The sequence below is a fragment of the Lemur catta genome, chromosome 23 (genome assembly GCF_020740605.2).
Source record: "Lemur catta isolate mLemCat1 chromosome 23, mLemCat1.pri, whole genome shotgun sequence".
Lineage (NCBI taxonomy): Eukaryota > Metazoa > Chordata > Mammalia > Primates > Lemuridae > Lemur > Lemur catta.
In genome coordinates this window covers 28,105,823-28,177,911 of record NC_059150.1, presented here as the reverse complement: position 1 = coordinate 28,177,911, position 72,089 = coordinate 28,105,823, and the positions used below count along the sequence as shown (strand labels likewise).

At 35.6% G+C, this 72,089-nt stretch overlaps 1 protein-coding gene across 1 annotated transcript; it reads right to left on the bottom strand.

Moving 5' to 3' along the window:
* Positions 1 to 46,779: 46,779 nt before the first annotated feature.
* Positions 46,780 to 48,251, bottom strand: LOC123627044 (cytochrome b-c1 complex subunit 2, mitochondrial-like). The gene has a single exon (XM_045536414.1). It carries the CDS (start codon positions 47,956 to 47,958, stop codon positions 46,921 to 46,923), a length of 1,038 nt encoding a protein of 345 aa, XP_045392370.1. The 5' UTR covers positions 47,959 to 48,251; the 3' UTR covers positions 46,780 to 46,920.
* Positions 48,252 to 72,089: the final 23,838 nt, after the last annotated feature.

The window sequence follows — 72,089 nt, the reverse complement described above, 5'->3', positions numbered from 1 at the left end:
TTCTCTGTTGAGATTTTAGTTTAATTAGCACGTTTGATTTCTAGAATTTTTATATGATACTTTTTCAAATATGCCTTTTTTATTTTTTAAACATCTTGCTCTTTTTATCTGATTAAGTCTAATAGTTCATTTATCTCTGAACATTTTTATACATGCTGCAATGGCTCCAGCTCTGTAAGTGCCTGGACCCTTGTAAGTGAGGTGTCCTGAAACTTAAGCTGTTTAAGCTTTCAGGTAGTTCTGCCGCTGGTCACACTCCAATTCCTGCTTCAAGGAGACATTCCATGAAGTTCTTTCAATGCAAAGAAGCCCAGATGCCTTCCTCAAATTCCTTTCTTCGCCTTAATCCTGTACTTGGGAGCAAGGGCAGAATTTTTCTCACTGAAGCAGCTCTTCTGACCCCACGCAGTAGGCTGAGAACTGTCTTCCCAAAAGAAATTTATGTCCTAATGCCTGAACCTCTGAATGTTACTTTATATGGGCAAAAAAAAAAAAAAAAAAAGATACTTTCAGATGAGAGTTTATTAAGCACCTTGAGATGGGGAGATTTTTCTGCATTATTTGGTTGGGCCCAGAATAAGATCACTTGTATCCTTAGAAAATGGAGACAGAGGAGATTTCAGACACAGAGAGGAGAAAGTGGTGTGAAGACAGGGCAGAGACAGATTTTCAAAAGCTGGTCTCGAAGACTGGAGTGACGCGGCCACAAAGCAAGGAAGCAGCCGCCAGCAGCTGCAGAAGGCGAGGGACATGTCTTCCCTGCAGCCTCTCCCGGGAGAGGCCCTGGCAACTCCTTGATTTTGGCCCAGTGATACTGATTTCAGACTGCCTGCTTCCAGAGCTACAAGCGAATAAATATGTATTTTAAACTACATAGTTCCTGTTAATTTAATACAGCATAAAAAAATATATACTCCTTGTGATAGGAATTTTATTGTCTCAGAATTCATGAAATAAGAATGAAATACCAACAGGTTTTTCTACCCGAAGCCCATGGGCCACATGACAATATCCCCAAGCTGTGATTAGAAACTCTCTACCCCTCTTCAGACATAGACACACCACAGACTTCTGCTCTTCAGAGATTATTCATTTGGGAGTGAGAGGACAGACTTTTCCCCTGACAGTCACTGCTACTCTGCCCAAGGGATGTCTTGAATCTTCATAGATGGTCTTGCAATGGCCGGGAGAATGAACCAGGACTCCGAGAATCTCTTCTAAAGACTTTTCTCTGAATCTTCCTCCCTTCAATTTCTTGCCTTATTTCAATTTACCCAGCCTCAACATTCTGATGAGAGTCCTGTATATTTCTAATTTCCCACAGCCTTCCAAAAAGATGCCCTGATCTGCCTAGAAAATGACATGAATTTATACTATCTCAAAATAGATTCTTGTTGCGGATAATGTTTGAAAGAAGCAAGCAGATTTTAAACAAGAAAAGCTATTCATTGAGATAAATTAGTTTACTCTACAGACTTGTATTTTATAAATTTTCTTTTAAAGTTATTTCATACATTTTATTTTAAATGAGAATATTATAAAAAGAATATTTAAGCTGCAGAAAAATATCTATTCATTAAATTTTAGTGCCATTAGTTTAACAGATAAAGATCCTGATTTTCTTTTTCTATTTCATTCTAGATAAGGTTATATTGCTTTTCATTTGTAAAAGAAACTATAATTCACTACAATTTATAACTGAATTTCCAGTTGCTTCATTTCGATCTATAACACAAATGTGCATCATACAGTGCACACTTATTCAAGTACACTTGTCATTTCAGATATACATATATCTATTTGTTAAAGCTAAATTCATTTTTTAATTTTTTGCTTTTGTATAATATATGTTTTAGAAGTGTTCACTATCAGAAGGAATTTTATACAGAAATGCAATCTTTTATGTTACAGATTTATTAGGCTCTGCTTAAAATGTTGACTTCTCAAATCCAAGTGTTTAAGAAGTGATAGTGAGCTTCAAGAAAAGCTTAAGGAAAATATCCTTTCAAGTATTCAATAAAATGCCCTAACTTTGTCTCCTCAATATGAGATATTTTACTTTCTGAAAAGTAATAATAAAATGCTGATAATATAAGGCAATCCTTATAATGTTAAAAATTCCCTTCTAATTACTAGACTACTGAAAGTGGGATGAGATAAAATTAATTCTAGTTCTTTAACTCAGAACAATCTGAGAAAAGACTTTAAAATATAATAACTGATACATTCTTGACTAGAAAACAATTACCTTTCATTGCAGATGCCATAAGTCGTTGTCCCTGCAGTTTGAAGGGAACTCTTTACAATCATTATTATGCTTATTTTTCCCCTAGGGTATAAGTTTAGTATTGAACATAGCATATAATTAGAAACTTATAATTTAGAATCAGGACATGTACTTTTAAAAAACAAGTTTAATAGAACCATTTGAATATACTACCAGAAAGAAGCTGATAATTCAAAACCTTAATTATTATAACATCAACAAAAACAATAGTCACCACCTCCAAAATGTGTTACACATATACTATGTATTTATCAGGTCCTGGGGAAAATATGAGAACAAAGTTAATCCCAGTTAGATTAGCAAATACCTTTCTGCACATTTCCCTTCTTTTAAATTCCACTGGGAAAAAGGAATACAAAACAGCATGTCAGACACTGGGAAGTTCTAGCTGACACCCACCTACAAAATCAATGATTTAACCACCACGCACTAGTGAATACAGCTTTGCGGACACTCCAGAGCACAGTTCAGAAGCTGCAGCAACCCAGTGGAGCACGGAAACTGAGGGCAATTGCACAGAAAAGGGTAGGAAACATTTTACCTCAGTTGTGCTCTCTTCTGGGCTGGCACGACTCGGCGCCCAGAGGAATCTCTTAACCACAAGTGTGAAGCAGTTTCCCTGTGCCCTGGTTGGCACTTGTCTGAGTGCAGTGAGACAGGACGTCCACACGTGTAACGAGTTACACGAAGTGGGCTTATTCCTCACAGATAGGGAGCAAGGCACAGCGTGTGCCCAGGATTCACTGTGAGCCTTTCCCTCAAGGCTCAGGAAATGTGCCTGGGTGAGACAGAGTTCACCCTGGGCAGACTGGCCCGAACTGCGTTAAGGTCTAGTTGCTCACCAGGAAAGAATGGTGTGTAAGTCTGGTCCTCTGTCGGGTCAGAGCTGTAGTGGCCTGGATTGTAAATCAGAGTTGGGAAGGGTCCAGCGATTTGCCTGATGGCTCCTGTAGTCAGGAATTTTAGTAAGAGTGTGGTTTTCCTTGCAGCCACAGGAATTTAGGAAGTTGCCATACCAGCCAAGCCCTGCACTCTCTAGCCACGGGTAACTTTTCTTTCCTCACCTTTAGAGTTCATCATAGTTGATAATGGTGCATCTATTTTGGTTTCTCAAATCACATGACAACATGGATGAACCTGAAGGATATTGTGCTAAGTGAAATAAGCCAGGCACAGAAAGACAAACACCATAAAATCTCACTTAAATGTGGAATCTAAAATAGTCACGCTCATAGAAGCAGAGAGTGAAATGGTGGTGGCCGTTTTACTGGGGCAGGGAGCAAAAGGAGGATATTGGTCAAGGGGTACAAAATTTTAGTTATGCAAGTTGTGACATAATAAGAAATATATATTTGATCCATGTTCCGGTTTCCTGACAGTTTCTAAAACTCTTGGCATTGCCAAAGTGATGTGTCGTTTTGCATGCCAGTGAGAAGACTGATGACTAGGGGCTCCTGGACAACTTCAGAATGGGAGCTGGATGCCAGGAGAACAGACCCTGCAATTAGAGCCTTAGAAAGTTCAGCCTTAGCCTTGGACCTCAGAGGAGGGAAGAGGAACTAAAGGTTGAGCTGATCACTAATACCCATGAATTAATTAGTCATACCCACGTAATGAAGCCTCCATTAATGCCCACAGGACCGGGTTTAGAGGACTTCCGGGCGGCTGAGCACTCAGAGGTCCCGGGAAGATGGTGGCGGAATCCTGCCCAGAGAGGGCATGGCGGCTCCTGCGCCCTGTGCACCTCTTTCTGCTCATCCTTTGTAATGCTAATAAACCTGCAAACACAATTGTTTCCTTGAGTTTTGTGAGCTGCTCTAGCAATAATAGCACCTGACAACAGGGGCCCGGGAGCCTCCAGTCTATAGCTGTCTGGTCTCAAGCACAAATGACAACCTGGGGCTCGCAACTGGCATCTGACATGAGGGGGCCGTGGACCTGTGGGGGCTGTGCTGACTCTTACTAGATGCAGAAGTGAATCGAATGACAGGGCACCCAGTTGTTATTGCCTGATGGGGGAAAAAGTCCCATGCATCTGGTCAAAGAAGTCGTCTGTGTTGAATGTAGAGTAGGAGAAAACAATTTTTTTCCTATAATATGCAAAGATGAATAAGTTCTGAAGATCAAAGTACAACATGGTAGTTATAGTTAATCACACTGTATTTTGCACTTGAAATTTGCTAAGATAGTAGACCTTAAATGTTTTCAGCACACATACATACACACACACACACCACAATGCTCAAAATGTGCGGAGATGGATGTTTTAATTAGCTTAACTGTGATGATCAATCTGTCTGTATATAAAACACAAAGATGTGTCCCTTACATATGTAAAATTATATACATCAATCACACCTTAGTAAAGCTGAATAAAAAGATATTAAATAGATATAAATTCACAGCAATTGTACAAAGAAGGAACAGTATTACCAAGAGTGATTGCAAAAAACAAATTGGCACTCAGATATGTGATCAGGAGTAGAAACGAAATCTGAGTGGTAGAATAGGAAAAAAATTAAAGTATGGTTGAAAAAGCAGTGTTTCAATACTGAGCACCAAGTAATGATGCCAGTGTCTGTGCTGATGCCAGAGCCAAGAATAGCAGCTCTTTGAGGTGGGCGCTGCTAAAGCAGGTGGTGGGTCTGGATGAAGCAGAAACAGGGTGACCTGTGGGCGTCAGGAGGGTGAGGGGCCCTTGCCCACACCAAGACCTCCTCCCTTTCCGTTGCTCCATCCACCCTTCTGCGGAACCGCCGTGGCCTTGGCTCTCACAGCTGTATGTGGGATGAGCGCACTGCAGGCCCTGACTTCACCACTGCAGTTTATCCGTGTATCAAAAAATCACTTGTCCCCCTAAAAAAAGAAAAAAAAAATCATCACTTGCTTTGGTGATATGCACTCTAGTCACCAATATTGTGGAATCCAGATAATCTAACATGGCCAGAAAACTAAAAATCACCAGACATTCATAGAATGCCTTTAGTTTGAAAGCTGGAAAGTTTTTCCCAATAAAAGTTAATCAAAGAAACAACAAAAGTTTAAAATAATGAAAATTATATATATACAAAAGTATTGAGGCTATGTTATTGATGATCAACAAAAAGGCTTTGATTTAAAAGTTTGATAAAAAATAAAGGTGTTTGAATATAAAAATAAACATTTTTAAAACTCAGTATTTGAACCTAATAGCAGAAAAGCACAGCTACAATTTGAACCGTTGGGAAGCAAGTTTAAAGTAAACACATTTTAAAACTAAAGTGTCATATATATAAAACTAGAAGTCTCAAACTTTCGCTTAAAACTGTTTAAAACTGCAAGTACAAAGAAAAGAGATAGACATTAACAAAGAAATAATGGCATTTAAAAATGAGATTTTTGTTTGGCACACAGTGAAAATAATGAAATATATAATATACCTAAGTAAGAAAATATAAGAACTCCAGTAATTAAAAAAAAAATTGAAAAGACAAAAACAATAAAAACTCCAAAAAGATAAACTCTTAAATGAACATCTTTCATATTGCCATCCATTTTTTTCTATATAAAATTGACATAATGGAGGAAAATTGTCAAAGTTATGGAGGAAAAATAATGATTTTGAACATAGGACTATGTCCATGGTAAAGAAATAAAACTGCTCAAGTTTAAGGACACAATAAAGAGGTTTCCATAAATGCAAGAAGTTAAAGTATTGATAAGACAAAAGGTGTTAATGTGAGAGAGCTCTAAGAAACCATTATAATATAGTAATAATAAAAATAAAACAATAAGCACTAAATGATATTGCTTTTGCAACTTAGAGATATAATAGTAAAAATTTCTAAACAATATATGGAAGATTACAGGAGAAAATGACGCAGTGAATGCTTCCAGTGAGTGGGAAGAGATTTCAAGAATTGATTTGTTCTCATCAGTGGTACAAAAAAATGGTATTTAAATATGTGTCTTGAGGCGTATGACTTTAGCTGTATTTCCTCTTTATCCTCCTGGAATTCTAATGAAAATGAAAGAACTTAAATCAACAAACTTATTAAGTGTATACCAAGCCTGAGGACAAGGAATGTGAAACAGCAGCAGTCATTGTAAATACTTTCAGAACATGGTAAAGGTTATGTTGAAGAATGAGGAAGCAGCTCCTTAGACACAGACTTTAACAGCAGAACACCAGAGCAGAGACGTGAGTGGTTCTTCTCACCACGACCCAAGAGTTTCCAAGATCACTGCAAGTACAGGTAGCAAACACGGGCCTCGGCAGAATGAGCAGGTAATTGAAGGATGTGCAGGAAATTACTTGGCAGCCTTTCCAGCTTTGGCCCTACCTGCACAAAAGACAGGAGTAAGAGTATTGGACCCCAAGAGAAAAACAGTAATGAGCTTTCTAGGGGAATTGAATAGTATAAATAAAGAAGCTGGAGAGTTTAGCAAAGATTGGTGCCTCTGAGTAATTGGGTTCAGGGCATTCTCATGGCCTGTGCTTTCCACCTAAACCCTCTGAAATGAGACTTGCAGGTAGACACATTCCTCCTGTGTATAATCGACCTACCCATTCTGGGTGAGGACTATGGAAACAAATCTGTACGATAGCAAGGGAAATCCATAGCCATTATGAATACCGATGGACTTCCATGAACATAAGTTAACAGCCAAGACTAAAATGAAAATGATAGATGAACAAAGTAATCTCATATGCAGCATAACTACTGCAGGAATTATAAAATGACAAGTTTATGTGTCACCTTGACTAGGCCGTCGGATACCCAGATATCCGGTTAAACAGGATTATTTCTGATTGTCTCTGTGAGGTAAGGGAATTTTTTTTTATTATTATTTCAAAATATTATGGGTGTACAAATGTTTAGGTTGCATATATTGCCTTTACCCTGCCCAAATCAGAGCTACAAGGGTGCCCATCCCCCAGGTAGTGCTAGGTAAGGGGATTTGCAGAAGAGATTAGCATTTGAATTGGCAGACTGAGTAAGCAGGTGGCCCTCCCCAATAGGAGTGGGCTGCAACCAATCCCTGAAGGCCTGAATGGAACAAAAAGGTGGAGGGAGGAAGGTTGGATTTACCCTCCCTTTGCCCGACTGTTTGAGCTGGAACATCAGTCTTCTCTGGCCCCCAGATTGAAATTTAACTCATCAGCCCTCCATTTCTCATGCCATTGGACCGGGACTGAGAATTACACCGTTGGCTCACCTGGTTCTCAGGCCTTCAGACTTGGACCTAAACTATACCACAGGCTTTCCTGGATCTCCAGCTTGCAGACAGCAGATGTTGAGACATCTTAGTCTTCACAATCATGTGAGCCAATTCCTCATAATGCATCCCTTTGTGTGTGCCTCTGTGTGCCTGTGTGTGTGTGTGCCTGTGTGTGTGTGTGTGTGTGTGTGTGTGTGTCTCAATCCTATGGTTTCTGTTCCTCTGGAAAACTGACTAATACAGTGCATAAAGAGTTTCAAGGCAATAGTGTACTTTTAAGAAAATAAGCACATTTAGCAAAAAAAAAAAAAATGAATTCTTAAACATTAAAATAAGATTGAAGAAATAAAATGAATTAAAAATCTCTTGTAACAGAGATAAAAGCTAAAAATAATTAAAATAAGAGAGAGAAGTTAAAAAAGCATAGAGGAATCTAGGACATACAAATTGGTATTCAAAGAAGCAGTTAGTACTTGGGGAGGAGCAAATATCCAGCAAGGTAATAAAGGAGAATGTTTCAGAGCAGAAAAAGGAATGAATAGAAATTAAAGGGATTTGATAAAATGTCTTACACTATCAAAAGGTATAAGAAAAATAATTTGGATTATCTTTGTGACAAAGTATGAGTATTTGCTTATTGATTTAAGGAAAGAAGTAAAAGGAAGGCAATTATAAGCCCTAGGAGGAAACAGTACACATACATCTGCGGAAAGAATTCTTAGGAGAGATAGGAAGCAACTAAAACATACTGTGATGGCCAGCAAACCGATGAAATTAAAGTTAGAAAATCTATTTGAATCTGAATTTTATAACAATCTCTGTTGAATAGTAATATTTAGTGAAATAGAATTACATTTCTATGGATATTGTCTATTTTTATCTATAAAATAAACACAATCTTACTATTAGTTGACCGAATTTTCCAATGAAGTCTTATACATAAATGCCTGGAGAAAGATTGTAAAGTTACATAGTTGAGTTCTAAAACTTGAGACCGTTACCATTAACTGCCTGGAAACATAAAAATTCATTGGCTCCAGAACGTTTTGAATGCAACATTGACAACATGACGGCCTTTATGATGTTTTCTCATGATCATAAAAGGCACAAACATGCAGCAATACATATATATATATTATATATATATAAATATCCTTTATAATCTCTAGACAGAGATAGCATGACAAAAAAAAAGCAAGCAGAAAAAAGAAAGCAAATGTTAGAAAAAGCATGAGATATTAAAAGTCATTAGTCTGAAAGGCAACAGTGAGGTGACAAGACAGACTTCAACGTCACCATGGTGATGATCTATGGTTTAGAATAGAACACCATGTTGATAGACATCATTATTATTCTTTTCTTATTAATTCTATTTATTTATATATCAGATGAATGCCATGATGATAAGATAGAAACATTTACAAGGTAAATAAAAAGGACATTAAATGAAAATTATTACATAAACCAAGCAGGTATTTCTTAATTTTTATCTTCCAAAATAAGTTTACGGGTCTGGACCACTTTTAACTACAACTTTCTTTTTCTTTTAAGCATGCCCACCTGTTTCTTTCTTAATGTATTTAATCTCTTGCATACATTTATATATCCAAATTCTACCAAATTTCTACGTCCAATCTTTATCTTATTCCACCTATAATCTCAAACAATTATTTTACTAAGCATTTATCACACTTACTTGCACTTTATATTTACCTTTTTGGCAATATATTAATATTTCATTACCTCTTTAATAGTACCACATGCCACTGAGAAAATATCATAATTTTTAGAAGAATCGATTGTAGTTGTAATTCTGCAACTAGTAAGCACTGTTTTCTTAGCAAGTCAAAATTCTCAGTTTCTCACTTATAAGATCAAGGTATATAGATGGTTTATTCAATTCACATAACTCTAAAATACTGAATATAATATTTCTTTTATATATCTCAAACCTCCGAAAATTGAAGAAATATATTTCAGATGTTGAAAGGACTTTACAATTCATCTAATTTAATTCCTTTTTGGCTATTGCAATGAATTCATGGTACTGATTTATTCATTTGACCATCAAATATTTATTGAACAGTTTCTATGCCAGAAATTGTGTGAAGTACCAGGAAAATCAAGATGAATGCTGAGTATTTTAGGATTGTAGTAAAGTGGAAGGATTTGGAAAAAATAGGTATGTAATTATTATACTATGTAGTAAAGGCACTGATAGAGTATGAAAAGAGAATTGTTGAAAACAGAAGGTAGCATAAGGAGGTTAGGAAAATCAGTTTGGAGGTAGTGATGCCAGAGCTGAAGTATAAAGGATTTCTAGAAAGTAGATTAAAGAATAATAGAAACTCAGAGGCACTCAGGGAAAAGGCATGGAAGCAAGGCACACCATAACACATGTGGGTGACTATGGACAGTTCTTGCTAGTGTATAAAACTGTGACGCCAGAATGGCCATGAGAGAGTGGTCAAGGCACGGTTCATGTATGACCTGAGGAAAGGTTATAACTCTGGACTTGTTTCCATGGTGTGCTCCTTTGAGCTTCCACATCAGAAGCACATGGCTTGCTAGCCAAGCATGCAATTCTCGAGCCCCATCTTGGGGACAGTGAATAAGAATCTCAGGAAGTTTGGGCCTGCAGGTATAAATATGCAACAACTTGGGTATGTAATTTTTATGTATGCTAGAGTGTGTACATCTTAGACTTCAGAGAAGACTGAAATATATCAAAGATAAGGCAAAGACTAGAATCATAGAAATCAATCAATAGGCTAACTATAAAATGATGATACTGAGGAACGAAAGCAGTGGCAATGGGAATTGAGACTTGATGGCAGACGGCATGTGGAGCATACATGAAAAAAGTCAAGAAAACTCTAGTTTTGCAAAAAAAAAAAAAAATTCTGAGAGCCCCATTTTACTAAGTTTATAAACTCATGCGATGATAAAGCGCCATTGGCAATCGTTAATTCAGTTGAAATTCAGACCCCCAAAAGATTAAGTATTTGTATTCATAGACAACATGTTTAGACTGAACCCTGAAAAAAAATAAGCATAGAGGAATAATCTCCATAGAAAATGTACGATTCTAAAAATGGTATGGGTAAATTCTTTTAGGAACATGTCATGGTGTTCTTTGATCTGAAACAGATTAAAGAAGACCAGGAGAGTAATGCATCTTGTAGAGAAGGACTCTGAAACAGTAGCATTTTAAGCAGTCAATAAATCAAATGCTGGGCAAGTGTAATTCAGTGAGAAGAAAGCCAGTGTTCAGACCCAGGTAGGAAAGCAAGTGGGTCATGCTCTGTTCAACGTCAATGAGGTCTTGCAAAGATTAAGAAAACCAAGCAGCTAAGGTCTACCTAGTTAGGCTTGAAGAACTCTTATGTTGGAAAACAGGTAAAAGGCAGAGAAGAGAAATGCTAACAATAAAGGTTTAACCTCTGGATTTAGGGCAGAGGCTACTTTCTCTTAGATTTGATTCTCTGCCCTTTGATGGATGTGAGTGATTAAAAATCATAAATGTTTGCATCTATGAAGGTCAGAATCCTAGAACATCAATGGAAACATTGAAAACTGAGTCTGGTGCATCAATTCTGATGGAGATAATACAAAAATAAGAGAAATTTGTGCTACCTCGATTATGGACAAAAGAACTACCACTGACCCAGCTTCAAAATAAATTTTAAGCTGGGTGTGAATGCTGTAGATTCATTCATTACTACGTCCTCTTCCTTCTCCTCTGACAAAACAAAATTAGTGAAAGAAAAAGCCTAAGAGCCTTTTTCCAGCCAAGAAATAAATAAGCAACGTGCAGCTTGTAATTCCATCTGTACATCCTGCTTTCTATTCAAAACAATCTGATTTCCTCATTAAAACCAAGGAAAGGTAGAAAGTTCAATAGTGACTCATGGTCTGAGGAGAGGGATGGCAATGAGGCGATTAGGAAACAAAAATTAGTTTTACCTGTGCAGACAACAGAAATGTCCTCTGTGGAGCATGTGTGTTTTATGGAAAAGTAGTCTCCAAAAGCAGGGTGATCACTAGATTTGAAGTCAGGGGAGGAGGGGATGGGTATATACACACCTAATGGGTGCAGTGCGCACCCTCTGGGGGATGGACACACTTGAAACTCTGACTCAGGTGGAGCAAAGGCAATATACGTAATTTAAACATTTGTACCCCTGTAATATGCCAAAATAAAAAAAAAATTAAAAAAGGAGATTTATCGTCTAGTTCCAACTCTGCCGCTACGTATCGATAAGGACTCAATTTTCTAATCTGTAAAATAGAGTGGTTCCATAAATGGCCTGTAATGCTCTATTCAGTTCTAGTATTATACAGAATAAAATTTTTTGTTTAAAGACAGTAGAATAAAGTCTTCTTATTCCCTCTTTTTATAACCAATGAAGCACAACAATGAAAAAAGAAACAAGTATAGAAAGATGTGGAAATGCCTCAACCTCAAATCATAGCTGATATGACACATGTGCCGATGCTCTGTGAGCTCCTGGCGCTGCCCTGGTTCCTGCTTAACTGGCTGTAGCGGATCCGATGGTAACGTCTCTCATATAAAATAATTTTGATTAAATGATAATGTTTTGACAAAAAGTTGGCCTTTTTTTCCAGTTAAGAAATAATCACAAGTAAACCAAAGGCAGAAACTTGCCTTAAAACTTACTGAAAAAAAATAAAAGCAAATAAAGTGGAAAAATGATGTAATTGGAGGCAGATGATGGACACCTTATAAAAGGTATGGTTCAAACAAAACAGAGAAAGAGAAAAAGTTCATCAAAATCTGAGAGAGATTATAAGTAACATGAGCCCTCTCCTTCTATACAGTCATATTAGCATTAGAACAACATAAAGAAGAATGTAAAGCATTAATAGCATTAGACTTCCTAGGAAAGAAATGTAAGAGAAATTGGTGTTAAACAGTATTGAAAGTCAAATGATCAAAACAGAAATGAAAATAACTGAGACAGTAACACAGTGGTTAGGCTTAAGGAAGTCACACCAAACAGGTGGAGAATGTAATTATATAAGAATTATTATTGGTTAGTTACTTATGTAGTTAATATCTGGTTAATTATATACTAGCTAATTACATGAACCAGATAAATGAGATTTAGCGTAGTATTCCTATAAAAGTTTAAAAACTGGAAGAAAAAATATTCAGCTACCTAGAGGAATAAATTTTTCTTACTTAGAAAGAAAGGTTTTGTTATAGTTAATATGTCACTGTGCATCAGAGAGGGAAAGGCAGTGAACATAATCATAAAGAAGACATCAAATGTGGGTCTGGGAAAAAATAAGTAATAATAAATCCACTATACATGGAGAATGAGTTAGGCCTCAGAATATCATCAAAGCTGACAATGGAGCAAATCTGGCAGAAAATCTGAAGAAAAAAACAGACCAAGAGAGTTATCAATATGCAAATTGTGTTTTAGGTACAATGATAATGGGTAAACATTTGCATCATACCAGAAATTAGGAATAGGTATATTTATTAAAATATTATTTGAAAATTAATGGGGTAGGATATGATTCAAAGTAAAACAAAATGCAGAGAGTGCTGTAAAAATTTTATAAGTAGTAAATATATGTAAAAATAAAACAAAGACTAAAAGTCTCAGAGAAAACAGAATTTAAATGCTATGTACCTTTATATTTTAAAATTAACAGCAAGACTAACAAATCAGAAGACAGAAGTTTAGAAGTTGATGTTAGAGTATATATTAATTTCCTCATTTTCTATGACCTTAATTCATAAAGTCTAATTTAAAATACAAAATTTAAATATAATGAGACTATTCTCTTAATGTTTAAAATGTTATTTCTTGGTTGGTTAGGAAATTTGTGAATTAGCATTTCCTATGATAATGAACATGTACCATAAATCCCCTAATACTGCAGTCCCCGAGCCCCAGGCCAGGGACGGGCACAGGGATGGGTCTGCGGCCCGCTAGGGACCGGCCGCGCGCCAGGCGGGGAGCGCGGGGCCAGCAGAGAAGCCGCGTCTGCGTTTACAGCCGCGCCCACGGCCCGCGCCGCCGCACAAGCTCCGCCCCCTGCTGTACACTGCGCATGCGCGGGGTCTCGGTCGCGGCTCCTTGTGAGAATCCAGTTCCCGACGGTCCGAGGAGGAGCCGCGGCGGCGCTGCCCGCTGGGGAGCGGCTGCAGGTGCACCTCGGGTTTGGCTGCACAATGCAGGTGATGCGCTTGAGTCATCCCAAAGCCAGGTCCCTGGTGTCAAAGAGGTTGGGGCTGCTGCTCTAAGACTCACTGAAGTTTTTTCCCTTTGATCTAAATCAGCTTAGATGTAATAATTTCAATATTGCTTATGACATATCAAGTTATTTTTTCTTATTTTTTCTTTATAATTGACTATATTCTTAAAGAAATATCTAAAATTATATTGAGTAGAGGTTAGTATTTTTTTTTAGGTTTTGGTATTGTTGGTTATTACTCATTTTTTAAAAAAAAATTTGTCAAGATATTTTTGTATTATAAAAACTAAATGTGGATAGTTAACTATATCATAGTATTTTCACTTAAATTTGAGTCATAGAACAATCCTGAATCTTAACCTTTCCCCTTAGACTTTCCCGTATGTCAATATGCTTCAAAAATAATTTTGTAAAAAAGATTATTTACTGTGATTTATTACAATTCACACAAACATGCATATAACACACACACACACACACACACACACACACACAACTCCTTTCCTTAGAAACATATGGACTAATATAAGTGGCAAAAAAAAAATCAAATAGCTATAATACATGGAAGCCAAGTGTGCAGATAAATTATTATGGTCAGTCACACTAAAAGAGGTATCTAATTTAGTTGCTTTGGGACAGAGGAGAAGCTTTCCCGCCCCACCCCCGAAAACTCTTGACATGCCTCTCTAAGTCCTATTCGCTCTGTGTTTTAAGCCCTTTCCTATAGACATCAACGTGGCTGTGGAGCTGGAGTGCAGAGAAAGATCGAGTCCCCACAGCCCACCTCAGAATGGGGTGATACGGTCACATGGCTGACAGTGGGAGGTTTGGGCTGCCAGTGACTGCGGTGCCCCAGATCCCAGTGGGAGGGAGCTGACACTGGGCAGCCGGCCACTGTGAGGCTTCCATCTTTTCTGTTCCCCTTTAAAAGACTCGCAATGGAATAAAATACAATGCCAGACCTTCAGCAGGCATTTTCCTTAGTGACTCAAAGTGAAAAATGGTTAATTCTTTTTGTTTCCATCCCTCTGCTGCCTGAGGAAGGGTTATCCAGCGTGACATCATACAGAAACTAAGTAACAGAGAAGTCAGTAATCATTTGGCCTACTCCAAAGACAAAGAAAAAATGTTTACTAAGAAATTTTTAACTAGTTAATATAAAAATTCTAGCCAGGAGTGGTGGCTCACACCTGTAATCCTAACACTCTGGGAGGCTGAGGTGGGAGGATCACTACAGGTCAGGAGTTAGAGACCAGTCTGAGCAAGAGCGAGACTCAGTCTCCACCAAAAATAGAAAAAAGTAGCCGGGTATGCTTGCCCCATGCCTGTAGTCCCAGCCACTACTCGGGAGGCTGACACAGAAGGATCACTTGAGCCCAGCAGTTGGAGGTTGCAGTGAGCTATGATGATGCCACTGCACTCTAGCCAGGGTGACAGAGACTCTATCAAAAAAAAAAAATCCTAATATCATGTCAATTATAACCTCATAATTTATCTTACACCTATGACACTTGTCTCTTAACGTTCCCCCTTCCACTTATTAACTTCAAAAAAACATATCTTGTATTTGTTCCTTCACTAAATCCCTTCACTGTTTTCCAAACCCATTAGTCTTAGACAAGCCAAATCTCCTTAGCAAAGTGTTAGTCATTTTGACAGATAGTCAATTAAGGCCTGAAGCATCATATTTTCAACCAGTCACCTACATACAACTTAGATTCACAAAGAGACATTCAGTGGGTGTTTCACACAAAAACAATGATTTAAAACTTTTCAGGTTATTTTTTTTGTTTTGTTGATTTTTTTTTTTTTTTGCTAAAACTTTTGCCTAAAGCACTAATTCATAGGCCCACTGGCTGAAACCACTTGAGTTGATAAGGACTCATATTGCTTAAGCAACGGGCATTTGTGAAGACAACGGAAAGTAATGCCTCGAGTGTCTGATGTGGCTCCTTTGTCTTAGGCCCGCAGTTAAATCTCCCCGTTGCAAGAGTTTCTCCACTGTTGGAATGGCAAAGGGTGTACCAAGTGAAGAAGGAGCACATTGTCCCAACGTGTAGAGGAGACCTAACTCTAAGTTACCATTACAATCACTGCTGGACAGAGGAGCCTCATGCTAAGCTGGAAACATCAGGCCCCATTTGTCTTATTGACCACTTCACATATCAAAACCCCCCAATCTCTGTAAATTGCCCTAAATTCAGACTTATTTTTGACACAAGATTTAGGATAAAGTGAAGACAGGTGCTTGCATTTTATCACTAACAGACAGGATATTTGCTCTACATTATCTGGCAGTCTAAAACTTCATTACTGTTTTCTACCTCTCTGCACTCTGCATTTAGCCAACCTGAATTATTTGTCATTACCCAAACCCTCTTGTGTTCTCTATTCTCACCCTGCTTTTATATTTAATGCCTCTTGCAATCCCTCTACCTTCACGTCGTCTGAGTTAAGTGATCCAGCCCCAAATTCCCAGGACACTCTAGGATTACCTGCGTTGTGCTCAAAGGTATCTCTTTCATTAGACTACGTGGTCCTTGAAGCAAGCTATCATATCCTGAGGCCAAACGTAGTGACCGAGGCAATGCCTATAAACTTGATAAGTACACAATGAAATTTTGATAGGTTAGCATATTTCTGAAGTTAATGAATTGTAATCTGTGAGTATAAAAGATGTTTATACTTTTTTAAGGGGTTTTAGTTTTTTTATTTGTTTAAATAATGTAAATGATGGTTTGAAGGAAACACTTTTGCTAAAAGCAGACAGCAATAAGACCATGGCTATCAAACCAGTTTCTTTCACAGAAAGTAGCCATTTCTTAAGTGCTACATGCTTTTGAAAGTTTCTTAGGACAGTCTTAGCATTCTAAACATTCTACAGTTCTCCATACCATTTGTTGTCAATGTTGGGCAGAAAAATCACTCATAAAGGGAATTGAAGAGCTTTTTAAAAAATAGCCTTGATCACTCTAAGAAATACAGTATTCAGAAGCACAACAGAGAAACAAAGTCCTTCATAAGAGTACATACTTACAGTACTTCTTAGAAACATAAACCTAGGAATTCCATTCTCTTGCTTTGAAAGATTGGTTTATTCATAACCAAATCACAGACCAATCTGTCCTCATTATCTTTAAAATGTAATTATAAGTTCAAGGGACTGATTCATTTTAAAATTTAAGAAAAATGCCAGAAATGACAAGCTGTCTTAAAGCAGTCTAGTTAAAAGGTTATGGCTCCATTACAATTACAGTACTATTGTGCAGAACATTACTGCTAGGGAACATGCGGAGTGTCTTTTTACAAGTAACCTCCTTTGTTGTTGGGCTTGTGTTTGTCGAAGTTGAACTTGATGTTTGAAATCTGCCTAAACTCATCCGGATCAAAGATATGGTGAATAAAACAGATGATCAAACTAGGTACTTGTGGCTCAAATTAGGATGTGACTATTAAGAAAAGATATTTAAGTTATTTAATACAGATATATCTATTCCATGCAATGGTATACAGAAAGTTTTGAGTCCATCCACAGTAGATAATCAGAGCGAATACTGAATGAAGCACATTAGTTTAATGCATTCTATCTGCAGTCAAGTCAGAAAATATAAAGAATAACCACAATATTGAGGTAGACTGTCTAAGTAGTTATCCCTATCTAGTATGATTTTAATAACTAGAGTTGACAGGTAAATAAATATACTTAAAACAAACAAAAATCTAATATTGTCTGCCCCAGGAATAAAATGTAATAAATTCATCTCAAATTTTTATGACAAAAGTGGAAAACTGAGTAGTAGAACAAAACAACAAAATTCTTTTTGTTAATATTTTGTATTACAATTTACAAATATTTTAGTAAGTGATGGAAAAATGATGGGAACATGAAGACTTTAGAATTAAAAGAAAAGACATTTTAAAATAAATACATTTCTTGATGGCTTATACTGGTCCATATTATTGTATTTCATATTGTGTATTACTAGTAATAAACAGATGACAAATCACTGAAAATAGTGACTATAGAAAGAAAAGAAATAACCTGTTTTTACAATGTGCACTTTGAATATTTTTTGAGAATGAATTGATTCCTCATGAAATAACATGAGGAATCAAGAGGCAAAATGTTATTTAAAAAAACAATGACTGAAATCAGAAAGTGCTGTATTTGAGTTATATCTCCACCAATTACTACCTCTGTGTGGTTGGGTAATTTATTTGGATTATAAAAGCCTATTATCTACCTCTAAATGTTGTGATAATAAATAGCAATTATTTAGGCAAAAGGCTAAGTAAGGAGATTAACACATAGTTAATGTCCCCATTTATTTGCTATCATTAACTATGATTTTTATTAAGAAATTGTTTTTCACAAAAGAAATTTTATTGGATAAATCACATTTCCCATTATCTTTCATATATAATTCAGAAATGTATTCCCAAGAACAAACAATGATGTTATAATAAACAAATTTCTTGCTTCCCAATGTTTACCATAATGTGAAATCAGTTATTGGATATTCACTATCCTCTGGATAATTAATTAACAGTGTTAAATGTAACCCACTCTGACCTTCTTATAACTTCAGAAAGTTCTATGGTTAATTATCCTATATAGATTTTGCTCCTTAAGAAAACTGAATGTATTTTTAATGCTAAGTTGTTCACTAGGTTAGAAATTAGTAAAAAAAATAAATTTTTTCCAATCCTAGCAGATTTTTTTTCCCTTTGGCTAGTATATGAAAATTATACAGACTTTCTTAGTGCTGCATACTAAAATACAAAGGCAGTCCTGGAAAACAAAAAGAAAAACATTTAAATAATGTTTGGCTTGAGTTTTTGTGATCATCAAATTCTTAAAATAGTGTGCAAAACTGGAGCAAAAGGGTGAATCTTTTTGCAAATAAACAACAGAAGCACTACTTCCAGCAATGGTAGATTAGCTTGTCACAGACAAATCTTCCAACCACGAACTAGAAAAGGTGAGTCATTTTTTTAAAAAATAGCTATTTCAAGGCTGCTAAGACCGGAAAGAACAAGATCCTGCACAGAGACGCAGAGAGGTAAGCATGGATTGCCTAGCTGTGTTTCCCTCTAGGCATCTGACAACTCATGTGTGGTGGTGTAGAAGTCAAGAAGTTGTACAAAGATTTTTGCCATCTCTCAGAGATGGAATAATAAAAATTGAAAATAAGACCCACCAAGGAGGAGGAGCATGTAAATACTTTAGACTTTAATTTGTGACATCTGAAGGAAGATAGTGTAAAAGCAATGATAACCTAGGAAAAGAACAGCTCTTACCAAAATTGAAACCGCACCAAAGATCAGCTCAATCACTATCCAAATTATGGTAATTTGACAAAAACTTACACTGAATCCCAGAGGCTGGAAACTGAAGACAGCTATCAGTAATTTCCCTAGACTGTAGAAGCAAATATTGGAGTCCACGGCCTTGCAGTTGGAACATTTTATGCATATTATAGGCTTTCAATTACATGGAGACAAAATCAAATGAAATGTAGACCAGCTCTCACAAAGATTGGTAGCCAGCCTCAAATAAACTTGATTTTAGATTGGATTAATATTGCATGGCCCTAATTTAACCACTTGTGAGAAACAAAAGAAAACACTCTATGAAGAAAGATAATCCAATGTGTTAAATTGTTTCAAAATTTTTCCTACACAATGTCCACAATTCAATTTTAAAAATTATAATACATGGCACAGCAAGAGGCAATTCACCAAAGCAGAAAATAAATGAAGAAACATTGGCTGCAAACTAGACTCCAAATCAAATGAGCTTAACAGACATTTACAGAACAGTTTACCTAAGAAGTACTGAACATATTTTCTACTCAGCATCACATGGGAAATTATCCAAGACTGATCATGTCTTAGACCACAAAACAGGTCTCAACATATTAAAAAAAACAAAAACAAAATTATGTCATATATCTTCCCAGACCATGGTAGTATAATATTAGAAATCTATCAAAGGAGAAACATTCAAGCACACACAAAGTCATGGAAATTAAACAACCTGTTGCAGAACAATTATTGGGTCAAAAATGAAATTAAGATGGAAATCAAAAGATTCTTTCAACTGAATGAACAGTGGGACATGAAATATCAAAATCTATGGGACTCATCAAAAATATTCCTCAGGGGAAAATTCATAACCTTAAATGTCTATATCAAAAAGGTAGAAAGACTACAAATTAACAACCTAATGTCATATCTTAAGGAACTAGAAAAGGAAGAACAAACAAAACACAAAGCCAGCAGAATAAAAGGAGTCACAAATGTCAGAGCAGAACTAAATGAAATGGAAAAAAATAATACAGAAGATCAATGAAAAAAATTTGGTTCTTTGAAAAGATAAACAAAATTGACAGATGACTTGCTAGATTAACCAGGAGTAGAAGGGAGAAGACCCAACTAAGCTTAATCAGAAATGAAAAAGGAGACATTTTAACTGATACCACAGAAATACAAAACATCATCCATGAATACTATGAAAATCTCTATACACATAAATTAGAAAACATAGAAGAAATGGACAAATTCCTGGAAACACACAACCTCCCAAGACTCAATCAGGAAGAAATAGAATTCCTGAACAAACAATTAATAAACAACAAAATTGAAGCAGTGACAAAAAATCTTCCAACACAAAAAAGCCTGGACCAGTTGGATTCACTGCCAAATTCTATGAGACCTACAAAGAAGAGCTGGCATCCATGCTATGGAAATTATTCCATAACATAGAGAAGAAAATTCTCCCTAATTCATTCTATGAAGCTAGTATCACCTTGATACCAAAGCCTGGAAAGCACACACAGAAAAAAAATTATAGACCTGTATGACTTATGAATATAGATGCAAAAATCCTCAATTAAATAGAAGAAAATCAAATTCAACAACATATCAAAAAAAGAAAAAAATCAACCCTGACCAAGTGGGCTTCATCCCAGGGATGCAAGGATGGTTCAACATACATAAATCAATAAATTTGATTCACAACATAAACAGAAGAAAAAAACAAAGACCATATGATCATCTCAATAGATGCAGAAACAGCACTCAACAAAATGTAGCATGTTTTCATGATAAATACCCTCAACAAACTACAAATAAAAGGAACATATCTCATAATTATAAAAGCCACACATGAAAAACCCACAGCCAATATCATGCTGAATGGGGAAGTGTTGAAAGCATTCCCTCTAAGATCTGGAACAAGACAAGTGTGCCCACTGTCACCCCTTCAATTCAACATAGTGCTGGAAATCCTAGTAAGAGCAATCAGGGAATGGAAAGAAATAAAGGGTATCCCAAGCTACTGCTTTTCGCTGATGACGTGATCTTGTGTCTAGAAAACCCCAAAAATTCCACCTAGAGACTCTTGGAATTGATAAATAAATTCAGCAAGGTCTTAGATTCCACAATCAAGGTACATAAATCAATAACATTTCAGTATACCAATAACAGTCACCCTGAGTGTTAAATCAAAGACTCAATACCATTCACAATAGCTACAAAGAAAATAAAATATCTAGGAATATGCTTAACTAAGGAGGTGAAAGATATCTACAAGTAAAATTATGAAACACTGAGGAAAGATATCCCAGAGGACACAGACAAACGGAACAACATATCTTGCTCATGGATTGGTAGAATCAACATTGTTACAATGCCCATGCTATCCGAAGTGATTTACAGATTCAGTGCAATCACCATCAAAATACCAATACCATATTTCACAGATCTAGAAAAATTATTTCTACACTTCATTTGGAACCAGAAAAGAACCTGAGTAGCCAAAGCAATCTTAAGCAAAAAGAACAAATCTGGAAACATGACATTATCAGACCTTAAACAATACTACAAGGCTATAGTAACCAAAACAGTATAGCATTGGTACAAAAATAGAGACATAAACCAATGGAACAGAATAGAGAATCCATATATATAACCATCTGCCTATGGCCAATTGATCTTTGACAAAGCAGAGAATAACATACACTGGGGAAATGAATACTTATTCATTATCCTAAGTATCCCAAGAATGAAAAAACAAACACCACATATACTTACTACTAAACTGGAACTAAGCAATGAGCACACATGTGTACAGAATAATGTAAAACTTAGTGTCAATCTTGCAGGGGGGAGGGAGGAGGAGGGGATGGGCAAAAACCTATCTAATGGTTATATGAACACTATTTGGCTGATGTGCACACCTACAGCTGTGGCTTAAGCATTACAGAAGTGATCCATGTAACCAAAATCATTTGTACCCTCTTAATACTTTGAAGTTAAAAAAACGATTTGAAAATAAGGGCAGTTTTTAGGCAAATAAAAATTGACAGGTTTTATCAGCAGCAGATTTCCAGCAAGAGAAATATAAAAAGAGATTATTTTAATCAAAATTATACCAACTTAATAAGGACACAGGAAGAATCATGAAGGCATAAAGAACAAGGGAAAGAGTAATATGTAGATAAATATAAATTAATTTTGACTGCATAAAAAGCAACAATACTATCTTCTGAGTTTACAGTATGCAATACCTGATAATAATAACATGAAAGACTGGGAGGTAGGTAAATAAAGTTAAAGTGTTGTAAAGCCCCTGCCTGCATTGTTGAGAATATTGTAAAATCAACTAATTTATGTTAGACTATAATAAGTTAAGGATGCATGTGATTATCTACTGTGATAAGCAATATGGTAAACAACTCTGGAAGGATAATAAAATAATGTATAATAGAAAGTTATAAAAAGGAAAGCATGGGAAAATAATAAAATTATTGCTCAAAAAGAAAACAAGTAAGGAAAGCAAGAGGAATAGAGAATAACCATTACAAATAGAAATCAAATACTTACTACCTCTAGTCTAGCAAAGCCTAAAGTCGCAAGGATAAGAAGTACAAATTCATCATGCACATCACTGGGTATAATGGTGAAAAAGGCTAATTTTATTCTCACTCCATGATTCCCGGATCTGTGAAACCTTCCTATTGGAGGTACAGGAATACCATATAACAGCCATTGGTAAAGATACATATATATATATTTGTGTGTACATATTTACATTATATATTCATATATATTTATATATACTTATATAGATACATATAAAATGTATTTATATATGATATATATAAATCCATGTATTTTTATATATGATATATACAAATCCATGTATTTTTATATATTTATATGCACACATATATGTATGTTTGCATATGTATACATAGTATGCATATGTTTACATAGCTATATTCCCCAATGGTGATATTAATATTTGCATATACATGTGTATATATAATAAATTAATTCAATTATAAATACATATATAATTTATCCACTCTTGTGCTCCTCTTTTTCATTTTCATTTTTAATTATTATGGGTAAATAATAGTTGTATATCTTCACAGGGTACATGTGATGTTTTGATACAGGTATATAATGTGAATTAATCAAAGTAGCATTAATTGGAGTACCCATCATCTCAGGCATTTCTCATTTCTTTGTGTTAGGAACATTCCAGTTGCACTCTTTTAGTTATTTTAAAGCACATCCTAACTTATTGCTGATTATAATCCTTTTGTTATTTTACCAAATACTGTTCATTCTACCTATCTGACTATATTTTTTCTGTGCTTCTCTTGATGGTATTTTTCTTCATTTTTTAGATCCCTATTCATCCTTTGATTGATGGTGTTTTCTTATGTAAGTTACCCAGCACTTTGTCTGGCTTTCCATTTATGTCAACCCAGGAGAATCAGAGTCAATTCGCTGTCACCACGGACCTCTCTGGCCAGCGCCCCCGGCTGCCACTCCAGCTCCGTGGCCCAGCAGCATGACTGCACACATGGCCTCTAGCCTTTAGTGGTGCTTCCCGACCTCTGCGAATTTGGAATCCTCTCCTTTCCAATGACCTAGGACAAGACCCAGCAAACATGGCCCGGAGGCCAAATCCAGAATGCTCCTTGTACCACCCGAAGCTAAGAACTGTTTTTATACCTTTAATTTATTATATTTTAGATGGGTATATAAATATTTACATAATATCCTGTAGTTTTCATGTTGGCCTGTACAGCTTAAAATATTTACTATCTGGCCCTTTAAGGACAAGTTTGCCGCATACTGTGCTGAGTCCAGTTTCATAGCAGCGCACGTGTCGCCACTCAGCCTATAGAAGATCCCACCTCTTCGCTCCCCAAAGACACTAATGCACCTCACTAGCAAATTTATTACGATTTTAGTGAAATCGGTGACCCTTGCACCCTCCTGAAGTAATTAGTCAGAGGACAGGTTCTCTGGAACTACATTAAATATTCATTCTAATACGTCCGTGTCTCTGAGCCATTTGCCACCTTGTTCAAGACTCTACCAAAGCCGTTCTGGCATCTTCACTTCCTTTGCTACGGACCTTCATTGCTGCCCAGCTTCAAGCAGCCGTCTTCGCTGTGTTTGGGGAGCTGTGTTTGGGTTCCAAAGCTCTTGCTACGGTGTTAAACTCTGAGTCGCAGGTGCACCAGACCCCGGGCTTTCCACTCACTTACCTATACTGTATTTGCGTTTGTCTGTGAAAGTTTCAGTAGGCAGAATTTATTGACGCAGGCCATTCCCGGTCCTTTCCCCAAGTTCTCCTATTTGAATTTAGTCATGTCCTTTAGTTTTTTACATTAATTAAAAAAAAAATAAGTCTTTCCTTGTATGACAGAGACAGTACTTTTTCCTTAGGTGATGAAGCGATGGTTTTATTTATTTATTTATTCACTAGAATAAAAAATCAATTCGATTTCTACAAACCAGACACCAAAAAGAGAATAAAAGAGAATGGAATTGTAGAAAATTTACTATTAAGTAATATGCTTTAATGGGATATACAGACATATGGCTGTAAATAATACCTATAGTTTTAATTTTTTCAAATCAACATTTAGACACAAAATTAAACACTTTATTAAAGGAGATGTGAAGTGCAAGGATGTTTGCTGCAGAACGGGCCGTGTCGTCTCTTGCCCATGTATCTTGCCACAAGCTCACAATTTGCCTGCAAAATGCCCCTTGTTCATCTTCTGAACCCTCCATTGTGACCTCGTTTGGAGTCACTGTTAAAAGCCATTTTGTCCAGGAAGTCTATTTTCACTGTAATTCCCAGAATTTAATAATTCTCCTGTTTGTTCTTCTTTATCATCGTGTGCCTTTTCTATTATAGTATTTGCGATATCTAACTGCCATCTTCTCTGCTGGAGCACAAGTAAAAGATATGGCTTTCAATTAAGGATGGTCAGCAATGCCACAGAGAGGTCAGAAAGGGGAGAGTTGAGTGAGAAAGCACAGGGCTCCCTCAATTTTTAATTTTTAAAGTCTGCACTTTAATTTAAAAAACTAGCATAAAATTAGGTACCTTAAATTTAGAAAATGTGTCTGCTAAGACATGAGCTGTTCTTCCTATCCATCCTCTGAACTGAAGTACTTAGTACTCACCAGCCTCTTTGTTTTTTGACACTGTGACTTTTAGACCTCAAGGTCATCACCATCTTGGTTGTTCTTTCCAACAGCTGCTATAATAATTTTCAGCTACTTAGATTCTTTTAATGACATAACCCTCTCTTTGCTGCCAATCAATTACAATAAACAAGAAAGAATTTCTAGTCTTTCCAGGCTACCAGTAAAATTTTATTTTAAAAATCGGCATATATTTGTGATCCAGATAAAAGTAATTAAGACTGCCCAAATCATTCTAACATCTTTTCTTTTTTAACCTTAATTAGTGCAGTTTAGTGTGCTTATAAGGCATAAACATTAAATTCTGTGTGTGTTTCAGTATCTCAGAGACAATTTTCAATATCCGAGCACTATCTGTCAGATTTTTATTTTTGGAACATTATTCTGCTTACATTGGCAACAATTAATTTGCACGCTCAAGATCTTACAGGATCAAGATATATGAGAAATAAAAGTTGAGAGTGAAAGTAAATGGAGTCAGACGGTCTCCATCTATTTGTCCCTCCTTAAGAAATAGCTGGGCTGGAAGGCAGCTGAAAGCGGGAAGAGGAGCTGTGGAAGGAAGGGCTCCAGGGAGCAGGGTCGACATCCTCAATATCTGAACGCTCGGTCTTCAGACCATAAAATAAACAATATGAGATGACTCAAGTGAAACCCTATGAAGCGATGGAGAATTGAGGATGTACTAAATCAAAGAGAAGACTGAAGATCTTTTCTATTACTCAGATAAACTCTCCTGAGGGAGAATAGGAAATCTTATAAAATACGCAAAAGGGATAGTTCCTAGTTCCCAGTATGGTGCTGTGCCACTGTTCACAGCCACGCCTGGGGCCCCGCAGCCCGCAGACTGTCCACGGTTGTCACCACGGTGTTTCCGCACAGTTACGGCTTCCGCTTTCGCTTCCAATCGCCACAGAGCATTTTCACATCCTTCCCAGCATCTCTGAAGCATTTAACTAATTTGACAGCACCCAGCATGTGTATTTTTCTTTCATGTCATTATTCTTGAAATCCTTTACAGATTTACTTTCCATAACAATGCACTTCTATACCTGCAATCATTTTTCTAAGCACGTTTTACCGGCTCTTCTTTCTGGTCAGGTGAGGGAGGCAGGACGGGGAGAGAGAGAAGGGAAGCAGTGACCCAGGCATTATTTTCAGGCCTCTTTTCCTTCTTGCTTCACAGTCTCTCCAGACTCCCTAAATCACACGACAGCTTCAAAGAGCAACTCTCTGACATGACTTAAATCTTCACCCCTCGACACACAAACCACTCGCACTAAATCTTTCTTCAGTGCTCCCTTTAGAGGAACTTGTGGTTCTCTCTTTCTAGATTTCTCACTCTAATTGCTGCTCCATTTTCCACATTTAATTTCTATTCTTTCTTTAAAATATAGCATAAAATTTGCCTACTCTAGGAAGGCTTCTGCTACTTGCATAGAAAAAACCAGCAGTATCTTCCCTTTCTGTGTCCGTACGGTGCTGTACTACTGTGTCCAGCGTCCACTGATCCACCACCACTAACACTGTGAGCTCTCTGGGTGAAGGGCTGAAGTCTTATCCATTTGTATCTTTTCCACAGGATTTAGCACCGTGCTCTTTGAACAGAGACGGCCCTTAAGAAATGTTACTTGTTTTTCTTTGACAATGAAATCTTGAGTCTCCCTTAAACTTTATGCCCTACTCTATTAAATAAACTGCTATGATGTAGTTTCTCTAAACAGGGAAGTGCGAGAATAAATTAGCTTCATTTTTCTTTTTTAGGAAGTAGATTATATCTAATTTTAGGCTATTGTTGTGAGATCCATGTTCAGTGTTTTCTCTGAGACTGTTTTATTGCAGATGTTCTTCCTGTTGCACAATAGCTTTATTCCTACCAGTGTAAGTAAAACTTGATTTATTTTTCAAGTTGCATATAATTTTAAATATATTAAAATAATTTCTTATATAGGCTTAAACTGAAGATGTCTCATTCATTTTAACATTCCCAAATATACTCTTGGTGTATTAAGTCTTTTCTTCTGTTTGTTAGTCTTTGCCAGGTCCTGCACAAACCTCCCTTCCGTGTGACACAGATGTCACGTGTGCCTTCCTCCAGCACTGCCCCAAAGGCTCTCTCACCATCTGTTTCAGAAAGGACGAGACTCTGGCTATTTTTATTTTCTTGTGTTCTCTTGTTCCCTTGACCCTCAACTCTTTGTCCAACTTTGGAAGAATAGGGATGCAGCGATAATTAGATGGGAGCTGCCTATGAAATATTTAGGATTGCCAAGGGGAATCCCACCAATCTGGTCCACTCTTACATAATATAGCAATTTAATTGTATGCATGCTTTCTCAATAATGTCATTTAACTACACTTAACAGCACTCAATTCAATAAATTGATTTAAAAAGAATCACAGTTATAGATCTATTAAGTTCAATCCATGGCAATATTGTTATAAAATAAGAAAGACAAGAAAGAACAATTTAATATTCCACAGAGCTAAATTTATTTAATTTAAAGGATTGGTCTGTGTTGGCACATATATCCCAAGAGTTTAAAAATATCCCTGGCACTTAATAATTCCCAGTAAACATTTGTGGTATGAATAAATAAATTATGACATTTTATTTTGTGGGTTAAATTCCTTTCATTTCATACAATTAGATGATAACTCTCTGACTTGACTCAAAGTCAAGGTCATAGAGTCAGACGGAGTCAATGCTAAAGTAACAAGAGACGATAATCGAGCCAGATGAGCTGGAAGATGGGGAAAAGGGTTTATAGCAATTTTCTTGAGCATCATGAAGTGCTTATGATTTACATTTATGGACAATGTGGGTGAAATGGTTTAAAAGGTTTAAAGGACTAATGTTGAGACAGATGAAATTACTCCCCAAGGAGCTTCTGTTCTTCAGAATCGGTGCAACTGTGGCAGGATAAAACCTTCTCTGAATCAGTTGTCCTAAAGTTTTAGTATCAACCGAGGAGATTGTTGAAAATGTTTTCATCCCCCAGGGATCTGATAGAAGGGGCCTGGGATTGGGGCGGGGGCGGGGGGTACCTAAGTAACTGCAATTAAGCCTGTGCCGAAGGAGAACGGTTCTTCGGCTATATTTTGAGAAGGACATTCTGTGTGAAATTTTAAAAAATCCTTTTCTCTGTTTGTGAAATATAACAAGTTGCTTTTATCACCCATACTATTTTCTCTTCTAATATTTTAGAATAACAGGTACATGACTAGCTGTGCTGATCAGGGCACCAATAAAATAAAGATACAGATTTAACAGTTACAAAAGATTCATTCCCTCAGTCTTTATAAAATAAATCCCCAAAACTGCACTGAGGAACAGTACAATCAAGAGTATATACAGTCTCACTCAGGCCGTGGAAAAATAATGCCTCGCTTTGTGTTTCATGACATTTAGAAAGAATGGTTTTTGAGAGTTATATTTGAAATACGTACTGGGGTATCATTGGCTCTTTGGATGTAGTGGAGAAATTCAGAGAGTCTTAAACATTTTGTAAGGAAATCGTCAATCTGTGTAAGTACATTTATGAAACTTCCCAGTGTGTTATACTCTTATATGATTATTCTGCAAAGGCCTATAATGGAATATGCATTGACGCTGTTATGGAAAAATTTTACCCAGAATTTAGATTTTGTAAATATGAGCGGGTAAACAAACACCTGTGGTTACCTGTGGGTCAAACGCCTGTGGGTTATCTGTGGGTCAAACGCCTGTGGTTACCTGTGGGCGGTCCCTGGAACCAGCCTTTCAGCGTGGGCAGCTTCACTAGCAGGTATTCGGATGTGAGTATGTGCGTTTCAGCAAGTATTTTGAAATATTTCCTTTTAGAAAAATAAATAAAGCATGGAAAACCACATTGCAGCCAATAATAATAATAAGTATACTTCTCATTGTATCATAAAATTATGATAAAATTTGATTTTCTTTAATGCTTAATCTGGCAAAATCTGAACCTTAATCAGATATCATTGTAGTTCAACAAATAAGCTGCAATTCAATTGAGAAAAAAAGTATACAATTGAAAAGCATATAGACTTGTAGGCATAAAATATTGTCTAATTTAAGAATACTTAAGAATAATTAGGATTTTTTTTTATTTCAGGAAATTATAGGGATACAAATATTTTAGTTACATGTTATGACTTTGCCACATCCAAACCATGATTTGAGACGTGCCCTTCCCCCTCCTACAATGCTCACCGCATTAGTTGTGAGTTTACCCACCTCCAACCCCCCGACCCCCAAAGACTATTACTACCATGTGAGCAACTTAGTGTTGATCAGTCAGCGTCAGTTTGATGGCGAGTACATGTGGAGCCTATTCTTCCATTCTTGTGATACCTCACTTCAGAGGATGGGCTCCAGCTCTATCCAGGAAAATGTAAGAGGTGCTAGATCACCATCGTTTCTTACAATTGAGTAATATTCCATTGTATACATATGCCATATTTTATTAATCCACTCATGGATTGACGGGCACTTGGGTTGTTTCCACATCCTTTTATTTTTTGTTGTTGTTTGTCAGGACACACTCACGACCACCATCTACACATAACCACAACTTTCACTCTTTTGAAATTATAACAGTTGGCTTTTTCACTTGCTTTTAGGAATAAATTATATATAAAGGCCCCGGGCTGCTTAGCAAACATGAAAACATAATCATAAATAAATATAGCTATGCATGTGCACATATATGCATGTGGAAATAGTCTGAATAATCAAGGGAAAATTCCAATTTTAACCTAATTGTATCTTTTTTGAAATGACTTGTGATGTTTTATGATGTATTTAGTAGTGGTACAAAATGTGTATGTTTCTTTGTATAAGTTTTTCCAAAGCCTCTTCCTTATTCTTTTCTTTGAGTTAGAGTTGATTCTCAATAAACAAGTATTGGGAAAAAAGAATGACATTTCATTGAATAAATTCCTGTTGTTCCCCTTTTCTTCCCTTTTAGGATAAGGATTTCAGCTTTATAAACCCTGCTTTTAAGAAGAAAACAAATTTGACATTCTCTCCACAAAACATGTCCAATCTTTAACACCTGCTGGTCTGAAAAGTTTAGTTAATTGAGGACATCATATGTTCCAAGCACTGAATATAGCATAACTTAATAAGTTCTGGTCATGACATTTAAAGACCTTGCTAGCTAATGTAAATTTTATTGTATTCATGGTCAATATCACAACATCAATTTGGCATGAGAATAGTATTTTATTACTTACTAAATGTTTATTTTCCTCCAATTGAATTTGAAGCTTAGTGAGAAAAATAAAATTATCTCTCACTACCTTGCCAATAAATAATATTTTTAAACTTATCTCTTAAATGTCTGGTGAAATACAGATAATTGGTCAAAACTCTAGATGAATCATTCTTGGTCTTTCTCTTTCTCTCACAGGACACATTCGACCTATTCACAATTATTTTGGCTTTGACTTCAGAACATTTCTAGAATCTGACCACTTTTCTCTGTCTCCACTGCTACTGTATTGCCCACGCCGCCATCGTGTCACATCTGGAATGCTGGCGGAATCTTCGAAGAGGTCTCCTTGCTTCTGCTTTCCCACCTCACAAACCGTTCTCAACACTACACCTGGGGTAATCTCTGTAAAACACAAGGGAGAGAGGTCACACCTTTCCTCGGAAACTTCAAAGTCTCCTCCTCCTCGTTTCACTTAGAGTAAAGCCTAAAATCTTAATCCTTGCCTCATGTGAGGGCTTACAAGGCCTTACATTATCTGCAACACCCCACCTCCTTTTCTCTCTACTTGATTCCCACTAAACCTTTTTCTCTCACTCTACTCCATCCACGTTGACCCCCCTGCTAATGCTAAAACATGTGAACATGCTGAACCTTTGCTTTACCTTTTTCTCTGCTGCACAATATGAACACTTCCTCACATTCCCAATCTCTTCTGTTTTGTGCTACTTTTTTTCATAGGCCTTATAAGCTTCTTATTAATATACCATGTGTAATTATCTCCATTCATTGGTATTTCCCATTAAAATGTAAACTCTACAAGGGCAGAAATCTTTACACATTTGTATTGTATACTTTTACAGAGATTTCTACAGACATACTCACAAATGATTAGGATAAAGCTTAGCAAATATTAGGTAACCATTCAGTTATTTTACTATGAATAACTAATAAGTAAATGAACAAGTGAATGATGCTGAAAAGTCCTAGAGTAGTATTTACACTTATGTGTATTAAAACGATGTAGATATCTGAATTTTCAATCAGAAATCACAATTATCCTTACAACTTTGAGGATATATTTCATTTGTTTATATTATTAAATTTATATACAAGTTCAATCATGACAGAAGTAATTTTGAATTAAAAGATTGCATATAGTTCCTGCCTTGTCTTGAGAGTTGTAAGATTTTTGCTCACAAAATATATGAGAACAGAAAAGAGCCAGGGTAAGGCATTATGTACAGGTAAATCTAGGAAGGAAGTAATTCAGAGGCCCAGAAAAGTGCAAAGTAGCTTGATTATATTGGGCTGAATTTCAAGAGCAGAATGTGAAACTCTGGAAAAAGACATGGGTAAAACATAAAAAAGATCCTCTGTGTAGGCAGTAGAATTCCTCTACTAATAATGCAACCCAGAAATGATTTAGTATGCACTGTAGTGCAGTTATCCAATCCCAGTGTAGAGGAAAATTAGATAAATGGGAGCTCAGACATAGGAACCAAAGCAAAAAAGGCAATTATATTATTGGGAAGAGTAAGCTAGGGACTTGGACTTACAAACCCCACTTTCAGATGGGGCAGTGTGCAGGGCGGACACGCCACAGTGGAGGTGAGCCATGGCGGGGGCACCATGGCAGGACTCAGTCTGTCTCCCCCCATTCTAACAGCATCCTTTTGCCTGCAGCATCTACTCTGAACCATGTTGTTTTCATAATCTATACCCTAACATTAATTTACTAGTACAAAATAACTTAATGTATTTTATGATTTTTCTAAGATCCATTTCTTTAAAGAAAACAACATTAGTTTTGGATGTTTGATGTCTTTACAAGCCCACTCGTTGTTGGTCAACATAGCAAATAAAAACCTACAGGAAAAGCCAATAATTATGTCTACTTATATTCAGAACAATGAATATGTCGGCATATTAAGCATCTACAAAAGATTACAACCTTCTCTATACTCTTGGACACGTACAACCGTTAATTTAATATCTGGTATAATGGAAAACTCCAGCAAATCTAACAATTCCTTAATGGGCTCTTGCCACAGCTACTTAATGAAGGAAGAGAATGTATCAAAATTTTATTCCTATTTAAGCCCTAGAGAAATGGGCTTGTTTATTTATAGCAAAACAATGCTTTAACAGTAGCACTTAAAGTATATTGCCTGCCAGTTTTAATATTTATTATGACATAAGTGACTGATAAAAAACAGAAAGAGATAATATTTTAAAGATGGAAAGAGATACGGTTTTGTCAAATCCCTTCTGATATTCAGGTTAAGAAAGATGTCAAAGACAGCTACTTTGAAGGAAGAAACATTATTTACTGAAATTTCAAATAAGGAAAAAATAATAAAACCGATAAAAGGAAACTACTATTTAATTTATTTGCTTTCAGACTATAAATTCAAACTGTTCTATAGATGACATAATCACTCATCTCCTATATGTGAATAGATAGATTGAAAGCTAAGTAATCAAAAAAAATGCAAAAATCAACTTCTTTGTGATAGAACATACACAAATTTCAAGAGGTAATTCCGGGGAACAAGATGATAGGATAGGATTGTGTGCATTTGATTTCCTTCTGCTCTGAAGATCATCATATATTAATATCATCCTTTTTTTCCCATTATATTGTCTTACATTTCTGAGTGATTTTGCCCTTGAAATCGCTTCCTCTATTTCTCCTCAGTGGAAATTATTACCTCATGTACAAAAGCAATCTGACCTAATAAAAAAACCCTAAATAAACATTTATTTTTTAAATCAATGTTTAATCTACATTTGAAAAGAAGAAAAATAGCACCAAATAATGGCTTGCTATAACAATGCATCTTGCTATTACTATTTGTTTAATTCCATAAAACTAAAAAAAAATTAATAAATTGAGGGAAAGGGCCAAAAAATACTGGTTTTGAAAGCTGGATGTATTAATAAGTTACAGAAATGGGATTGAGATATCAATAAACATCATTTTCTTATGGATAATTTCATAAATGATGAAGTAAGGACTGATTAAGTGAATTTTGATTTATATTTTTAAGAATTACATAACAAAAATTTTCCAAGTCTTTGCATAATCCTACACATTAAAACACATTTCAAATGACAACATTGATGTCCTTTTACCAAGACGCAAGGCCCTCTCTGATCTGCTTCCATATGACTATATCTTTACCCTCACCTTTTTTGTGCAAATGGTATAGAACATTTCATAATTTCCTTCACACAATATTCCTTTTGACATCTCTGTGACTTTTTGATGGTTCTGTGAAAGGAAATGACTTTTCTCATCCATGTCTTTATTGGGGGGAAAAATCTTATGTATCCTTGAAGAGTTAAGTACGTCCTTTAAACTCCTTTCCTGGGCCAGGCGCGGTGGCTCACGCCTGTAATCCTAGCACTCTGGGAGGCCGAGGCGGGAGGATCGCTCGAGGTCAGGAGTTCGAGACCAGCCTGAGCAAGAGTGAGACCCCGTCTCTACTAAAAATAGAAAGAAAGTATCTGGCCAACTAAAAATATATATAGAAAAAATTAGCCAAGCATGGTGGCGCATGCCTGTAGTCCCAGCTACTCAGGAGGCTGAGGCAGGAGGATTGCTTAATCCCAGGAATTTGGGGTTGCTGTGAGCGAGGCTGATGCCACGACACTCACTCTAGCCTGGGCAACAGAGCGAGACTCTGTCTCAAAACAAAACAAAACAAAAAAAACTCCTTTCCTGGAGTTTCAACCCTCTGAGGTGGGTTGAATTTTCCTCATGTACCATGGCAACCTAAACATACCATTATAATATCACCACTTAGCATACTATGTGGGAATTATCTCTTTTCTGTGGATTTCTTCTTCTACTAGACCATAAGATCCATAATTTGCATGATGTTTTAGTGTCATATGGTACATATTACATGACATTAAAGCATTTGGGTGGGGGTGGGGGTCATCAATGCCTTGAGAAACGTAACTAGTGAGACTATGCGATTTGTTTCCAACAGGCAGAGCTTCTTGGTTCAGTGTAAAGCAGTACTATGATATTTGTTCTGACCAGGACTAAGGCACTCTTCATATTAATAGCAAAATGTTGTGGAGGACTAGAGAGAGAGACAGAGAGAGAGAGAGAGAGGGAGAGAGGAAGGAGAGGGGAGGGAGGGAGAGGAGGGGGAGGGGAAAGAATGAGCAAGTAGAGAGATAGAGAAGAAAGAAAAAGAGAAAGAAAGAAAGGAAGCAAGGAAGGAAGGAAGGAGAGAGGAAGAAAGGAGGGAGGAAGGAAGGAGGGAAGGAAACGGATCTTTCAAGTTGCAAGTGTATCAAGCGCACAGCGCTGTGTTCCCTCTGGAAGACCCACATTCCCAGGTTCCTACACATTTTACTGCTCCTTTAATCTTGGTATGTAAAAAAAAAAAATGTTGTCACCAATGGTGAGAATTAATTACAAGGAAAAGTTGGTTGAGGTCATATTATTCTCTTAATGCCACAATGATGTAACTTCATTAAAATCAAAGACAAATTTTAACTCCCCTAAATAATAAAAAAAATGCAAAAATACTGATGGATTGGGTATGTTTACAATCTAGAAGAGAATAATTTTTCCCTTACTGACGATAAATTTTGCTTCCTCTCTCAATATTCTCCTAGTCTATGAGAAGAAATAAAAGAAACATTACTACATCTTTCATAGCCTGTATTTTACTGCAGTCTATATTTTACATTTGATATACATATTTACAGCAGGGGTTATATACTGGAATTTTTATTCATTTATTTAATGAAAGGAAATAAAAATAATAGGCTGTAACACCTGAGTATCTAAAATTCTGAAAATATTAATGCTGTTATTGAAAGTTATAGATTATACTAACACTAGGCTATAGACAAGGAAAACACTCCCCATATTTTAGTGTTAATAGTCCACACAACAGTTTTCCATAAAACATGAAAGCCAATAAATTTTGTTGTTGGTTAACAACCTGACCTAAGCCTAATATATACTTACTTACATGAATGGGGCAAATGGGAAACAAATGTGTGCTTAAAAAAAAACTTAAAGATAAATATTATTTTAATTATAGTCAAATGCAAACATCAGTTTTAATCATTAACACTGAATATAAAATATAAAAACATAAATTACAATATTCAGACACCAATGTCAGCCTTAATCATGACACTGTGTAAGCAATTTTCTGCTTGTAACATTTCATTTTTTTATTTTCTCACACAAATAACAGAAACTTTACTCATATAATCAAAAATGCATGGACTGTTAACACTTCTGACATCATCTAGGGAATTCTCTTAATTATACATCACTCTTAAAAATATGTATTTGCTGTTAAATTCTGAAATAAGTGACATTAAACAATAATTTCTTCTATTTCTGGAATTTTAAATACATCACTGAAAACAACCTAGGCAAGCTTTATTGTTTCTGTTAGGAAAAATGTTCTATGATTCTTGAATATGTACAAGTAAAATTATCAAGAACTAACAATAAGTAAATAATTAGAACTATTTTAAGGGGTGCACTTTTATCTTTTAATAAATATATAGGATAAATGTTTCATTTTACTTATAAAAATGACTATAAATAAATTAATAAGAATTATTACTACCTAGTGGCCATTTCTTGTGCTGTAATTTGGTTAAACATAAATTACACAAAGAAGCAGTTAAGGATATATAATGTAAAAGTATATGTGAACACAGTCTGAGATATTCTGCTAATGACTAGACACATAAATATGGACAATTGTTTTCATATTTTGTTAATGTTTATTATTACTATTTTTCTTCTTTATATACAAACAATATTTAATCCCAGACGATTTGAGGGTAAAGTAAGAGACAGTAAGTGCTTCTATAAATTATATTATTCATATTTTGATAACAAGACTGAGATCAGTAGATATTACAGAAGAAAACAATATCTTTTACTAAAATCCTCAAATACTTCAGCCACAGTTTAAAGTGTGGAAGACACAGAGTTGAATAGAAGCTCTTCGCTTATACTCAAAACAGTGATTTTCAAACCTTATTATGCTTCAGAATCACCTGGAGGGTACATTGAAACACAGATAACTGGGCCCTCACTCCCATGCTCCCTCCTCCTGAGTTTCTGATTCAGTGGGTCCGGGGTAGGGCCCAAGAATTTGCATTTCTAAGGAGTTCCTAGGTGCCACCAGGACAGAGACCACATACAAGGGTCCCCAAGCCTGGCCGTGCATTAAGCCATCTTTAGGGCATTTACCACCTGGTTGCTCATGCAGTTTATTGTTGGGGGCAAGACTCATACCAGCAGCGTATGAGTGTTCCTGTCTCTCCGCATCCACGCCAACATTTATTGTTCTGGAACTTTTTGATAAAGGCCATTCTCACTGGAGATAAGTGATATCTCATTGAGGTTTTGATTTACATTTCCCTGATGATTAGAGATGTTGAGCATTTTTTCATGTTTCTTGGCCATTAGTCTATCTTCTTCTGAAAAGCTTCTGTTCACTTCCTTTGCCCACTTTTTAAATGGGGTTGTCTGATATTTTCTTGCTGATTTTCCTGGGTTCTATATAGATTCTAGTTATCAGCTCTTTATTGGATGTTTAGCATGAAAATATTTTCTCCTATTCTGTAGGTTGTCTGTTTACTCTCATGATAGTTTTCTTGGCTGTGCAGAAGCTTTTTAATTTGATCAGGTCCCATTTATTTATTTATTTGTGGCTGTGATTCCCTTTGGGGTCTTCTTCATAAATTCTTTGCCTAGGCCAATGTCTGTAGGAGTGTTTCCAACATTTTCTTCTAGAATTCTTATAGTTTCACGCCTTATGTTTAAATCTGTTATCCACCGTGAGTTGATTTTTGAGAGGTGAAAGCTGTGGATGCTGTTTCAGTCTTCTACATGTGGCTATCCGGTTTTCCCAGCACCATTTATTGAATAAGGAATCTTTTCCCCAGTGTGTGTTTCTGTCTGCTTTGTCAGAGATCAGATGGCTACATGAGGCTGGTTTTGCGTAAGAAAATGTTTGCAGATAGGGAGTCTGCAAGCCAAAGTCGCCCTTTGGCAGAGCTGTGTGTCTCTTAGGAATGAGACTGCATTATTACCACCGTCCTACCTGGTCACGGGCTCTCGGCAGCTCAGGAAGCATCTCTGTAAGAAAACGGTGGTGGATCCCGAGCAGGCCGCAGCTGTGTCCATCAGTCAGTTTTACCCTCTACAGCAGAAGAATTGAGTGGTGTATTATCGTGGCCACCACAGTGGGTGCTTCATACTGCACTAATCTACTGCTACCTGCAGGACTTGGAAGCAGCAGTTCACCACATGCCCCAAGCATTACTGAATGTCCTTGTCGAGTGTACCAAATTGCAATGCTCTCGTGGCTTACGTGAGTCCTCTGGCCCCACTCAAGTCTGATGTTAGAGTTAGACTATCTTACAGACGACAGACTAGGTCTGGGCAGGCCTGCTCAATTTCATGACTTGATGGGTCTGCCAGAAACAAACTGGCATGGGTATGTTCAGATGCATGGTCACTTGGTGATTCTGATTAAGTATTCTGTCTCTCCAACGACCCAGTAACACGCCTGAAGCTAGTTGTCAAAGTGTGTATAATTCTTAGCCTTGCTCCAGAATTGCAGGGGATTGTGCTGTAATTCTCCCTCTGGGATTTGCCATGAGCTGCCTATTGAATTGTTTCCCACGGCTGCTCTTCTGATACCATAAGACCCACCGGAGCCTATGGACCACATGCCAGGACTATTTGCATCACAGCCTTGACCTGCTACAGAATCCTTTCGTGCTCTTAGACCAACTTAAAGGTGGCAGCCTTTCAGGTCCCCTAGTTCATGAGCTAGATCAGTATTCCTCAGTAGGTCATGCACTGCCTGGAGAACCCAAGGTAATCTACCAGGAATTGTGCTTCCTTCTTTCTGGTAAGGGATTCATGATGCAGCAAGCAGTCTTTTACTTCGGAAAAGAGGCAGTAAGGTATCTGAGGGTAAGATTACAGGCTATCGTGCAAGTCTGAGCATTTGAAGGGAAACAGAAGGAGGGAGGATTAGGGGTGAGATTCTTACATCACAACACAGTTCTTAGAATGGTTGAGCCATGCACATGGGGAGTCCTTGAGCCGAAGTTGCTGTCAGAGCAATCCGACATCTCCCAGAAATGGGTCCCTTTCCGTGGCTTCCACAGACACAGACAACCCTCCCATTTGGTTTTTGCCTCTCAGGCTGTGCCACATCAACAGCATCAAACTGTATCGGGCTCACCCCACACTCTGGCTGCAGCGCTGATGTGCTGACATCCCACCAGCCCCAGGGCTGCAATACAGCCACCCCCTGCAGCAGGCTCTCCCCAGGGTTCCGTTGGGAACGAGATGGGGACGATTCTGCCCCAGCTTCCCTTTCGGCCTGTGAACCCACGGCAGTGCCCGGTCCCCGGGATCCACACACCTGTATCTCAGCAGCCTGATCCCGTCCCCTTTCCCTTACTGTTCTGCGATTAAAAACTATTGGCTTTTATCTTTTATGGTTGGGGCTTTTAATATTTCACATTAAATTGAATTCTTATACAGTTTAATAGCTTAGATTTATTAAATTTCTATGACCTAATCAACAAAAAAGTTTCTCGATATGTCAATGGAAGGTGAAAGCAATAAAAGAAAATCTTCTGAAAAAGATATCAAGACTATTGTCTTGAAATAATACACTGGCCATCCAAAGGTGGACGTACTTTTTTCCTTCTTTCTCTTTGTATTCCTCCCATAAATACTATCTGTTCCAAAAGCAAACAGATGCCTCTGGCAGAATAAAGAATAATCCCAAACAAAGGGTACATGAAATAAAAAAAGAAATCATTCTTTTAAAGTATAATCTTCATTATGTAGTCCTGACAATTAACAAAACCACGAAAAGGATTGTAAGTGTCACATGAGAAAGTGACCTGACAGGGACAGTAACCAGAGAAATAGTCCAACCCGCTCTGGGGTCAAATGATTGAAGCCTACAAAGTTTAGTCTCCCTCTTGCTGTCCGTGAAGGGGTCCCGTGAGCCTGCTGGTGACAGGCTGCCCGTAAGGACAGCTGGTGAGCATGGGTGGGGACAATATTTCAGCCACACACCCATCACGCACACGGCCCGGCTGGCACGTGCCTGGGCCCAAATCTTGAGACCCGGTCTGCTTTGCTCCGGCGTTTCCATGTGGACGTTCTTTTTTGCCTTTCTGGGCTCTCTTTACTCCTCTGCATGTACCTGTCTTTCTGCTCATTCACGATTTTTAACTTCTCCCATCACCTTAATAGTTTTGCTTTCCTCCTTCTGTTTTAGTCTAGGGACCTTTCTCTAGCTTACTCTTTAGGCTTGTAAATATTCAGAAATCCATGAATTTATTTTTACCTGGTAAAAAGCCACCCACCTGATCTTATTTCCAAGTGTAAAATGGACTTATTTTTCTGCCTAAATATAAAATCTATCTTTAAAATTGCAAGGATATTTTCCTGCCCATTTTCAATTTTTTTATGGAAGGGTATAAAACTGAGCTGGGGTATCTCTTATTTTTTTTATTTTTTTCATTTTATTTTATTGAATATTGACAAATTATACTTGTGGATAGCTATGGGTTACAAACTGAAGATATACTATATGCATAAATACAGAGTGATTGAATCAAGCTATTTAACATATCCATCACCTCAAATATTTATTCCCCTTAACTAACTGTGCATGCGCACACACAGTGGAATACGATTCTGCTTTAAAAAAAGAGAAAGGCTGTCACTGGTGAAAACATGGGTGAACCTAGAGAACATTATGCTAAATGCAATAAGCCCAGTACAGAAAGGCAAATACGACATGTTCTCATGTATATGTGGAATCTGAAATAATCAAATTCATAAAAGAAGAGAGAAAAATTGTGGTTACCAGAGGTGGGTGGGTGGGGGAAATGGAGAGATATTGGCCACCATTAGGGAGAAAGATCATCTCAATACAAAAGCTATTAGTATTTGTCAGTTTCAGCGCATTTCGATGAGTTTCCTTTGCTGTCTGTCAGACTTGGTCCACAGGGTGCTAAAAACTGCCTCAAGCCCAACAGTGAAGCCTGACCATAGCCAGGCAATGTGTACACCCCTGCCCCCTTGGGAGCAAAACTAACGAGAATCTTGTTATTTCCTTACCGACTGCCTAGCTCTCCTCTATACCATATTGTCCATGACTTTGTCTTTCATTCCTATGTCCCTGAACTTCTGCCAACTTTTATTAGTCCCCCTCCAAGTCACCAGAAGTCATCTCTCTGCCTAATTATACAAAATCTTCACAAATACACCTGATGGTTATTGCTGTCTGGGCTCTGTCTTATCATCCTCCTGGAATTTTATGTTTATTGTCTGAACAAATGTCTGCTGTTTATTTGGAATGGGACCTAAGCTGGCATACTCATTGATTGATTATGGTATCCATACTCCAACCAAAATATATTACATTAGTGCCTGTAAATAGGTCTCTTCTCCAAATAGCACTTCATCCTCAGTGGCCGGATTCAGAATAGCATCTAGACTTAAAAACCTATACATTTGAACATCTTCCATCATGAGCAACATGTTAGAAATTTTAGTTTAGAAAGCTGTGGTAGCTGAATGCTTTTCTATAGCCCAGGACTATTATTCTCTGGGACTTGGCTGAGCATGAGAAGAAATATTGGACAAGCAGATGGCTTTGCCCTGGGCATGGTAGCATACTTCATTCATTAGAGCATAAGTTTGCTACTCATGACACGGTGGCAGAGCACAGCCTAAGAGGCCACGTGGAGATTGAAATTGCTGCCTTGACCTCATTATTCAAAGTCTCACCACCCAGAACACAAGCTTAGAAGGGATTGTTCACCAATGTTTTTTTCCATTTTCGTGTGTCAACAAATATTTTTGAGTCCCTACACTATGTAAAACATCATTCAAGGTCCTATGTAGGATACGTAAAAACTATTTGGAACTTAAAACCAAAAGGAAAGAAAAAAAACCAAAATTTTAGTTTTTTCTATGCAGCATAAATATGAAGACTCCCCTCCAAGTCAAAGATATTTCTGCCCCTGAAATGAGTAAGACCTAATGAAAACACTTTAAATTCACTCTAACATGTATCAAAACTGTCCTTGAAGATCTTTTGATTTGTTTGAGAAATAACAGTGTCTACAAAACCATAGACTAAATATAATGCTGGACATTTACACAAAACATTCCAGCAACAGTAAGTGAATGACAATTAAAGAAAAGAATCATATTATTAGGATGAACGATGATGGTCTTATGGTTAAAGACACATATCTGTATAGCTTTTCTTAAATGCTTGTGAGTATGGGTTCTCCTGCAAGTGATACTCATCCTTCTCCCTGAAGTGTCAGCAGAGTGCAACGGCACTGAGCACAGGGCCAGATTTCGTGTGCTTAAATTCTGGTTCTCCCACCTAAAGTTTCTGTGTCTGTGAGAAAAAGTCCTTGTTCCATGCTTCAGTTTTCTCCTTTAACATAAAGGGGATAATAATTGTATCTACTCAAGGTGTTACCAAGAAAATTAAACAAATTTATATTAGAAAAGATACAGGTCAGTGTCTGGCAAATACTAAGTACTTAATAACTGTTAGCTATTATTATCATAACTCTCTCTATATCACTCAATCAAGACATATTCATTTAAAAGTGAAATCCTACCAGGAGGTTATGTAGTGGGTTAATGACTAAATTGCTTTCCTATCTGTAAAGAAGTCCTTGAGAAAATGAGCAGTTTGAGGGGGTGACAAGAGTGGAGGAAGATGCTAAAATAGGGGAAGGAGGCTACTATGTAATTAACACTTAAAATGTGTCAGACCTTTTGCAGGCACTATCTGATGTTGTCCTCAAACCAACCCTAGTAACTTGTCCAGGTTTTCACAACCAATAGTGGCAGAACAGAGATTAGCACTTCTCTTACCAGTGAATGTGATATTCTTAAAGAAAATGCCTGTATGAAAATATCACATGTGCCCTGTAACTGTGGTCTCCAACCCCTGGGCCGTGAGCTAGTACCGGTCCATGGCCTGTTAGGGACCAGGCTGCCCAGCAGGAGGAAAGAGCGGGTCAGCGAGCAAAACTTCATCTGTGTTTACAGCCTCCCTCCATCAATTGCCTCACCCCTGAGCTCGGCCTCCTGTCAGATCAGCGGTCGGCACTAGATTCCCATAGGAGCGTGAGCCCTGCTGGAAGCCGCACGTGTGAGGGATCCAGGTTGCGTGAGAATCCAAGGCCTGATGATCCCAGGTGGAGCTGAGGCAGGGATGCTAGCACCGGGTAGCCACTACAAATGCAGATTATCATTACTAGAGAGGTTTGACTGCACACAGACCATAATAAATCAATTGCTTGCAGACTCATAGCAAAACCCTGTCAGTGAGTGGCAAGTGACAATGTAATAATAATAGAAATAAAGTGCACAATAAAGGGAATGTGCTTGAATCATCCCGAAACCATCCCCACCTACCTCAGTCCATGGAAAAATTGTCTTCCATGAAACTGGTCCCTGATGCCAACAAGGTTGGAGACTGCTGTCCTATAATATATACAACTATTATATACCCATAATGATAAAAAATAAAAAAAAAACATTAAAAAAGAAAGAGGAGACATAAAAATGCAGATATTTTAACCTTAGGTTCATATAACCAAACTAATTTGACGGAGTTTATTACATGATTGTTCAAAGTTTCACTTTGCCCATATGGGCACTAACCACCTCTTTTAATTCCCCCCATTGTCAATAAAACCATAAATAAAATTAAAACCAATCTCTTCTGGTTGGATATTATTCATTGTGTCAAAGCTTTATCTTGTATGTTGACAAATTCTTTGGTTATTTTCTCCTGCTAATGGTTCTCAAATAATTATTAATCATTTATAGAATATGATCTGTTAATATGTGATTTTTAAGGTGCATTTGGTAAACTGGTCTTTGAAAAAGAAAATGAGGCTCCTTAAAGTGCCTTTTCTTGTTTTGTTAAACATACCAGCCGTAACTTAGAATGTTAATGGGAACCTTGCCCTTTCCTGTTAGGTGGTGACCTTCATTATAAATTAGTTTATCTCTACAGCGTATTTTCCAAGTTAAAGAAAACATATTAAAATGTCCTTCTAATACTGAAAGTCTAATAAATTTCAAATAAATATCTTGGAATATGGAATATAGTTTTTAATTTACTGTCTCTTCACATGTAACATACCCAGAAGGTGCGCTATTGACTTACTCTTGTGTCTCTTGATAAGAAGCTTATAAAGCGTCTGTGTCACTTTTCCTGCTGAAATTAACAAGATAATGTGAGAATGCAGAGAAGCCCTGGGCAAGGGCTAAAGGACACCCGTTTAGAGTCAGAGAATGTACGGAACTGTGTTTTGTCACACTCTTCCTGGTTCTGAAACGCAGGAAGCCTAGACCTGGCCCTGTATGGAAATGGTGCCAGCAGCCGGGTCCCCTGCTCTCCCCTCCAAACTTTCTGCCTCTGCTCTCTAACGGAACATTCCGACTGTGCCATCTTGCCACATGTCTTTGACTTTTATATACTAGTTTCTTGCTCAGGATGCTTTTTTCTTCCTCCCTTACCCAACTGATGAATGCCTGTTCACTTTTTATGAAACAACCATTCAAAAAGGATTTATTGAGCACTACATGGTAGGCACTATTTTTAAGTTTTGGTAATACAGGAGAAAACAAAAGTTATAAAAATCCCTTGTCTTGTGAAGCTCATATTTCAGTATGAGAAAACAAACAATATACAAATAAATATATAGAATATCAGATAATGATAAGTATTAATGGAAACATAAAGAAGAAAAAAAAGTCAGGGAGTCTTAGGGGTTTCAGAAAGGAGAGTGTCGACAATTTACAATGAAGTGGTTTGGGAAGGTCTTAATGAGAAAGAGACACTTGAAAAAAGACCTAAGGAGGGTGACCAGCGGGCCGAGCCATGTAGGCACATGGAGGAAAAGCACCCAGGCGGTGAGAATGGCACGTTAGTTGCCTTGGCAAGGGTGCGTGTTCACGTTCAAGAAATAGTAAGGAGACCAGGAAGACTAAGGCAAGGTGAATAAGGAGGAGGTAGGAAATGAGGTTAAACTGCAAAGGGGAAAGATGCAAATCACATACAGCCTTGTGTTATTATTGTAGGGACTTTTCCACTTGCTCTGAAAAAGTGTCGAACCAATCAGATTATTTGGTTGAGAGGAGTTTTTTAAAGTGACTTCTGTTTTAAAAGTATATTTTCTGGCTGCTGAATGGAAATTGGACTTTACAGGGATAAGTGCAGAAGAAGTAAGTGTGTCAGTATCCAGATGAAAGACAATGGTGGCACAGAACAGAAAAACGGTAAGGGGAAAATGGTAAGAAGTGGCCAGAATTTGAAGGTAGAAGCAACACAGTTGCTAGCAGACTGTAAACAAGATACGAGAGCAAGAGAAAAATGAAAGCTGACTCTAAGGACTTGGCGGAGACTCACACATCACATGGCACTCGATTTTCTCTGTGCCCTTGGTGCCAAGACACCCTTCTCTGCACAAGCGAGGGCTTTGCACTCTTCTCTGATACTCACCTCTTCTCTTAAGACTGTGCTGAAGTTTTCATTTCCATGGGCTCATTTGTGATTAGATTTATCCTTTGAAGGGAATACAATATTTTTATAATACAATATAGATATAATGCAATATTTCACACATGAGTTTATACTCATCAAAAGATAAAGCCATAAATTGCTCAGGCCTTTGTCATTCCCAAAATGATATAACATATTTGAGGACAAGCACAGTGATACATTATTATCTGTACGCCTAGGACCCGGAAAACTTGCTTACTCAAAATTGTAGTTCATGACTGTTTTGAATGAAAGAATGAATAAATCACTGATGAAATAGAGTGATTTGAACTGGGGCAAAATTCCTTATTAACTCATCAAGTATGTGTCTTGTGCATCCTACAAATCTATCTGAAGATTTTCCCCTTAGTATTTTAAAAGTAATATTTCTTTCATCATCTTAAGAGAACATATACACACACATATATTTATATGTATTTTTTTTTCTTTTGCACACTTGGCCTGAAACTAAGAGTAATTTATGAATTTACTAATGGCTCTCTTACTATGAAGTCATACAAATACAGGTTATTTAAAACATAGTTAAATTAATAATAATAAAATTTGGACAGTTTTCCTGTCTATTATAGATTTCCTTTTACTTTCTAAAACACTGTAAATTTAAAATAATAAAGAATGGTTATGTAACTGCAAAAAATAACTAATCAATTGTGTGATTAAGGATTGTTTCTAGTCAATATTTTGTTAAAAAGTATAAAAAAAGGAAAAAAATCTAGCTAAGTCAATGGAATATAGAAACTAAATAATGATTATTTTTTATGTTAATAAAATCATTACTGGATTCTTGTAGCTAGTGACGAATTGACAGTTAATATACATATGAGGATGCTGCACGAGGCTCTATCATGGAAGCAGAGAGTAGCCCTCACCAGACACCAGTGCCTTGATCTCGTATTTCCCAGCCTCCAGAACTATGAGAAAATAAATTTCTCTTTTTTATACATTAAATAAAAGAAAGTTAACATATAATTAGAGTCGATATTTTCTCAGTGCCTATACAATAGTTGTTTGAAATCTGGAAAAACAACTGCTTTATTTTTATTCTCATGACATTGGTATTAATTGCGATAATCACTGTGGCCATTGAAGCTTCTCTTTAAAATATATTTCCATTAAACTTCATATAGAGAATTTTCTAGTACCATTATTGGTTAAGTACATGACACAACTGACATTCATGTTATTCTGTGCTACCTAACAATTGTTTTGCCTTGCTTCTTCCTACCAATTAAACCTTAGAAAGACACTATTCTATAAAATTAAAATGGTAGACAACAAAAAGGCAATACACTCAGTTAAAGCTTATCGTCTTTTTAGATAGCTCAGCCTAGATATAAATGCATCAGCTGTCAGGAGCTCTGGGCATACCAGGGGCCATGCAGGTACCAAGTTCCTGTGCGTAGCCTAACTGAGTGCAGCTGCAGAGCAAAGCAAGTCCACCCTTAACAAGCAAAGGAATATTGTGGTCCTAGTGTACGTACTACCCTACACCCCAAAACAGACAGGTGGCCAATGATAAACTAAGAAATGGAAATCACTATGAGGACTTGTTATGTTTCTTTAGCTTTTAACTTTTGTCTATGATTTATTTCAGTTATCAAAAGTTTGCAATTGGACACTTTTTTAAGTTTGAAAGAAAAGAAAACTATTTTTCTTTTTAAACAGAATGCTTTATTGACTTTAGGTCAGCTGGGAAGAATTTATGCTTTAAAGTATTTTACCTAATTAAAAAAAAGATAAATATATTAGAGACTTCTGACTTTCATATGTTTGCTGTTCTGGGCTGAGAGAATGTTCAGCTCTCTCCTGTAATATGTGCTTCAATATTACAACTCATCAACAAAAGGTGTATGTCCCCAATTTCCACTTGCTGCCATTGACTTCTGGCCAGAAACAAACTTCTTTGCGGATTTATGACGTCAGCATTAGCCACGTAGTCAATCTGTGGAAGGACTGTGGATGGTGGCACGTAAGAACCAGCAACTGGAGCCTGGGACCCAACCTCATCCAGGAAACCCTCAGAAGACTCCACTGACATTAGGTATCCAGCTTTTAGCTTGTTCTTGGCAGCTCGCACATCTGTATTGGAAAGGTTTCCTTGAGCAATTGTTTTTACTTGGTTATAGGCAGCCTTGATAACATCCCCAGCAGCTGCAGCCTGGGAGATAGTGTAAATCCCGAAGAGTCCAGAATCCGAGTAACTGGCATTGAAAGCGGAAACATCAAATGGCTGGTGAATTCCCTTGGCAACAGCCTGGTCTAGAAGGCTGGTAGCGTTGCCGCCCCTGTTGACGTGTGGTCCAGCACCGAGGACATGCTGAAGAACGCTAAATGCATTTGCTTCTGTGCTTCCTGTGGCAGCACTTTCTGCTACAAGAGCAGCATGGACAAGACTGTCTCCACTCTGTTCTCGAATTTCACCTCCACGGAATCTGGCCTTTGCACCAGCTAAACCAAGCCTACCCCTCATGTTGAGAAACTGTTCTGCAACTTGCTGGAGAGTAGGATGACTCACACCAAGTCCAGCCAAAGCCATTCTTGCACTTGTAAAATGGTTCTGAACGAAGTAATGTAACTCCTCTGGTGTCACTTTTCCAATCCTATAGTCAGGACAATACAAGGAATTAGCCAAGGCATTCTGGTAAGCTGCTGCATGCAAATTTTCAATGACATGAGCCTGTGGATTCTGAAAAGCCACAGCTTTGTCAACCTTTAGCTGAGAGTGAAGGGCAGCTACTTCCCAACGATGAAATTCTGGTGCTGTGGTGACATTGAGCAGGAACTCCATTAGAATTTCAACATCACCCCTCAGGCATTCCACAGTGTAAGCCATGTTCTCCCTTTCTTGCTTTCCTTTAATCCAGTAGTGACCACGGGTCAGAGAAATCTTGAACCATGAAACTAGTGAGCAGAGCCGGGTCCTTCTCAAGATTTTATTCCCTCAAAGTTGCCCCCAATGTTAAAGCCACAGCTGCCCCTGCAGGAGCACCTCCACATCCTCAGGACCTTGAGTTCACCAAATTACCGAATGGTTTAGTGATTGCTTCTTTGGAAAACTATGCTCCTATATCAAGAATTGGTTTGTTCATTAAAGCGGGTAGTGGATATGAGGACTCCAACAATTTAGGAACCTCTCATTTGCTGCGCCTTGCATCCAGTTTGACTACAAAAGGAGCTTCCTCCTTCAAAATAACGCCTGGAATTGAAGCAGTTGGTGGTAAAAGCAAACTATTAATAACAACTCTGGACAAAACTTGTTTAATTGTTGTGACTTAAGTATTATTAAAAATAACTAGACCTTGACAAAACATATTCTTACTATGCTTGTTTTAAGGGACTATGATGCAGAGAACTTGCTTTAGGAACAGAATATAACCATTTCAAGGCCTTTCAAAATTATTCTTGTAAGTTCATAATACAAATGAAAAAAGAGGACAGATTTATAAGAAAATATCATTAACAATTTTGTTGCACTGGTGATCCTTCATGTTATGTATGAAATAAAGGACTACATGTGTAGCTGCATCTATTTGAGCCCCAAACTTACTCAAATTGCTCTGTCGCCCAGGCTGAAGTGCAGTGGCCTGAACATAGCTCACTGTAACCTTGAATTCCTGGGCTCAAGCTATCCTCCTGCTTCAGCCTCCCAAGTACCTGGGACTGCAGGTGCGTGTCACTATGCCTGGCTAATTTTTTAATATTTTTGTAGAGACAGGATCTCACTATGTTTCCCAGGTTAGCTCTCACTCCTGAGCTCAAGCACTCCTCCTGCTTTGACCTCCCAAAGTGCCAGGATGACAGGTATGAGCCACCATGCCCTGGCCTCTCCTTGTTACTGTAATTTGTGTAGTCTACCTATACTAATTTTACTGAAATTACCTTATTGCATTTTATTTACATAAGTTCTTATTCTGGAAAATAGTTTCAAGATAAAGAATTAGGAAATTCATATATAATTGTACATTTAAAAATGTGATTATGGTTAAAGTCAAACTTCTCATTTCAATGAAAAAGAAATATGTAAAATATTAATAGATATCTAAATGTATTACATGACCATAGATGTTATAAATTATAAATATATAGCTTATAAATATAAAAACCCAAGTTATCAAAATATAATTTGGTTCTGTATCTTTTTCCATTTTCTTAATCAACTTGCAGACACCTTGGATTTTCAATATTTTATTGACCCACCTTTTCTCAGCAATTGAGCTGCCCTTTCAGAAGCTATGCAAGATTCATATTCTAAAGATAACTGATGTAATATTTATGGATGTCTTTAAAATTATTGAGTTCATCAGCAGAATTTATGTATGATAAAGAGTTAAAAATGGCAGGAGATCATATGTGAAACCACTTTCAGCTCCCTTGAGACCTCTGAGATTCTAACAAAAATAGAAACTATTTCCTCTATGCTATCAAATGATGCCCTGCCTGGCAGCATCATTGTATTTATAACAGCGCATTGTAACTGATTGCTTGCGTGCTTGATTCCTCCATTTGCGGGGGGGATTTGAACTCTTTGTCTTTGTATCCCAACACTGATATTGTTCCTGGCCTAGCATATGTACTTAATCAATATTGAACATGTGCAAAAATGCTATGCAAATCATTTAAGCACTCAACTTCATTTTTGATATTGTTGGATGATACTATTCTACCACAGCTGCTAAAAGTCTATATTTTTTCAATTGTCTCTTCCACTGAAAATGCCTAGTCTTACTCTAAAACTTTCTGTCTTGCAATTTCAAATCAATTTAGCAAACCCGTACTAAACAACTCTTATTTTGGAGAACACAGTGATGAAACCGATGACCTTAAGCAGTTTGCAATCTAAGAGCAGAGATAAACACAAACAGTATTGAAATACACTCCGAATGTGGAAAATTTTATAAGATATTTATTGCAAAATATTGTACCAACACAAAAGATAGGAAATATTTCTTCTAAAAGGTTTTTTGAAGGAATTTGAATGGGTGGGATCCATATACATTATGTCAGAGAATAGGGAAAGGGATATTTCAGACATGTACACAATGACTGATCAAAAAATGTCATAGAGGTCTAACTGAGATGAAATACAGAAATGTAAGTGGCTTCAACTGAAGAAAAACATGTGTGCATGCATGCATGAGTGTGTTTGTGTGTGTGTGTGAATGCTGAAATCATTAAAACAGGCCATAGGAAATTATACTTTACATACAGTGAAAACCCAAGCTAGGGCAATGGTAGTGGGGACATAAATTAGCATAACCATGTTAGAAACATCATGGAAATGAAACTCAAAGGCACAATATAAAACATAGCCTACTGCTTTGTGAGTAAAAGAGGAAGAAGAATAAAGAGAAAAGATTAGAAGAAGCCTGAGGGTAGAACTCTGTGTATAAGATAAACTTGAGGGGCAAAATGCTATCTTTATTTTGGAAATTGATTTTAATAACTATTGGTACAATATTTACATTATAATTTGTTTATTCTTTCAAAATACTACAGGGGTACAATTGTTTTTGTTTACATGGATGGATTTTGTTGTGCTTGAGTCAGGGTTGTAAGTGTGCCCACCACCCAGATAGTGTTCACTGTACCCGTTAGGTAGGTTTTTGCCCACCCACTCCTTCCCCTCCCCCCACTCCTCCTTGATTTCCACTAAGTTTTACTTCTTTCTGTGCACATGTGTGCTCATTGGTTAGTTCCAATTTAATAGCGAGCATATGTGGTGTTTGATTTTCCATTCTTCAGATACTTCATGTAGGATAATGGTCTCCAGTTCCATCCAAATTGTTGCAAAGGCCTTAATTCATCCTTCATGCCAGCATCATATTCCAGAGTATACACTATAAAATTTAATGTTTAATATAAATAACATTATGGGCAAAAATAGTCAATTTTTTAGGTTTTTAAAGGCTTTTTCCAATATCCTCTCTTTTCTGTTTTTTTTTTTTTCCCTCAGTGGAATTGTGAGTACTAGGCTTTTGAGTAGCCTGTGGTTGTTAACTACTGTATTAGTTTCCTTTGTAGTTTATAGATAATTCCTTGCACTTGTCAATAAACAAACTATAATTGACTCATCTCACATTTATTCATTCATATTATGCAAAAATCTCCAGGTATTAATAAAATTTTTCAGTCTTAGAATCAATGACTATCATGAAAGCCATGGGAAATACGTAACCCCTAGTAACTCTGTACTTTGTGAGCCGACTGAGCCTTCCATCAGGGCACCCATAAAGCTGCGTAAGCTTCTTCTTTCACTTTATTGCAACTTGTGCTCCAGCCATTTAAAAAGCAACTTTAAATATTTCATGAGAGCTAAGGTATGATGCTATGACATAGATTTTTTTTTTTATAACTTTTTAGTAATGTGTCCCATAAGTTCCATTGCTATAGCTTCATAATAACATTTAGGAGGATTTGTTCCAATACCTTTGCATATTAAATTTGCAGTTTACGTATAAAATAAATGCTTAACTGGTTGATTTGTATGGAGGAAATTGAGCAAGGTAATCCAAGAGTACATTAAATTTCTTTATGTACAGATCAATCATCAAACTAAAAGGAAGTTGGCAGATAATTTAGTTTATTTCTCTGCCTATAAGAAAATTTCTACCTAAACCAACTTATATGTTAAAGATTCAAGAACCTAAGGGTTATTTACTTCCCTAGTAACATGTTTTTATAAGCACTATCTGTTCTTCCTCAAAGTGTTTCATTGTATTTAACTTTTTCCAACAATTTTGATGACTTTTAGCTACTAGTGAAGGAACAAAGGAATCGTCACCCTGAGCCTCTACACTGAAATCCTCATATCTCTGAGCAGCTATGATAAAAATCCATCAAGCATTTCTTCTCCCACTTAAATATGTATTTACTTTTTCTTTTATTATATACTTTTAATCATATTTTTCCAAAGTATCATCCAAAGAAATGTAGTTTCATAAGAATACATTTAAATAGGCTTAAGCTAATGACTTTACTGGAAGATTTCTTAATATCTTTGTTCTGATCAAGTAGGCAATAGAAAGTACTTTGTCAATTCATTCTTCACTTTAATTTTTTTTTTTTTTTGCTTTTACTATAAAACACAAATTCTCCTTCTAATCTGTGTCTATCACCTCCTCATCCTATGGGCTTGGTATTTTTTAAATATGAAGAAAGACTATTTACTCACTAATAGACCTCTATTGGACATATTGTATTGCACCTTTAACTATTAATTTTTATTCTTACTAATTATTAGTCAATCTTCATCTTTGATACTTTCATCATTTCCTTTGAATTCAATTATTTTCTTATAGCATTTTTCCAAAATTTGCAGTTGTAGCTATAAGAAGTTTGTTTACTAAGTTTGTTTGAGCTATGGACTTAGAATTCCAAATGAAAATGGAAGTGAAACTTTATATGTTCTTATATGTGTTATTATTTCAATCAGTAAATTATACATGATATACCATAGTCTGAAAATATGCAACTTTTTTGTTAGGTAAGAAATTATCTATGCTGAGTAAATTGTAATGATGCAAATAATTAAAATTAAGCTCTTATTAGATTTTCTGTGTTTATTCTAATTTGAAATATGATTAAAGAAACTTCTTAAGAAAACCAAAATGAAATAATCACTTGTAAATGAGTCCTTTTATGAGTCGTTCTATTTTCTGATCATCTCAGCTCCTTCCTTTTCTGACAAATACAAGGAAAAAGGAAGATGTGAAACTTGTCATTTTCCCATCACCCACTGTGATAAACACATGTTTTGTTCATTTGTACCACAATTCTTCTGTGAAGCTGCTTAGGAAGGTACAAAGAGAAAAACAGAATGTAATGTACTGTTGAAAAATACATTTTATTTGTTCTTGCAAAAATGGCATGCCATTTTCCAAAAAAAAGTTGATTCAATGGATTAACTTTAATTAAGAGTAATATGGTATTTTGTGATAGTTTATAATAGTTTTATTATTAGAATAGTAGGGCATGAAATAAGCTAAAAAAATAACATTATTAAGAATCACCGAAAGGTGGTTATAATTTCATTTAGTTTTCATGAAATCATTAGATTGAAAGTTGAGAGAATACCAGAAAGACCACATTTGATAGTTTTAAGCAGAGGATTTTAAAAGAAAAAGTGAATATTATGCAACATTATTGAAAAAAAAATGTACTCTTTTAGCCAAAGCTTAAATAAGGACAAACCTTATGCAAAAATGGACTCTTGGATTTATTGATTATTGCTACTGAAAAGCAATGAAAATGTTAAATCTCTTGGGGAACGGGTGAAAAATGTTTAGTAACTAAATGCAGTGAACATTGGACTACATGATTTATGTAACTTATTTAATCTTCATAAAAATTATGAAATAGATATTATAACCCTCATTTTATGCATGTAGAAAAAATAAGTTTAAATATATTTCCCCAAGGCATATATCTAATAAGCAGAGAGCCCTATATTTAAAAATGTGTATATTTCACTATAAGTGATAAATTGAGGGAAAATCCTGATGTCAATGATTTACATTATATCAAACATACACGTTCTTAGTATAGTTTTAATGATTTAAAAATTTATTTATTTTTTAAATTAACTATTCATTGAACACATGACAAGATCAGTTTTAAATGCAGGGACAAAACCCTAACAATGGGGATGTAGAACACAGCCAAGGCCGTGGCGAGTGTGCGCTGGAGTACTTACCCAGAGCAAGTGTGGGATCCCACCGAGCTTAGATTAAAACACCTATTTTCTGACCCATGAGCACAAATCAAACAAACAAATAGAAAAACAAATGAACAAAAAGCCCTTTACCTGTACCAATTTGATATTTAACAAGTATTCTCCAATATTCTCCATTATTTACTAGAGAAAGGGCAGTCCAACACATTTTGGTGATCGTAATCAAAGGGAATATTGATAACTTGCAGATCCACATAAGAAAAGTGCCTAAAGAAAAAGCTGAGGATATGGGAAAAGAGACCCTGTGCTGCAGTTGAATCAATTATTGGCCCTAATTCTTCACTCTTTAGGTTAGTATTACATATGTGTGGTCGTGCTGTGTCCCCTTTTTGCTCAGAGTGTCCACACCTACCCTTGGATTTTGGTCTTGGCAGTGTGACTATCTTTGGCCAGTGGTGTGGCAAAGGATGTGACTTTAGTGGAAGCTGGAAAAGGCTGGCTTGGGGTGCAGCTCTCGTGCCCTGCTATAGGAAGACCACTCCCCAGGTAGTCAGTGCCCCAGCATGGGTTACACCGAACGTACCACATCCTCCAGGGAAATTTTGTTCTAAAGAGAAAAAGAGAGAGAAAGAGCAGACTCCACCCTGACCCAAAGCTTGAGACTTAGAATCCAGCCTATTTCAGCCAAGTTGCGACTGTCACACAGAACATTGGCTATGATTACATTATTATTGTTTGAAATCATTACATTTTGGTGCTATTGTGGCAGTAGTTGACTAGCACAATTGTTGATGTTTGCTTGGGATTGCTATGCTTTAGCTGACTTTTAGAAACCCAAACAGTTAAGTGTAGGTAAAATAGGACTTTTCAGTAGCCATTTACTTTTTAGATATACAATGAAATAAGACATTTTAAATATCCCAAAAGGAACAACAGCAAAAGAATTAACTTCTGTGAGGATTGACATGTGAGGATCAATAGATTTTCATTACATATTGGATGAATGTGTGCCATATGCTAGAAGTGTACTAGTGCAAGTAAAAGAGGACTCAGCCCACACAGGACTCAGAATTTAAATTCAAATATCACTGAGATTCCAAGAATCACTGTTCATAGATCTTTCTGAAATCATCTATTAGAGTTTTTCAGTACTCTCCCATAATGTCCATATACCTATAACTTTATAGTGTTCACATTACAAATCAGCAGCAAAACTGAAATCCTCAGTTCAGGGATAGGAAATATAGGTAAGGCAGCTGATTTTTGACAATATATGGCTTCATTCTTCTCCTTTATATTTAATGAACTGGAAACCAGCAGTTCTCAAACTAATATTTAAACACTCTCATTTTCTGTAAAACAATACTTTCTGGAAAAATACTGATGACTATTGTACTTCTTTTCTTAACCCTCTACTTAGAGTTCTCACCTTAGTTCTCTACATTCAACTACGACCTTATCAAATTAACCCCATGACTCTATTTGCTTCTCTGTCTAGTAACCATTTATTCCATCTTCATTCCTAAAACTTTTCCTCTCAAGTTGTCTATATTTGCTAATGGTACAGGATTTTTCTCTATCATTAAAGGATTTAAGCCAAGTATTAATATTTGATTGTGTTTGGTTGTGGCAAAAATATGCATAGTCTTTTACAGAATCTATCAACAGAACCTTTATCATTTCTAGTCCACCTTATCTTTTCTGTTGCTATTATACTCCCTTAAACCTGGATTGGCCCCAATTTAAGCTACAGCTTTAACTTTCTAACATGCTCCTGTGGCTATGAACACCCTGCATTTCCCTACCAGGTGAATCATCCTAAAATTATGTGACCCTCTGGAAAGAGACATATTTTCAATGGCTCTTAATAGTCTGTTAAGGCAAGTACATAGACCATATCTTGGCATTCAGGACAATACTTAATGCTAATGAACCTGAATATAAATGATCTTAGGTTAATCTCTATTTATCTTCATTACTGTAGTATATTTTGTATCACCCTGCTTTGGAAACTTGTGGATGATATTTCTTTGATTCACAGTGGTCCTCCACTCATTCCCATCTCTAAAGGTACTCCTAATTTTTCAAAGTATTTCACACATCCTGCAATGTGTATTATAGTGCAATCTAACAAAGGGTTACTTAATGTACTGCCTCATGACTTCAAACTACAGTAGCATTCATGACATCCAGTTAGCTATTTCTCAGATAATTATCAGATACATTTAAAGGGCAGAGATATTGCTGATTAATTTAAAAAATACACTGGATCCTCTACATTTGTAAGCATAGTATCTCATATCATTGTAGCTTATTGCATTATTATTTAATTGAAATATATTTTAAAAGATCACAGCAACTGTAATTCTAGGTAGTAGACTCTAGCTAGCTAGAAGTAAAACTGGCTAACATGTGAGTGCTTGTTATGTGCCTGCCACTGTTATAAATTGGAGCAAGCCTAAGAGTTCATTTATATCAATCACTTTTTCTAGATGAGGAATCTGAGGCACAGTAAGGTAAATTTACCTGCCCAGAATTATACTGATGATAAATGGTCAAACAAGTATAGAAATTGAAACAGTGTGGACCTACAGCCCGCGATCTTTCTGTTTCTCAGAATATAAGTGATGTGAAGTGACCCTCCAAAATACATAAGCTAATAGGGGAGGTACTTGGTTGCCCAGTGATTGTTTACAATATTTAAAGTCACTAGGCATTGTAAATAAATATATTAAAAATAGGCTATGTAAATACATATATATTTGGAAAAATCCCAATCACCTTTACAAGGAATAAAGATTTTACAGGAGCCATACAGGGAGCACATATTTATTTATATTTTATATAATTATTAAGCATTTATTTTACTGCATGTAGCATAGTGAAATTACCCTATGTTTTTGAGCAGGGGTCAGTAAAAACTATAGTCCATGGGCTTAATCAAGTTACTCTTCAATGAGTTGGAAAAAATTAACTAAGAAGAATATGTAACAGAGACTATCTGTGATCTAAGAAGTCTAAAATATTTGCTATTTGTCCTTCTACAGAAAATGTTTACTAATCTCCCTGCCTTTGAATTAGTGCTAGGTAAAAATCTTGACTCATCATCTATTAACTACAATTTGATGAGCTTCTGTTACCTAATCATTCAGATAACAATAACAATAATAACACTATGGATAACTCATTGTAAAGATTATAATATATTTGAAGTACAGGACAATGTAAGATATCAGTGGAATAAGAGACAGTATAAAGAAGTCGGTAATAGTATGTTCTAGGAAGATAGACTATATCTTTTCTAATCAAGCCATGTCACTTGTTCACTAAAACTCAGTGAAGGAGAATAATATGCAAAACCTTCATGGTTACTGGAGAATTATTAAAGTGTTCCTGGTATAGACTTAAAATGCCAACTTTTTAAAAATTGCCATTCTTGTTATTTTCATCATTACTCTAAATTTAAACCACTTAGATAATGATTAGAATAATTATGAAAAAATTCATGTAGTAAGTACTTCATTTATAGATACTTATTTACAAAAATATTTATTTTGCACTTGGAGAAAATTAAAATAATCACAAAATCAGCTTCAAAGAGTTGCCATTCTAACATGAACAAAAGCTCATGTAAATATAAAAATATAAATGAAAACATCTCATCTTTGAATGCAATATAACATTTTTAAAAAAACAACTACTACTGTGTTCTAACTGGGGTAGTCATTCATACGGATTTACGTCAGACTGTGCTGGTTTATACCCTTTCCCAGCATAATTATTAATATCGTCCATTTTCAGTCTTAATATCATCCCAATTTGGATAATAACTTCTGTGGTCCCCAAGTTATAATGCAGAGTGGAGATATTATCAAGTCAAGTGGAAAAAACTACTTCATAGTTAACTATGATCAATTGTCACCAAAAACTGTTAATTTTTTATTATTATTTTATTTTTTTTGGTTTGGGTTACCTATAATTTATTGAAAAAGACAGTTGTGGGATGTAATGGAAAGCTAATATTTGAAGCTCAAAGAAGAAAAAAAACCTATGTCCAAAGGAGCTACAGGAAGCAGAGGGCTTCTCACAAGCGTCAGATCAGACGGACAAATATCTGCGCAGTGAGTCCTGGTGGTGGCAGGGCCGCCAGATGAGGGAGGGAGTAAGGGCTCTTCCAGGGAGAGAAAGAAATGGCAGCTGGGGTTGTTTAATCCCTTCTGCCGTGGTGTTTACACCTAGAACCCTACTTTCCCTCAGTAATTAGTCTACCCTCTGCCTTACTCTGGTTCTTTTTCCCCAATAATGAGAGGATGCGGGCAGTTCCAAATGCAACGTGCCCAGGAAATCCTGGTGATAAAGCATGAAAGATATTTATTGTCCACTAAACATGGATAGCAATGACCGTCAGAAAAGCCCCCCAAGGATCAGATTTCAACTTGAAGCTAAAGAAACGTGACCCCCAAGGAAGTGCTCCCAGGGCAAGACGAACTCCCCAGGGCGCAGGCCGCCTGTCACTGCTCGTCCACCTGACATTTGACAGTTGATCTGACAAACGTACCTTCTGCATTTATACGCACCCAGAGTTTTTTCATACCAATTTATATGACATTAGGTTCACTGAATTGAACACGGCTGAGATATGCCATTTGTTTTATGTGTTTAAAATATCTGGATGTTGATTTTATTGTTTTACATTTATCAATTATTGAACTCTTCATTATTTTCAAGAAAAATTTATGTTCAGCAGTAACTTTTAAAAATAAAATCAGCTATTGTAACAGTTTTATTTAAAATATCTTTATCTCTGTAGTCAGTATTTAGAAAAAAATATGGTAATGCATAGCCTCTATTTCCTGGTAATTTAATTAAACAAATGTTTCAATTAATGCAGCATTAATATGGCACTTAATTGCCACATATGTATCATAACACCTAAGTACAAAATGAGAAATAATTACCCTATTTTTAAAGGCTATTTCTTATTTTATAAACAACATATGAACTTTTATGTTTTATCCTTTCTGATTACTATAAATGTATGTTAAAAAAAAAAAGCAGAAATAGGATCCTGACAAGAAAAAAGGTATTCTATAACACAAGAATATGCCAATTGCTCACTTTCTGGATTTAATTTTGTGAACCACCAGAATCATATTACTCTCAATGTGACTTTAGGTGTTTGTGAAGAGCCAATAAAAATGCTATAATATATTTGTAGGCCATTGAGTCTGGGACTCTGATCTGATTATACTGTCCGCAGATCTTTAAAAGTTAGTATGAAAGACATCCAAATCTAATGAAATCTAATCTGAGCAAGGAATTATTGAGTTTTCTAAATCCATTAAGAAACCTAATGGTCATAGGTTGTGAACTAAAGCAAATTTAGTAATCTAATTTTGCTTTTAAAATGAGCTAGGTTAGTGCTATCTTCAAAAATATCTCTTTAGATTTTAACTAAGAAAGCTACGAAAAAAGCCACATTGCATTAAAAGAGTACTACAAGAAGATTCCTAGATCTTGAATCTTCAGATTGAGAAGAGACGATTGTAAACAAAGGAAGATTGCCCTCGATGACACAGTCAGGACTAACTGTACTGAGACATACTGTGCACTTGGCACGAACCCACAGATGAGTGCAAAGGGGGAAAAGAATGCAAAATTCTTACCAATATCTATAAAATATATTACTATGTTGAACAGCATTGAGCATCATTTTAAATTGAGACAACTGCTGAAGTCTCATTTTATATCTCTCTCACAAGGCAGTGGTGAGGGAGACTCAAGTTATTTTTAGGACATACAGTCAATAACATTTAATGATTAAGGGTAGAGGGTGAAAGTCAAGAAGTTAAGTCTAAGTATCCAAATTACTGTAAGAGAAAGTGGTTCAAATCACTAAATGGTGAAGACGAAAGCCACAACATTAAACAACTGGTGCTCATTTTTTAAATGATGGTGCAATTATCAAAGAATGAAATAACTGAAAACAATGAAAATAGCTTGAAAAGTGTACCTGTTTGTATGTTTGTGTGTAACATGGAAATAGCAAAAATGAATCCAGATTCTGATATTAATGGGAGTTGTTGCTATAATGTTCTCCTACATAACAATTTAACTATGTAGTGGTGTTTTCAAAACTGGTGAAAGTATGCTCTTTTTCTGCAGCTGCACATAAAATTTGAGGGTAGGTAAAATGTAGACGTCAGACATAAAAATTGATCCGATAGATGTTGGGCACGTAATTATTTCATGCCTGTTATGGTATGGTACATACGAGTAGGATCCCCACCCCGACTTACAAGCATGGAAGACATTTACCAAAATTCGCTTGCTGGTTTCCCATGGAAGACATCAGATGACCAAGAGTTGAGTTAGGCAGGAATGTACAGAAACAATGTAAGGGTAACTTTTGAGGTTTACTCCTTCTTTCTCTACACTCAACTGCAGAACGGTCTAGTTAAAGAACATCTGCAGCTCCCCAAAATGGCACCACCTGAATATCCCTCTTTCTTCAGGGATAGGTGAAAAATATTTTCAAAGATAGAAAGATGAATTTTTGAACACACTATCTCTGAATTACATAAACATTTGTATTTATTTTAAATATATTTATTTATTTATTTGTATTTTTCCTATAGTAAATAAAGATAATACACTTAATACAAAAAGAGCTGTCTTTAACCTATAAAATGAGGACATTTGAATCTAAAATTATTGGGTCTTAAAGTTGTCATGGCAAAATAATAACATGGATGTAAAAGAGGCAATTGCATTTAAGTAAAAGGCAAAAGATTTATATGATCTGAAAAGAAACCAGAGTATATAACTGCATTTTAGACACCAAAAATGATGTGTAAAAAATTTTTTTTTTTTTTTTTATATATATATTTTTTTTATTTCAGCTCATCATGGGGGTACATAAGTTTAGGTTATATACATTTTCCATGTCCCACCCATCCCCCCGAGTCAGAGTCCCAAGCGCGTCCGTTCTCATTCTCCCGACAGTGCACCTGGCACTCATCATGTAGTCATACCTCCATCCCCTCCCCCCCCCCACCTCCCCGGGTCTGCACCTTCAAGCATGACCATTCCCCAGAGGGTGTGCAACGCACTCATCATGTAGGCATACACCCATCCCCTCCCCCCACCCCCCATCCCAGTCTGATATCCAATTGGTATCCTTCCCTGATGTACATTTAGGTGATGATCAGGGAAACCAGTTTTCTGGTGAGTACATGTGATGCTTGTTTTTCCGTTCTTTGGATACTTCACTTAGTATAATGGGTTCCAGCTCTCTCCAGGAGAACCAAAGAGATGTCGTATCATTGTTATTTCTTATAGCTGAGTAGTACTCCATGGTATACATATACCACAGTTTACTAATCCATTCGTGGATTGATGGGCACTTGGGTTGTTTCCACATCCTTGCGATTGTAAATTGTGCTGCTATAAACATTCGGGTACAGGTGTTTTTGTTAAAGAATGACTTTTGTTCTTCTGGGTATATGCCCAATAATGGGATTGCTGGATCGAATGGTAGGTCTACTTGAATCTGTTTAAGGTATCTCCATATTGCTTTCCATAGGGGTTGCACTAGTTTGCATTCCCACCAGCAGTGTATGAGTGTTCCTGTCTCTCCGCATCCACGCCAACATGTGTTGTTTTGGGATTAAAAATTTTAAAAATATATATATGCACACGTAGGTAACTTGGCCTTAAAACCCTGCTGTCCCTTTTTTTAAATGGTTTTTGTTTTAAATTTTCAGTTCACAAAGAAACAAATTTGAAGTCCAAAAGGAGTCCTAATTTTCCTCAAAGATAATACTGTAATTAAATAATATCAAAATTAATATTGCATGTAAAATCATTTTGTTGCAAATGTATACATTTCAGAAATGATTTTAGAGGAGCAAATGAAATCAAGTGACTTGTTTTCCCATGGGAGATATCAAGTTAATAAGAGTTGGAATATATAGAAACATAAGGATAAGTTTTGAGTTTCCTTCCCTTCTCCACTACCCACAGTGATGGAAAAATCACTGTATCTGGGAATTTACATATAGATTAAATGAGGTGATTATATTTAATCAAACATACTACTTAATCTAAACATATTAAATATTTTGAAAAATAATATTAAATTATATAACTAATAATATGAGACATGTATAAACCACAGATAAAATTTTGTTATATTTATTTCTCTGATCTTTTTTTATACATACATCTTTTAAAAATAAATGTAATTTATTTTCAGTTTTAAATCCAGCTTTTTTCCCTTTGTCATTAGTCTTATAAAAATATGACTAGCTATATGGTGTTCCATGTTACACATATTCCCTATTGTTCTTAGTAATCCGTTTATTATTCATTGTAATTAATAATTTTCCAATTTTCCCTACTATAAAGAACTTTGTAATAAACTCCCTTGAATATGTCTTAGATATTAATCTATATTCTTAGCCACAATGTTTTCACAGAATAAATTTCTAAAAATGTAAAAACTTAAAGTTCTTACGATGCATTGAATACTGCTCACCAGAAATACCTATTAATTTACACATACAACCACAGGTGAATAAAGTTATCCTTTTCAAAAATGGTTACAAAAATTGGAAGATTTTCTCTCTTTCCCTTTTTAATTTTATTTTGGTCAACTTCATAGCAGTAGAACTGAAGCTATTTTTTAAAGATTAAAAAAAACCTGCAATGGCTGCAGGTTCTGGATATTCACAGACAGGCATGGATAAGGATCTTCAGGTAGGTCAGTCAGAGCTAGCAGCGGGGCAGTTGCTGTTGGCAGCAGCACAAAGACAGAAAATAACTTTAATGAAAAGCCAGAGCTTAGGTACTGTCATCACAGAGATTAACCTAAGGCATTGCAAACTAAGAAAATGCTTGTAGTGAGTTCAAAGATTTATTTTTTCTTAGTTCTAGGAGAGAAAATAAGAATTTAAATAATGGTTGATAATACATATTTAATAAGTAACTTTATGGAGGTATTTTTGTTTTCTTAAATGTTGAAAGAGTGTACGTTACCCATAAATATAAGCCGGAGCAGTATTTTTTCCAACTTTAATGTGCTGAAAAATCACTCAAAAAGCTTATCAAAACTTCATAGTATACAACAGTTAGAGATCCTACAAGATTCTAAAGCAGGTGGCTAAGAGGCCATCTTCTGATAAAACACTAAGACAAAAACCAATCAAGATATATTCTGCTGCATTGATAATTACCAGCTATAGAAAAAGATATTTAACAGATTATGCACAAAAATGTCTAAGGCTTGGTTATTCATCCAAAAGGATTTAGAAGGCTATTTTAATTGGAGGTTAAGGTATAAAAAAGATTTAGCCTCTTTATATCTAACATTCATATAAATATATGAGCAGACAACATGCGTTATCCAGACATGAGAGTCTTTCACACGGTTCTTCAGTGTAACCTGTCAGGGTTATATGTTTTCAAAATGGTATCGCTCTAACAAGAGCTAGGTATCAGAGAGTTTCTCTATCTGTGTACTTCATATTCATTGGCTTAAGCCTACACCTTTATTATACCTAAGACTTTTAAATAACCTACAGTGGTTTATATAAGTCTTTAGAACTAAGCCTTTAATAAAATAATAGAAACTATTTAGTCTTTCAGGTTTTTGATACAAATTAAAAAAATGAATTTCACCAAAATGATATTCTATTTATCAATGTCAATGGATGTAATAAAAGTCTTTCGAGAAGACTTTTTTTTATCATTTTTAACTCTGCCAAAATTAACCTATTAATATATGAGTATCAAGTATTATTACACTATAGAAATAGTTTTCTAGCTAGAGTGTAAAACAACTCTCCAACTGAAAGCAGAGCAACTCCCAACATTGTCTCTGAGCATGTTTTTAAGCCCTTGAAAAAAAAAGATGCTGCAAATGCTTCATTATAACGATTGTTATTGGACATTTATTTGCTTCTTGATTTTTTTACAGTAGAGATTTTATTAAGTCATTGATTTTCATGTAAGGAATTAATTATACCTCCATGTAAAGTATAAAATATGTGACAAATATGTGAAAAATAGAACTTGATCATTAAATAGTCTGTGAGTGACAGAATTGCTCTTAAGCATCTCTTTGTTATTAAATTCATAACTAATGATCATATGGTATAGGAGAAAAGAATAAATATTCCACTTACAATGGTACCTGCTACTACAAGCATTGAATAATCACAATGTCCTAAATTAATTTATTTTTAATTTCGAGTGCAGATGTCTTTATTGTAGAATGTCTTTTTTTCCTTTGGGTAGATGCTCAGTAGTGAGATTGCTGGATCAAATGGTAGTTCTACTTTTAGTTCTCTGAGGTATCTCTATATTCCTTTTCATCGAGGCTGTACTAGATTGCAGTCCCACCAGCAGTGTATGAGTGTTCCTATCTCAAAAGTATTCTGGGACTTTTTGATAAAAGCCGTTCTCACTGGAATTAAGTGATATCTCACTGTCATTTTGATTTGCATTTCCCTGATGATTAGAGATATTGAGCATGTCATATATTTCTTGGCCATTGAAAAGTTTCTGTTCATTTCCTTTGCCCACTTTTTAATGGAGCTTTTTGCATTTTTCTTACTGATTTTCCTTAGTATTATAAATTATACATTCCAGTTACTAGGCCTTTATCAGATGTATAGCATGCAAATATTTTCTCTTGTAGGTTGTCTATTCATTTTAATGATAGTTTCTTTGGCCGTGCAGAAGCTAAATTTAATGGTATCTAAAAAAGAAGGTAAAATATTCTAGTTTATGACAAGTATTATTCTGATAAATTATGACTCCAAGAAACTGATTCTGCCATTCTGTATTGTTATGAAGGGAATTACTCAGGAATATTTGAGCTTGTGTCAATATCCTTGCAAGGAAACTATCACTAGCAATATTTCCATTAAAAAACAAAAACAGAAAGAATTAGTTTCCATAAAGTTTGTCACAAATTATAGTTGCTCTAAAAGAGTTTGAAATCTTAAATTTTATAAGATTCTTATCAGGACTGCTTCTTTTTAATCTTTTCAGTTGTTCCCAGTTTTCATTAATGAAAATGTAATCCATTCTCAGAATTTATTTTTCAAAATTCTGATGAGCTTATTCCTCTTTATTGGAAATCTGCAAGTATATAAATTCAAATTTCTGAAAAGTATTAGGAAGCATTAAGAAGTATTTTTCACATTAAAATACATTGTTTTGTTAACATTTTTATACTGTACTATTTATTTTTCTATCTTAAGGCCTAGGTTGTTTTAGGTTCAGAGCTGAAAATATAAATTGAGCATACAGTAATATAAAATCTAATTTTCCTAAATATTTGCTAGTTTTTATTTTTACTATTTTTCATGTTAATTATTAGATTTCTAAAATAATATATGATCTTTCAGCACTTTTATTATCTAAATATTTAGACATCTAAATATTTGCTTAAATATTTAGCAATCTAAACATCTGCTTAATAATTAATCATCTAAATATTTGTTTAAAAATTACATTTCCCCCTTGAAATTTTTACTAAAAAATTTCAAATAAAAATAACTGTCTTATCATATTACTAGCTTTAGGTATTTGTCAACATAAGTACATTTAAAAATTTCCATCTAGGGGTAGTTTAATGTACTGTTTAAAAGCACTGCCTGTAGGCATTTGACATGTTGTCATGCCCTTTTTCACCTGTGTGAATTTTAGCAAGTTAATTAACCAGTCTGTGGTTCTGATTTCTCATCTTAACATGAGGATAATAATGGCAACTATGAACTAGGATTGTTCTGAGAATTTTAGTTAAGAACTCTAGTACATCAATACATTCATAGAACAGCAAATCTCAACCTGTGGTCCTTAAGATAATATGTATTAAAATTACCTGGGAAATTTTACATATAGTGTGAAAAATACCGATCCTGTCTTGACTTCCTGAATCAGAGTTTCAGGGCAGGAAGGGGCAGGGCCACATAGGTATGCATATTTTCAAAACTAGCTTTCCAGGTGATCCTCACATATACTTGAATTTGTGAATCACTACCTTAGAAGAATTTCTAGCACTCCTTTACTGTTAATTATTATTATCACCTACTGTGTGTATAACTTTATGTTTGAACATAAATAAATATATAACGTACAGACCTGACCTCAGTTTCTATCCCCGGAAACATCATGACCAGCTTTCAACAAAAAAACAAAAAAGGTATGCTAGAAGGTAACTAACACACAGTCTGAAGAGACATCAAACTAGACTTAGGCAACACAGATGCTGGAATTGTCACACAGGGATTTAAAAGAGCTATGATTAATGTTAAAAGCTTTAATGAAGAAAGTAAATGAAATGTAAGGAAAAGTAAATAAAAGTCAAGAACAGATGGAAAATCTAAGGGAGAATCCAAAGCAAATACCGTAACAGAAAATGAAGAAAGCCTTTTATAAGCTTATCAGTAGACTGGGCACAGTCAAGGAAAGAATGAATGAGATAGGTCAATAGAAACTTCCCAAATTGAAATGCAAAGATAAAAGAGAATTTTAAAAAAATAAACAAAAATGCAAAAACATCAGGACATTTTCAAAAAGTGTAACATATATGTAATTAGTATATCAGAAGGAAATGAAAGAGAACAAAGTAGAAGAAATATGTAAAATAACAATGGTAAATAAATTTCCAAAATTAATTACAGACAAAACCACAGATTGAAGAAATCCAGAATATTTCAAGCAAAAGTAGGTAGAGGAAAAAACCCAAAACCAAAAACAAATTAAAAAACTACACTTTGATATATCACTTCAAACTACAGGGAAAAAATAACAAAGAAAATATTGAATAAAGTAAGACCAAACAAACAAACAAAAAACCTTACCTACAGAGGAACAAGGATAATAATTACAACAGATTTGTCATCAGAAACCTTGCAAAGAAGGAGAGGGTAGACTAAAATTTATAAAATGTTGAAACTTTGCTGAATTTGTTTATCAATTCCAGTAGTCTCATGGCAGAATCTTTGGGCTTTTCTAGATATAAGATCATATCAACAACAAAGAGTGATAGTTTGACCTCTTCTGCCCCCATTTGGATGTCCTTGATTTCTTTCACTTATCTGATTGCTCTGGCTAGGACTTCCAGCACTACGTTGAAGTGGTGATAGAGGGCAACTTTGGTTCCAGTTCTAAGTGGGAATGATTTCAATTTTTCCCTGTTCAGTATGATATTGGCTATGGATTTGTCATATATGACTTTTATCATTTTGAGGTAAGTCCTTTCTATGCCTGTATTGTTAAGCATTCTTATCATAAAATGGTGCTGAATTTTGTCAAATGCTTTTTCTGAATCTATTGAGAGGATCATATGGTCTTTGTTTTTGCTTCTATTTATGTGTTGAATTACATTTATTGATATGCATATGTTGAACCATATCTGCATCTCTGGGATGAAGCCCATTTGGTTGTGATGGATGATTTTTTCTGATAAGCAGCTGAATTCGGTCTGCTAGGATTTTGTTGAGAATTTTTGCATATGTATTCATAAGTGATATTGGTCTCTAGTTTTCTTTTTTTGTTGTGTTCTTTTCTGGGTTTGGTATCAGGGTGATGTTGGCTTCATAAAACATGTTGGGGTGGATTCCTTCCTTCTCGATATTGTGAAATAATTTCTGCAGGATAGACACCTGTTTTTCTTTGTAGGTCTGTTAAAATTTGGGTATGAAACCATCTGATCTGGGACTTTTTTTAGGAAGGTTTTTTTTATTGCTGCTTCAATTTCAGTGCTTGATATTGGTCTGTTCAGGAATTCTTTTTCTTCCCGATTGAGCCAAGGAGGCTGTGTGTTTCTAAGAATTTTTCCATTTCCTCTACATTTTCAAGTATATGTGCATAGAGGTTTTTATAGTATTCATAGTAATAATAGTAATGATGCATATACTATGGATAAGTGAAATAAATGACAACAATATCATGAGGTGGAGGGAGGATTTCTCATAAGATATCTGCACTACCTAGGAAATTGTACACTGTTACTTGAAAGTGAACTTACATTAGTTAAAAATGTGTATTGAAAACTCTATGGCAACAACTAACAATTTTTTGAAACTATAGTTGATATGCTAATAGGGAAGGTAAATAGAATTGTATAAAATGCTCAGTTAAAACCAGAGAAGGAAGAAAAAGAGACAGGAAAAGAAACAACAAAGAAATATATCAAATATAAGCCAGTTACAGATGTGGTAGGTATTGAGCTAAATTTAGTTATAGTCATTTAAAATGTAAGTGGTCCATATACTTCAATTAAATACAGACATCATCAAGATGAATTTTTAAAAATACCTAACTATATGATGTCTACATGAAATGTTTAAATATAAAGGTTTAGTTATATCAAAAGTAAAGGGATGGAAAAAGATACAGTATGCTACTATGGACCGTCTGTATCTTAAAAAATTCATATATTGAAGTTCTAACCCCAAGTACCACTATATTTGGAGATAGGGCTTCTAAGGGAGTAATTAAGGTTAAATGAGATTAACAGGGTGGGACCCTGATTTGATAAGATTAGTACTGATATAAGAAGAGACAATCTTCACCTTCACTCACCCAGGAAAGGCCATTTGAACATATAAGGAGAAATACCCACCTTCACACCAGGCAGAGTTCTTACAAGAAACTGAATTTGCCAGAATCTTTCCCATGGACTTCTAGCCTCCAGAATTGTGATGAAATAAATTTATGCTTTATCCACCAGTTTGTGTTACTTTGTTATAGCAGCCTTAGATGACAAAAACACATATAAACATTAATCAAAATACATTAATTTCAGACAAAGCAGATTTCAGAACAAGGAAATTTATCAGGGATAAAAAGGGGCATTATGATGACAAAGGGATCAATTCTCCAATAAGACTTAACAATCCCTAACATGTATGCATCTAACAATAACACACTAAAATACATGCATCTACAACTGACTGAACTGCAAGAAGTAGGTTATGTCTGGGTAGCAGTATTTCCTTAGCTGTATTTTTAAAATCCCATGCCAATGCTTTTTAATAAGTGGTGAACAATATCAACTATAAAGTTAGAGAATATATTTTCTAGAAATAGTGAATTTATTCTCAAATATAATATTTTTTTAATCTTAAAATCCTCCATGTAACACTGATTAAGAAGCCAAGACCCAAAAAATTGTAATACAAAAAGTTCATCTGAAATGGATTATTTTATATCACTGAAAATGCATAAGATCATGTCCCCAATAGAACATTATCCTGGAATTAGTTGATGACATTGTTAGGAAAGAATTCTTTGTTAGCTTCAGGACAGGAAATTTTAAGACATATTTATAAAAGACACATTTACACATTATATAAAAATTATTCAAGAGAGCAATAGCAATTAGCTATTATTTTTAAAAAGATTCAACATTCCACCAGGATTCAAAGCAGAAAACATTAATTATAAAAAACACAGAAAATTTTAAAGGTCAGCTTTTATTCCTTCTGTCTTTTTTACTTATATTTTTATGTATGCTAATTCACTTATGGAAGTTCAGTTTTTAGAAATAAATCCTCTCGATTTTTTTCATTCCTTTTTCTTTCCCCCAAAATAAAGAGTTAAGAAGTCAAAAACAAAATAAGAGAAAAACAAATGCTCTCCAGCCCACCTTTCAGGGTCTAACTTTCTCTTATCCAAATTGATTTGAACCTCTTTTGTACAGTGAATTCAGTTAACTTCCTTTATGCCTAGTTTTTTGTGTATTTGCTCATTATCTCTATCATTAAAATAAAAGGTCTTAACCTCCCATCAGCTTCTGAGCAACGTGACTTTTTAAAAGGTGAGGAGGTTGGTACAGACAGTGGAGGGGAAAGGAAAGTTGGTACAATAACAATAGCAAGCCACATGCAAGTCTGTAATCATTTAAAATGGGAAGTAAGTTTAGTAATCACTTTATAGGAAAAGAAAATAAAGCATGTTTTTGGTGTTGAATCTGAAACATAAATGCCTCCTTTTTCTCATACTAGAAAAGAAGATATGTTATTCTCCTTTCCTTATTTCAAGAGAATATGAGTGACAACTTTTTGACAAAGAAAATCATTCCAAAAAAGATACCTCTGGTCTTCCATACCCATAGGATCCTTTAACATGCAAAAATTATTCTAAATGTTTTTGCTTGAAATGTGAGGGCAAAAAATAATATTGAGTGGCATATTTTTAAAGCATTTTATTTTATACCAGGTAAATCAATAACTCCAACCTTCGCTTCTTCCCCTACCCATATTCAATCTCCCTCTCCACTTTTTCTTATCTTTAATTACTTTCAATACATTTCCAGGCTTGTCAAAGTCTAATTCTTGTAGATCCACTTAGATGTGTATTCTCACAAACAGCTCTGAAATCAACTCCTATTTGTAGGATTCTGTTGTCTGTTAGGTCCTCAATGCTCTGAGGGAGATTAGGACCTTATCACTACTTTATAATTCTCTAATTCTTCAAATCGATAAAGCACATAAGAAAATGTTGCACTCAGGAAGTACTTCAATTTCAGCTTCTCCCTGCGAGATTATAATCATGTAAATAATATTCCTCGGGATAACTTGTGCTGCTCACTGGTTTTCTGGTGGTGATTGGTACTCTTACTGATGCAGGGCCCGTTTACTTTTACTGCCAGTCTAAACCAGACACATCTTCTTAGTTTAACAACCCTGGGGGAGGGAATTCTTTTTACTCTTTATAGCAGAAAAAAACTTCATAAGCCTTTCTTATACCACATGCCTAACCCTGAACCAGGTCCAATTTTAAACTGGAAGCCTTGGCATTGATCTCGAAGAAAACTATTTAAGATAATTTGAAAGTATAATTTCATTAATTATCCTTACCAGAATATAATTTTATGCATCTGTTTTATTTATATCATGACTCAAATGCTATATGTTCAATTAAAGATGAACAAAAGAACAGACAAATTACTGTCTTCCCATTGCCCAATTAGGCCTCCATTAATCATACCTTATTTTCTTTGATTCTAAAGAACCTGCATTTCAGTTATGACCCATTTTTTACTCTATTTTTAATTGGCAGTGTTATTTTGTTTCAATTAAATTGCAGTCACAAAATACCTGAGGTAGAAGTCTAAATATATCATATTAACCTGATTATAGATGGTTATAATTTTTTGGTGGTGACTTTGATTATTTTCATTATTTTTAAACAAAAGAAAAATGAGCAGAGCATCTGGATTATATGCTGGAAAAAGAGAAATATGTTCTCCCCATCATCAGTATTCATGCATTCTCTTTCTTTTGCCTTCTCTCGAAAGGGAGGAAACACTACTAAAGTCGCACATATGTACAGCAAGGCAATGGAAGTAAAAGCGTATTTACTCAGGAGACAGATTTTTCAAAAAACAAATGAGCAAAATGTATTGATAAGCAAACCACAGAAATACTAAATCCAGTAAACATAAGAAAAGATTTTCAATCACACTATGATTAAAAGTACGTCTACACAATCAGTGATTTTTTTAAACAAATAACAATGATAAGTAGAGTGAAGATGTGGCAAAATAAACAACTTCATTCATGGCTTTAGGAATGATATATAAATTTTGGTAACAAACTGAAAATATATATCAAAAGGTTTAAAAGTAATCATAATTGTTTGCTAAGTATTATATTCTATAAAAGTTTTTCATGATCAATTAAAGTATATGCAAATATGTTTGAAAAATACTTTTTTCACACACATATACATATGGTGCACATATATAATGTGTATGTATATATGCCTTTAGAAGGAAAAAATAGGTTACATGCTATAGAGAAAAGGTTGAATCCATTAGACAAGACAGCATGTGGCTATTTACACTAGGTTTTTCTGACATTAGTTACGGAAAAAACTGTCGTGTTAAATCTAATTACCATTTTCAAGTTAAATATCACCTCAGCATATGATCTCAGTTAAAATATATTTGTATTCACATATTTAAACAGAAGAAAATTGTACAAAATATATACACATTGTAGCAGTAGTTATTCCTAAATGATCAGCTTCTGGAGGCTTTTTTAATAAAATGTTCTTTATAAAATAAGGAACTATTTTAAGAACTTCATTAAAATTATTAAAGAAAGTTAATAAAATATCTACAGGCACATAAGTGCAGAACCTTGCTTCCTGAACATTTCAAACTGTAGTTTCAATTTTGACAACTCTTTATCAAATTTAGACTTGATTAGCATTTTATCTTTTATTTGGAATTTATTTCATAAGGTCTTTTAGAATGTGTATACAAG

What these genes read in the sequence shown, in the direction of transcription:
- LOC123627044 (XM_045536414.1), bottom strand. Translation starts at nt 47,958, where the DNA reads ATGGCTTACACTGTGGAATGCCTGAGGGGTGATGTTGAAATTCTAATG.